The sequence below is a fragment of the Lonchura striata genome, chromosome 2 (assembly GCF_050655825.1).
Source record: "Lonchura striata isolate lonStrDom1 chromosome 2, ASM5065582v1, whole genome shotgun sequence".
In the NCBI taxonomy this organism is placed as follows: domain Eukaryota; kingdom Metazoa; phylum Chordata; class Aves; order Passeriformes; family Estrildidae; genus Lonchura; species Lonchura striata.
The window spans coordinates 125,105,104-125,166,051 of record NC_140704.1 but is presented as its reverse complement, the minus strand read 5'-3'; the positions used below and the strand labels follow the sequence as shown (position 1 = coordinate 125,166,051).

Below are 60,948 nucleotides of genomic sequence, written 5' to 3'. Positions count from 1 at the left end.
GAACCACTCTAGAATTCCTCCAAAATTCCCAGGTTAGTCCTGGAACTAACGGAGTGCCTTATTTTGCACATGCTAACAGATGATGTATTACATGAGTCATATGTTAGCTTTAAATGTCAAAATTTTTAAAGAACTGAACAAGTGATCGCTTCTGTAATTCAAAAATAAAATACAGAAGGCAATTGTTTAAATTATCTTTGTTTAGAGTCACTGCAAGCAGAGAAAAGCTGGCATTTTTTATCAGGTTGTTTGGACTGTGGATACAAGATATGAGGAAATCCACATGTCAATACTTTTGCTAGACTGTTCTAGTTTATGATGTCTCCAATGGAAGCCTTGGTCCCCCACCTGCCTCAGGCTTATTCCCCACCACAGTGAGGACTTGCTGGACAAGAAGCTGGCAACCCTCATCATTTCAAGCACTGCAGCTCACAGGCAAGCCCTGGGAAAACAGAGGTCTTGAGGAGACACTGGGCCCTTGGAGCGCTACCTGCATGAGGACTCTTACTGCTGCTACCATAGCGAATGAATAGGTAGGTGACCTGGTGGTGAGACCTCTGAAGATACTAATAAAATGAAGAGCACTGACACTAGCTAAATTTGGAGATATTTGGGAGACCTTAATTCCACTCTCTGCTCCAATCCTACTGTTGTCATGTAGCTCTTTATCTTACATGCCGAAGGTTTAACTAGGCAGAAGCTCTTTTAAAACATTGCAGAGGTCAATATTCCTGGCTCTCAGCACGACAGGATAACTTAACATACTTAATGACTGTGGGATGCTTCTGTTTGCTCATTAACTACTGATCTGTGTAGAGACCTAACTTGTATTAACATTTGTTCTAAACATGGATCCAAATGCACTTACCTGTTATGAAAATAGAACAAGTTTAAGCTAACTTTGCTTATCTGTATCTTAAGTGGTTGCATCTGAATGAAAGTTTGTAATTATCTTCTAAGGGCTTGTTTAGATGTGATGGTTGATGGAAATGGGAGTGTGACAGGCATTCCAAAGGCCCTGGCTAGTCCCAAGTCCCAGAGTGCAGAACTTCTTACTCCAGAGTATCCTTCTTGTTTAAGTTGGGCTGAAAGAGTTTATGCTTATTGCAAGATGTAAAGGTAGAAAACACACACCCACCCACACGGTGCAGCTATTTCAGAATGACCCCTGGGCAGGGCTGTGTGTAGAAGAGCCCTGGTGGATGAGTTCAGGACTGCGGCTGCCTGCAGCTGCCATGGGAAGGGAGGGCCGGATGTCAGCAGGAGCAGACACTGTGCATGCACACACCCTGCAACAGGAGCTGCTACAGCAGGTACAAAGGGGAGATCCCTAGAGCCGTCTTAGCACCCCATTCTTCCTCTCCCACTAAGAACCTGTCCCTGCATTCAGCTACTAGCTTTCCAAATGTTTCAGCATTAAATATTCCCCATATCTTACTGCCACAGCAGCTTTAATTGATAATTGGATTAAGAGAGAAAAATTCCAGTCATCCCAGTGCCATAGGCACTGGCCCAGGCACATTGTTTGCCAAAATGTTTTCAATCAGAATAGATAACATTTTAAAGGCAGTTTGGTCAGCTTCTACAGACAAGGATATGTTTAAAGTTTTGACTTTTTTCCAAATACATTGTGGCTCCTTTAACTAAGCGCTACAATTGCCCTGCTTAGGAAGAGGGAACTAAACATCCTACCAATTTAACTTAGGCACAAACACACACAAACACTTGATCCTGACTTCTGAACATTCATCATTTAGCTCAAAAGCTTTTTTTTTTTTTTAATAGTGTGGAAGAATTGAATTGTTTGTATATTATCATCACTAAGCAGATAGATAAGTATGTAAGCTGGAATGTTATTTCTAAAGTTATTTTAAATATTTGTGTTGTCTACTTAAGCTGTGTTTAAATAAATCTATAATTAATTTCTTAATTTCACTGAAGCCGTTATAAAGCCACACTTTCTGTCACTAGATACATCAGCATTTAATGGTCAGGGAAAAACCATGTCAGGCTAATTAGAATACCAGGGGGCTGAGGTTTCTGTAACTACATTTTAAACTTTGTTGGGTACTGTTCCCAGACTCTCCAGCCTTTTCTTGCAAGGTGTGTGGCTAAACACCTGGAATTTAGGCTTAGGTACCTCAGAACAAAGTAACACTTAAATAAGTGCCCTTATCAACCATTCTGCCTGATTTGCTGTTTCAGGGACTGTTAGAAGACCTCATCTTGGTAACGGTTTTATTTCCTCTTTGTGGGCTATGAACTTGGCTGCAATGGAAAACTGAGCAGAGCCTCAAAGCTTCTGTACTTGGAAGACTTGGGTTTTAATGTAATGAAACAAACTCCTGAGGTTAAATACTTACCCAATTACCATGTGCATTATGATTATCAGCTTTTGTTGAACAGAGAACTTATTACCCAGAGACACCACAAAATTAGGAATCAAATTCAGAAGTTAGGTTAATGATCTTATATGCATCAAATTCTTGAGCAGGCACACACTTTCAGAATCACAGTGGCCCATAAATTACTCCTTTATGTGCATTCATTTCACAGCCCTCTGAATTTTCCCAAGTTGCTCCTGAAGACAAGACTCAAGCATTTGTCTATACCAAAAAGTTAGGACAGATTATGATGGTGTTTGAATGTTAAGAATAATGGTTGCTGCCGAATCCTTTATTCATTATGAAGCGAAAGGGCATTGTTCCTGATTAGCTCAACTCAGGGCTTCTGCACAAGTCCTTATGTTGTAAGGTAAGTATACATTTATTGTGTTACCAACTCTACATACAAAGACAGGCCTAATGCGGGGGAAGAACAATTTGTACTACAATGGGCATCCAGCTTCGGTGCTCCAAGCTGCAACTACATAAGATGACCTACTGCACATGATACAGGAAACTCGTGACACCAAAAGTAAGGACACTTGAAGCCTAAACTTGTGTATCTCATTCCAGTGACTGAGTGGGTACACCAAGTTTAGAGATCTGGCAATCCCAGATTCTTTTTAAAGATTAGGAAATAGAGGACAAGCCCTAGAAACCTCCTACAGATGAACCAGTGATGCAAATTGTCCTGCTCACTGGGAAACAGACTGCTACAGAATGATCTCCAAACACCTTGTTTACATGGCTATAAGCTTAGCACTATTATGATAGGAGCTCTGAGAAAATTCATCAGCTGCATATCCTATCAGGTTGTTATAGCAAGACAAAAAATACCAAGAAGCATACCCAAGTAATCTGGGTTTAACAGTCAACTTTCATGGCATTGTCCTACAGAATGAAGGAAAGTGTTCCTACATTAAGCTTCTACTCTAAAGTATTAAACTAGAACTTTTAGGTGAGCTACTTACTAGGCAGGCTTTATGTGAATTAGCACAATCTACCAGTCACAGCCATAAGAGATACAATTTCCATAGTTTCTGATTGTAGCATTAAAGGAAACTCTTGCCATCACATGGTATTTGCAACAAGTAGGGCAACAGAAACAAAGGATACTCTGGTTCCTACTCCATCCCGTCACAAATCTCATCCTGCTTCATAGGAACCACCCAGGCAACTGGGAAGTCATGCAGCCAACAGAAAACCTTCATGGAGAGGTGAGATTGACTTCTTTACATGATTTTTTTTTTTTTTCAAAGTGCAACTAGAGGTGACAGGAGTTTTAGGATTGTTTCCAAAATAGCTCATATGTATCAAAAATACTAACAAGCTGAATTGTTTTGGAGGCTTGAATTGAATTTAGGCTCAGTCTCCCACTCCGTAAGACAAGCACTATACAGCCTCAAAGATCCTTCCCCCAAGCAACTCTCATTAGATCTACAAGGTATCTGGTATTCTCTTTCTCTATGTATATCAGTGACAGATTTTTTCAAAGACCTGAATGCAGCTTTATAGAACACCAAAATTATTACTCTTCATAACCTCTTTGACCACCTACTTCATCAGTGAATTTAGAAGACAAAACTGTCAGGTCCTAAAACCCAATTTCACAGTATCTACTGATATACTTCAGAGATTACACTGTAAACCATGTAGCTGACAAAGTGGACACAGGAGTGAGTCATAAATATTTGATCTGTGTTGTGGAGTTGTGGAGCAAGTAGTTTGTATTAGTTCAGTTTTTAAAGGAAACATTCCAATCACCATTTTAAGGAAAAGGTGGCTCACTTTAATAACCACAGGCATTGGTCACTATTTAACAAGACATTCTAAAAAAGTAATCACAATTTTTCTGATAGTAGTTTACAAGTGGATGGTATACATTAAGATACAGAGGTAGAATTTCACTTTTACAATGCTTCACTAATACAGGTTACCAAATTCAAGGCACAAAATTGTTTGCTTTACAAAAAATACTGTAAAAATGTCATTTGCTGTCCTACAACATGAATACAACTAAAAAAAAAATCTTTACACCCTTTCATATTCTGAATGTAGAGTTGCATCAGGTATTATTCTATTTTTCCTTTGCTAATAATTGGCATATGACCAGCAGTTACATAAACAGTTTGCATCTCAGCCGAGTTGCTTTGTCTTTTAGGCACAAATCCAGTTAGAGAATTCAACACAACAGTTTCCTTAGGGGGGTGGGAGAACTCTGTCAGAAGTAAGAATGAGGAAGAAATGAAACATGTAATCCATAACAGTAAATTGGACTCTGACATATAGAGGAAAATGGAACAGAGCATATTTCAAATCAAGTCAACTTGGAAAAAAAGTCAAATTAAATCACTGACTTCATTCCTAAAAAAAAACAGATGCCCAGTACAAGTTTGCTTTGACAGTATGTAAGACATTCATTTGCCTTTGAATTGGCAGAGATTTACAAATTTCTTTTCATCTTTGTTTAAATAGAACACACACAGTTGCAACAAAAGAGAATTACACCACAATTTGGCCATGTGTCCTTTAGAGAACTTGGGTGAACGAGTGAAGAGATGCATTCAGAAACTGTCCTTGAATTTGCTATAAGATCATGAGAAGTAGCTTGAATTGCAAGATTTCCCTCCCTTCCTAAGTAATCTAAGGAGAGTCAAATCATTTCTGAAACATTCCATCTTCTGGTTGGAGACAGCTCTCAGAAGCCTTAGCAGACTGAGGAAGAGATCACGCAGTGCATCCCTACAAGTCGCATGACTAGTTTACTGTACATACAGTGATATTCTAAAGGACAATGGTGGCAGCTACATTGTAAATTCATTTGAGTTACCTATCACATTTCCCAAGTACTCTAGTCAGTTTTATTTACAGTATATAAAAATCCGTTGATTTTTAGAGTTCAATACACAGGTTTAGGACCCAAGAGAATGCCACAGTAAAATGTTGACATTTGCATCTGTTAGATGCAAGTGCACTTTGCAATTCAGTCATGTAACATTATTGCATTCACCTATAAATGTTAGTCCATCCAAAACTGTTAAATTCCATTTTTTGCTTCATTGTTGTTTGTAGCCTGTTTCCGTTGAGCAATGAAAGGATACATACACTTGTCCGCTCCCAAAAATCGATACATGCATACCACTGCTTCAAATGGCAGAATACTGGGAAAAAGAGGTCATAGATTTGTTAGAAGACAGCATAAAACAAAAACTCTGCTTACATGCACTTTTAAGTACAAGTACTTACAAGCATGTACTTGGGTCTCCTTAAAAAACAATACAATACCTATTGAAGAATTTTCTTAAAAGACTTGAGGGATTTTTATTTCACAGGGCTACTTTCAGAGAACTGAAATTCTAGAGTCCCAGACATACAGGCAAGCAGAAAGGAAAAAATGCAGAAAGGAGAAACAAGCTGTTTATTCACATGCTTCCATCTTAGACTTTCGGTTTCTTCACAAGCAGTGTTGTAGCTTGTTTTAAAGAGGGGCAGGGGGGATTGGGGGCGGGGGTGGGCAAGAGCATCACAGAAGGCCTAGCAAAAGCAAAGCATCTGCCAAAAGCCACATCAGCAGAGGTCATCAGACATTTAAGATATTCTTTAATGTGGGATTAGTGTTAGTTAATGCCATTCTTTGATCACCAGATTTCTAACAACCTTGATTTATATTCTAAACTCAATCATCCATCCTCAAGAAGAAAGGTCCAAAGTAAAGACAGCAATTTCCTTCCCCCTCTCCAGATAAAATTCCAAGAGGTGATTACGTGATGGATACCTGGCCACAGATCCTCCTCTTGCTCTCACATGAACAAAATACTGGTTTTATTTCAAGTGTAATACTCAGGGGCTCTAGTGAAGGAATAAAATGGGATTCCTCAGCCCCTGGGAATAGCAGCAGGCACTTGCTCAGTGGCAAGCAGTACAATTCCAGCTATTAGGAGTAATGACAACTGAAGCACTGAGAAGTAGATGTCACTGGTACAGGTGTCTCCTGTGCCAGCAGTACTGCTTGTGCAGTGACTGGAGGGCCTTTGATCTAAAGACTGCTGCCTGGGGCACAGATTATGCAGAAGCTTTGATCTTCCTGTTGGAAGCTGAAGTGTTGAACCAAGAAAACCCAAAGGGCTTTTGATGTGGCTGTTGCTGCGTAAGGCACCGCTTGTGCAGGAAGCGCTGAAGCACCCTCTGAGCTTCTGGGTGAAAAAGTTAGTTCTTAAATATACTGACAGTAAGCCTTCATTTGGTGTCAGAATAGACATCTCTCTTCCAGGAAAGAGGTGAGCAGTAAATATACCTCTATTTTTTGGTGAGCCTGTCCACCAAGAGATACTTGAGCCAGAGGAGAATAACCATCTTGTGAATTAAAAAAACACCAAGGTGCTCAATTTCAACCATACCTTGCAGAAAGAAAATAATACAATGCTATATTTTATAATTTCCTCCTACACACAACAGATTTAAAACAAAACACAGGCGCCTGTGAAGCTGTTCTCCATAAACTAGAATTCAAGTGATGTTATGTCACAGGAATTAAAGCAGCTCCTGCATTATCCTGCATCACTGAGATGTCAGCTTGGTTACAGATTAAAACTGCTTTCATTCTAAAACTGCAGTATGTTAGAATGAAAGAAGTAATTCCTTTAAATAGACCTTTTGCCAATCTTAGACTGAAAATTAGTTGGGAAAGTACCAATCTTCAGTTTATTTATCACATCTGTACAAGTTCTGAAGAATCTGCAGGTAGGAAGGGCCTTCTCATACACTTGTTCTAGAAACAAGCAGCTAGAGATTCCTCTGGTGATAACTGCCTCATGCCCCATTCCTACAGAGAACTCAAATAGTGGAATTAAAAGTCTGTTAAAAAGAAAATAGGAATCCAATGAGAATGGAAGATACAAGAAGGTTAAAACAAAGATGCATAGATACACAGGACCTCAGTTAAATGAAGCTTCCCAAGCAAGCAACCTACAAGCACACAAACCCAGAGACCTATGAATTCTAGCAAAATGGCACCTATGGCCTGTGTGGGTGGGAGGGTGTTTGTATCCAGAAACTGGACATTAAACTGGACATGCTCATGTATTTTGGGGATTGCATTGCCAAATAATAGCACTTTAGTTCTTACCTTTTCATGAAGGTGACCATATACATGAGGCGAGGTGTGCAGATCATTGGCTGGTCTGTAAGGATGGCTCTCATGGCCTGTTTCACACAGTATTCAGGTTTCAAGGGTGGAAGGAAAGGCTCAATTTCTTTTCTGGAACATTTGATGAAGACAGATTAATATGATACCCAAAGGACCAGAGACCCCAGTGAACAGTTCATTAACTTAATTTCTTCTGAACTTTTCTATATTTGCTGTTAAGTTACAAAGACATAGCTCAAAACTTGCATTGCCTGTGTACAAAAGGACAGAAGACAGTGAATTCAGAAAGTGTTAGACTCAAAAAAACTAACATATAATAAAACAGATAATATTTTTATGATAACACTTGAGTACCTTTAAATACTTTTATGACACTACAATTACAGAGCAGAAGGAGAATTCTACTCACCTGATTCTGCACCCTCTAAACATTCCTGTATCTACAAGGTAAGGGCAGACTAAAGTAGTTTTGATTCCATCCTTTTCAGCAGCCTTCAATTCATGGCTCAAAGACTCATGGAAACCTACAGCTCCAAATTTGCTGGCACAATAATCCTGTGTTGGGAATGAACAAAGCAGGAAAAAAAAAAACAAAACAGACAGATATGATGCTCAAAGCCAGCATACCTGAGGTGATTCTGCACAGATTTTCAAAGCAACAACAAAAGACACCCACTGAATAGAGCATCACATCAACTCATTTATCACTTCACTTTTGAGGTAATTAGCACAGAATCATGAAAGCAGGAAAGCTGCATGTAGGAGGATATTACCTTGGATTCAAGTCTTTGAATCAGGCAGGCTCACATGACAACTTACTCCAATTACCAGTTTGCTTAATAATAAATGGTGCAACAAAGGTCTGAGATACCTAATACTGCCTTGGGTCAGATTTGAAAAACCTTCAAGAGTTGGCAGGGCATAGGTGGAAAAATCTTAAAAGTGTTATTTTTAAGGTTAGTTTCAACAGAAGACACAACCAAGATTTGAGCTCTTCTAGGAGATGCACAAATAACTCAAACACTACTGCTGTCTATGCAATTACTTTTTATTGGTGCTGAATTCAGTGTGCTTTCAGTTGGATGTGTCCATCTCTGTTGGTGGTCACACCCAGTCTAGGAAATTCCTTGTAGCTTTCTCAAGACAGTAAAAACCCTAAAAAGCCCTAAGTTACACCATCTTCATTTATATTATGAAACACTGCAGTTTAAGGTCCTGGATTGAGCCTTACCTATACACAAAGAAGCCTCTGCTTATGGGGTAATATGACCATTATTATTTTAGACACCCTAATTAATTTTCACAAATTGAATGTTTTTTGTTCACACTTACATTTGTATTAGTTACTCAAGAAATAACAAGCTCTAATCCTAACATATTTCTATGCACTAGACAAGTCTCACAAACTGGAGTTCTCAAACAGCTGCTAGTGAAGCAGGCAAGCCATATATTCTAAAAGGTTTGAAGTCAGTTCCTCATATAAACAAGAAATATTACTTATGAGAGCCCTTGCTTTGGCTTCAAGCTTAGCACTGAAGATCTTGGCAGGAATAGGCTGAATGGCACCTTTCAAGTTCCTAAATTTATCAGGCAACTCAAAAGATCACCTGGCATTCTGAAAACCCCAGCCATCCTAGGTGTTTGCTCTAAGTGCCAACCTCCAAATATCTTCGAAGATTTGACCTTATTTCCTTTAGCTGATAATATTAAAAAAAACTTATGTTTGGCAAAAAGTGCCAAATTTTTTGTTCATTATAGTCTAACAAACCTCTACTCCAGCAGTACTGAATAACCCCAGGGAACTTGCAACTGTCACAATGTGTCCATGGTTCATTTCCAGCATCTTGGGAAGGAATGCTTTAGTGGTCTACAAAGTAAAAAAAAGAAAAAAACACAAAAACAAAGTATACATCAGCAACATAAAAAACACTTCATGAACAAATTACATTAGCAATGAGCTCTCAGAACCTTTCAGTTTATCATCAAGAATATAGAAATACATTTTACAGGTTTTGAACTTGAGTTTGTCAAAAATGTTAACAGAAAATGTACAGCTTGTATGTGAATCCAGATAGCAAGGCAGCAAGGATTATATCTGCAGAAATCCTAAGGTTAAAGGATCAATTGAACTCAGACATGTTTATTTTTCCAGAAGAGACTAGTTATCAGAAGGAGATAATTTGACCTTAAAATAGAAGTCACTTTTTTTTAAAGATAGAAAACAAAATGCAAAGTATTTAATTTCACCATCCAGCACATCTCTGAGACCAGTACCAATTAAAAGTTCTAATTATTGGCAGTGTTTTTTAAGTTAGATATTACTAATTTTATCCAAGTAACTTGTTGCCTCAGGAATTTTATATTAAAATAAATACTAAAGGTGGAGTTTTTGCTGTTGTTACTTTTTACCTAGAAAGAGCCACCATCTGCTAGTTTAAATTACTTCCCATCTATCCATACCACTGCTACAGCTAAAAAGACAAGATATACATTTCTGTTACTAATTCCTTAAAAGTTTAAAAATAAAACAAAATAAACTCAAAGCAAGTCTCAAGACAAAACTTTAATTTTAACCTCCAATGTTTATGTTTTGATAGCTGAGCTAGAGTTAACACCTTCAAAAAAATTAAGCAACACATATTGAAGGTACTTTCTGTAAGATCACCCCTACCAGAATACCTATCTTTGTCATCTCTCTCCTGAAGCTGACTCAACACTTCCCCATTTTAAACAAGTATTACATATTTACAATAAAAATCAATGAAGTAGTAAAATGGTATGTGCAGTTATGATGTATTTCAGCTTTTAGGTTGTCAGTGTACTATATGAGATCACTTTTAAATTGCCCAAGAACTTCAGACACTGTTTTTTAATCACAAACATGCCTAGTTAATATGCTAATCTATTAGTGAAAGAGCTACTATTTCAAGTCACTCAGTACCATGAATGCTTTATCCTCCCCAAAAACCTACTCTTCCCATGTAATTTGTATCCAAACTCTGAGCATGCAAATGCCCTTTAAGTATTTCCTACTTGCTTAATTGTTGGTCTGAGTCTTGTCAGCTGCATTCTTAAAAAGACATGCAAACTACAGCTGAATCCATCTAATTCCATTCTTATGCTGTCTGCATTTTCCAATCACAGACGTCAGGACAGTTTTGCTCTAATGATTTTCACATGTTCTTGTACAACATTTTTGCCTGCAGGTGTTAAATGACTAATCCAGACCTCCTAACACCACACAAAAGAGTGTTTTCACTGGACAGCTGGCAGATGATAGAAGATTAACAGACCTCCTGACTCCTTGCCTTTTCTACTGTTGGTTCATACAACTCCTAGATTCTGTCATAACTACATAACAAAGCTAATTATAAAAGATAATCTGAGAGCAAACTGCCTTGGATTTGTTTCTTTCCTCATGGCAGGGATCTCTAAACCTCTTACACAGAGCCTCTGACAAGAATTCAGTTTGCTGTTAACCTAATCTGTGCCATGCACACAAAGTTTCAGCCTCTCTTCCCATGTTGCATGGCAACAAAGCTCAGTCATCATTGGGCACAGCCACCCAAAAAAGAGGCTTCACATGCACAGCACTGAAGTTTTACAGAGTGTTCTTTATTTGCAGCCTGCCTTGCACACTGCAACACCAACGGTGTGTATACTAACCCTGATCCTCAGTCCTATCCCTGTATGCCATCCTTGCTCCCGGCTCAGTCCTGCTAAACAATTTACTCCACTCCCAAATATTTGTCAGCTCCATCAGCAGTTTCCACTTATGTCTCAGCTATCTGTCCACATCACATTGGAATGACTGATTGCCACCTCACATTGCCAGAAAGCTTGATAATGCAGACCCAAGCTCTGGCTGCAAACCACAGCAACTACAGAAAAGGGGCCTTGAAGTTTGTCTTGGGGGAGAGAAAGAAGGGAAAGAAGTAGTGACACATTATTTTCCCTACTACTTTCAAGGCATGAGTCAGTATTGTCTTCCAAGAGATGAACAAGCAAACGCACCAAGCTATTATCTTTGCTATGGCACTGCTTTTTTCCTCTTTTTTTTGGTTGTTTTTAATATGTGAACTATAACTATGTGTCTATAAATGTCTATGTTTAGCTCGGCTGAGGAAGAGAATTTTCAAAGTCCTATATGTGTATATATATATAAATATGTAACATAACCAGACTAGCAAATTTCAGAAAGCCCATTCAACTATGCTATACTATTTCAAAGCATAAAGATTATAAAAACAGAGTTTTCAGAACTTGTGACTAAAGTTACCCATTTTCAACCAGATGAAATTGGCACATGACAAATACAGCTTGTTGAGGACACTTTTGGGTGACGTCTTCAGCATCTCAAGTGCAGACTTGAACAACTCCCAGCAGCAGAACTACAGTCACTTCATCTTTTAAAAGCCATTTATGGCTAAATTGGAAAAAAAACCAGCTTCTCTACTTTAAAGACAATTAGAAATTCATGGAAATCTTTGCATGAGACCTCAGTGTTCCAAGACAGCCTGTTTAGAGCAAGCCTCTATACTTTGTCATGACACATTATCCCAAAAATCCACTTAAAATCTGAAGCTGAGGCAGTCTATAAAGATAGCATAACTATCATATGTAGAAAACTTAGCAGTCAACTATCAACATGTCCACTAAATGGATGTCAGTGAAAGTCATCTCGATTGCTGCCATCCTCCAGCCATCTGCAGCAGCTGGGAGTCAGCACTTGAAAACAAGCGCTGTCAGAGGCAGCCACACCCTACCGGGGGATGCATTTCCAGGCTCAGAGTAAATGCTTGCCCACTGCTCCTCCCAGCTTCCTCTCGCTGGGAAAAACAATCCCAAAGTGAAGTTATTCTTTCGTGGTATAAGCAATCCCCAAATAAAGCAGTGTTCTTACTGAGCTTCTGGCACCGCACACATCCTTGATCAAAGCAGCTTCCTCCATACTCTGGTTCCCAGTTTTTCTACCCGTTACATAAACCAGATCAACCTAGTTTCTTGTTTCTAGTTTATTTCAGCTTCAACTACATCTGCCTACCAGACCTGAAGTCTTCTGTGTGCTTGTTGTGCTGCTGACAAACTAGTTAAGAGTTTGACTGGTTTCAGGCAAGATGCCTCCTGGGTGGCCTTCCCATCTGGAGTTTGTCTGAACAGGTACACAGACCACATTTGTCTTCTGAGGTGATGCATGGACATGCTAATCCTCCATAAAAAAAAAACGAAATTAGAAGACACCAAGCAAAAGATGGGTTTTGTCCATGGCATTAGAGGTCATGAACCAGGTCCCCAAATAATTCAAATCAAGTCAAGTGGTTTAATCGAACTATCTGCCTTCTGGTTTGATCCTTGAAGCTTCAGTTTTATCTCTCACAGCTGCACAGGAAGACATTCAACCAAAACATAGAAGTATTTAAAGTCAGAGCTGGGTCATTTATTCATGACAAACACATCACAGTTTTCCACACTGAGGAAAAACCAGTACGTAGAATACAGAGGATGAAAGAAATTGTGATGGGTCAGGGAAAACAGGGAAGTTACACACTGTTCAACATTGAGAAATGCAAGTTAAGCATCTTCTTCACCCAAAATTAGCTCTTTTTCTTTTTTAAGGGGAAAACTCCAACAAAAACCAAAATCAAAAAGCAAACCCCCAAAGCATAGTAAGAACATGAACTTTCTAACCTGCAGTATACTTTAGATAGAAACTAGGTAGGAGAGACAGAACATATAAAGTTCTTGTGAACAGATTAGAACTAGCTTTTCAAACTAGTTCATCCTTTAAGTGTTTTGGAACTTACAAATACATTTTTAATCTTCTGAGCATTTCCCTCTATCCTTTTGAATATACCAATACGACCAAACTATTCCCAGTAGCTGTAACCAAACTTCTATTTCATGTGCACACAGCTTAAATGACTTATTTCTCACAAGTGTGAAACTGAACAAGCATTTACATGTCACTTCATAGCTTTCGTAATCTGTTCTCAACATTTTGGTTTACGGCAAATTAACTTCTAACAGTCTAGCACTTCTTCCCTCCCCTTCCCCAAATTCTTTAGTTCCATTCTTAATGAAACAAAACTCCAAAGATTGTGCAACACAAAGAGCAGCACAGCTGCAATGTCAAGACAAATTAGTTTAAATACAGCAAATGAGAATATGAAGAAATACTGTGTTTGGGAAAGTGATTTTTTTAATTAAATTTTGGATTAATTATTTTTAAAGAAGAAAGCAAACATCCACAGAAAACAATGTTAGCTGTATGCAGCTCAAAACAATGGATACTGAATACGGAAAGCACACCAAAGTAGAAAAGTATGTGCTACCTCATATTTACTTTATAGCAAAGAAATAAATAAACAGGTACCAACACATAAGGTCCTTTAAGTTTCTATTTTTCAATACAATAAATTTCTTCATACTTTTTGCCTTCTGTCAACAGCCTTTTTAAACTATTTTAATGGCTTAAATAAGCTGTATTACTGTAAGGCTGAAGTACCTTTATGCCAAAGTATATACCAACGCTCATTTTCCATACAACTCCTTCAGGTAAGGAGCATGGTTATTTTTTTGATGCTTATCAAAAGAGATGAATTATTACATCACTAGTTATACACAACAGTGGTGCACTGGTATAACACTACACAATTTCTCCCAAGCAACAGCTCTTCCTGACAGCCAGAGCAACTGCCTAACAGCACAAAGAAGTGCACTTTTGGATAAATGTATTGTTTTATCTTCATGTTAAAAACTATTCAGGCAAATCCAAGAAACAAAACTAGTGTGGTTAGGCAAGGACTCGCATCCAGACATCTCTGGGAGCTAAGGTACCAGAGACCATAGCAGCCTGCTGCCACACATTTGCTAATTTGTTAGTTTAATAGTGACAAGAAAAGTTTTGAATCCAAAATAGATGTTATATCCTCCTTCTCCTTTAGCATGGACATACACTCTTTTCTTCCCATTCTTCTTCACAGCCTACAGCACAGCACACTGCAAGTTCTCTTAGTCCTGTGCAGAACAGCATGTGGCCACTCTACCACAGAACTGAACAGAGGTCCATGTACCCCAGTTTCTTGCTCCATTCCAGTAATTGAGAAGAAATGCACCAAGATCTGACAAAAGAGCACCTCTAATTTTTCTGCAGTCGTACCTGTAGTAGGTTTGTCCAAACTATGTGGTATTGCACTAATGCACCACTATAAATGTTGAAAGGGAATGTGCCTGAAAGACAGAAAACCCCTATGGCAAGCTTATCAGTAAACACACAAGTTATTTTTAGCTACAGTCATATATCCCAACTTATTTCAAAAGACAGCCACTTTACATACAGTTTATAAACACAGGTTAATACCTCACTTACAGGATTACAGGGGAAGTCATCACCAAATTATTTAAGAAAAGACCTTGAAAATACACCCTAGAACTCTTTCACAGGAGAATTTATCCAAGTTAGGCAATGTAATATCCAAAATGCCTTCTCACACACCAAAGTATGAAGCTGCAAGCCTGCATTTAACCATTTACTTTCCTTCTAGCTTTTTTGTTTCCAAAGAGAACCAAGAATAATTACTTGTCACTTGAACAATAATTTCAATTACTTTTCCCATATAGCCTCCACATCCTTCCTGAACTCCCCTATACAAGCATCTCTGAAATGTTAGCTTAAGGTGGGAATATTAACTGCACTATGACTATGTGAAAATATCAGGTACTGAGTTGAAGACTAGAGAGACTACATAATACAAAGGATGTGGCTCTGACAATAACAGGCTGAATACAGCAGGCAGACAGAGGTCTACAACTACTGTTGACCTTGCTAACACAAGGGACCAAAGCTGTACTTTAAAGGACATCAGATGTCTCTACTGACTGTTTTCAAGAACTGCTGGGCCCCTTCTGGATAATTAGCCACTGTCTAAGTAAATATTTGAATAGCTGTGGAAATTAGAACTATTTTTGATCTTTGGGTTCTATTCTCAAGAAATTATAATGAACTATAACTCAGAATTACACAGTCTTTCTAGAGTAATGAATTAAAAAATAAAGTCATATTTCTGAGATTTTTTAATAGGACTACCCAGATCCTTTTGAAGCAAAAAGGATTAAAAGTTTAGTGTTAAAAGCAATATAGGAAACCATTCACAGATCGTCCTCAAGTGTGCCTTGCACAGGCCCTACATTCAGAACAAAAAAGCCAAACCTACCAATATTTCATCTCAAAATAAGTCCCTTTTTTATTTATCTCGCGGCAGGCAACACAACCTTTAAGTTCTCACTGAAGGTTTATTTGTCCTCCACATAAAAACCCACTGTTTTGAGTCCACAAGGATTCCTTTAATATTGACCTGCACCAGCAGTTAATGCTTAACATACAAGCACAGTAATAATGCTATAATTGCCATGCAACCAGGAGCCCATGAAAGACCATAACAGACTTAAAAGTCTACAACAATGATGAGTAACACAGAAGCAAAGCCACACATACACTCCCCAATACCTTGGATAGCCCACATTAGCAGACAGAGATAAATCTACTCAGTTTTAAGAAGTGAAGGTAATAAAATAAATACCCTCAAGATGTTAAGTCACAAATGAAAAGAAACATAAATTTTAAACTGTATTTAATTTACTGAGAAATAGGCATACTTTTTTTTCTCTCCCAGCTCTGCATGAAATACTGCATTGAATGTACATGAAGCCTTAGATTAATAAAAACATAAGCTATTAAATGATTCACTTGATTTATAATTTATTATTAATTTATGGAAGTAATTTTCTCTACCCTCATGACCAAGGTGCATACATAACATCCCCTGCTTCTCAACAGACATATTAAATCAGCTGAGAAGTATCAAAGTTATACAAAACAAGCTTAAATCCTATTTATGGAAGTTTGTAAGTGTGTTTGCTAGTAGCAATAAGCATCTGTCATACCATTTGCTGAAGAACATGTATGCTACAGCCCACATTTACATTACTACATTGTTTGGTATTTGTATTGTTTAGGGTTCAGTTCCAGAATTTCTCCAGTTTTCAAAGCCAATAGTCACCACTTCTCCTATGAAGAGCTTAGTTATCATAGTGGTTCCTCTTTTACATGGAGTTTACTCATGTTGAGTTTATCAGACAAAAGCTGAAACTGAATTAAATAGTTTCTTTAATCAGAACTTAGCGCCACAAAGCTGTTTACAATGGGTAGACAGTAAAGATAAGATAAGTAATGCTATTAAACAAAAAAAAAAAAAAAGCACACAGGAAACTAATACCACTAGCTATCTCTCAAACATTAATCATTGATTTCCACTCTTTACTACTAGAACTAATGCTATGCCTAGGGCAACTGAACATTGCCTGACTAAATTGCCTTTTGTATAGTTTGTTAACAAGTCTTAGTTGAAAAAGGCTGTGTCTACAGAGAGAGGGATGTGAAAAATGCTTAGGGAAGGACATTGCAACAGAATTTATAATTACTGCTGCCTTATCACATCACTACATTGTCTCCCCCTCCTTCCTTATAAAGACTTAATTTCCTGTGATCTTACTCTACACTGGGGCAGAAAACAGCTTTATTCTCCCTCTCATCTAAAGTGTAGGCTAAGTAGTCAAGAACACTACCTAAGTAATACAATTCTGACTTCAGAAACTTGCCTCCTGAGCATCAAGGTGGAAAAGTAGCGCTCTGCGGCTTATCAGACTTCAACGTCTCTTCAGTAAAGCTTTTCTCCATCCCCCATCACTGCATCAAACTAGATTTTGGGAGCACCATAACCTAGAGCGGGGGTTTAGGTACACAGAACACAGGCAAAGGCAGCCCTGATTTCTCCTAAAGAACACTTTTCACTTGTGTTTAGGAGTCACTACTATATATAGTTTCTATATAGTTTCTGGGCATGAAGAAATTCAGGTATTCAAGCTGAACTACCCTTGTTATCACTATACCAGCAAATGGAGGTGGACCTGATGACCTTCAGAGGCCACTTCCCACCTCAGCCATTCTGTGATTCTCCACTTAAGTACACCAATTCCCTGCTCAACAGCCCATTCCCTCTTCCTCTCACAGGAAGAAGAGGAAGAAGTTCATAAGCCAGCTGAGACCTTGCACTCTTCATCACTATGTAAACTGCAAGTTTATCAACACAGAATCTTAACTAACTGGAAGGGATGCCAACTCCTCTGCTGTATCTCTGACAGGAACTCTTGCCTGCAATAAATTATCCTGCTCTGAAACAGTGTCTGTTCTACTTCCATTTCTCCTTCTCCTTTGGCTTCAAGCCCCTTCTGCTGGAGGGAGGGCCAAATGAAGCAGTGCAGAGCAGGCAGATGAATTTCTTGTGGAATTAACATATTTTCAGCCAAGTTCAGCACATACATGTACCATACTGTTTTCAAAAACTATGTCCCTGTGGCTATCAGAAGACTTCCAGTAACTACAGTACTCTGCCAGCTTCTTTAGGACATTCCAAGTCCTCACAAACAATTTTTCACACTTTGAATTTTAATGAATTTAAAGCTTGGTCAGAGCAATCCAAACATACTGGATTCTTGACAGCTAGCAATGAACAGGGAAAAAGAGTATCTCTGCTTAAGTCATGTAAAAGTGCAAAACAGATTGCCAATGATGTTTGTTGTAAATGCCAAAGTAATCTAAAAGATGAGACTGAATAATAGAGGTATGTCTATTACATATCTCTATAATAGAGGTAAGGCCTAGTAAGAGGGCTGTTGGAGGCCCAGCTGTGTGTTTAATCCACCTTACACATAAAACAAGCAAGTCTAGACCAAAGTGAAACAAAGGTATACTTGCAGACTTCTCCAGACAGCACAAATTTAGTGCATATCTAAGCAAGAGAACTGAAGGTTTCAAAGTACTCACTTGCAAAAAGCTGACCTCTTCCCTCCTGGTCAAAGGCATTTTATTAGACAAGCTAATATTTATTCTCCATAAATATTAATCTCCTTCTACTCTCAGACTATCATAGCTATCCAAACACAATTACTATTCATTTAAAATAAGTATTACACAGTTGGCAGCCACTGAAAAGTAAGATGCATCTTAGAAAGTGAATCCTTCCACTGAAATCTACAAGATCAGTATTTGAGCTTTCTATAGAGCCATGACTAACCAAGAGCTCCAATGTGGATGTGACAGCACAGATACACTCCTGCAAATTCAGGAGTTTAAATGACAGTCTAAGTAGGTAGCAGCACCAACCTTGGATTTTTCAACAGGCAGATCTATCAGTAAAGATGACCTAAAAATAGGTTTATTCAAATGTCAAATTTGAAATTACTTTAGAGTTTTCTACTTAAGTAAAACAGGAAGTTAACACTTGCCTACTCCATTCCACAAAAGGTGGTTTAAGCCCTGCTGAAGTCAAGGGACTAGAAATTCTTCTTTGTTTATATACTGACAAATGGCTGTGTCAAAGGATTTGTAGCATTTCAGAGCTATGTTGACATTACTGTAACTAACACATTAGTCCCTCACCTTCATTAGCACAAGTTTGCAGCAAATGTCCAACCATTTGGAGAGCAGTTATTTATTGCCAGCTATTTGATAATCTTGAAAAAATGAAAACATGTCCCTATGAGTCTACAAAAAAACCCACATAAATTCATTTTAGAAAAAACTATTAGATAAGAGCTCTGAATATTTTTTTTCAGTGAACAAGAACAGAATCCAACTTTTAAATACACATTTTTCTCCAGCTTGCCATAAGCTTAGTCATCTTCTGGACTATTTAGTAAAACTTGGTATTTTAGTCTACAGATTTCCAAAACATTACTAGAGAACAGTACTGTCAGAACCACTTACGGAAAATATGAAGTCATTATTCAAGTTTTATGATTTATGTAGCAGGCTTTTTAAGAAGTGGCTAAGCATAAAGGAACTGCCATATTTTATAGATACCTTAAGGCCAGCTCCTCTGAACAATGCAATTCCTAGAGTACTTGCAGGCAGATGAAAGCTGAGTCACTTTACTCATCCTGCCCAGCTCAATCCCCAAGCCATTGTTTGGAATCATTTCCTTCATAATGAGGAAAGTGATTATGCTACAACCTAGTAGTATCTCACAAGAGGAACAAGACTAGAAGGGAAGTTTCCCTTTCCACATAGCAGTCTAGAAGAGATAAAATTAGCAGCTTTCCTCCCTGCCCTGCAGACAAGTTAGCAAGCTGAACCAGCTCACCCTAACATCAGTTGAATATAAAAACTAGTGCAGGGTAAGAAACAAATTCAAGGGATGGTCCCACAGGACAGAGTACCACAATTAAGCTTCCTTGTAGTTTCATCCTAGATCAACAGGAATTTTGACAAGTTACTTCTAAACACAGACACATAAGCTTTTTCGAAACACCACTGGGGAGTACTCAAGAAGCTGTCACACAAGTTCAAACAGATGGCAGAAGCAACCAGTACCAGGGCACATTTAGGTGCAGAATTCAACAGCCAAACAAACTTGAATTTCAAAAGGCTCACACTAAGTCAGCCACCTCAGCACTGCAGCTGTTCCAGCATTTCTTGGCCTACCATGCCCTCCCATCTCAGCTGTGATAACTCACTCATGTCAAGTGCTAATTTGACTGACATATAAATCATTTTACTAATATAATTATTTACAAGAACAGAGTGTTCATTCAAAAGTGTAAGCACAGATGTAAATCTCCCCCCCATTTGTGACATATCTGCTTTCAAACTAAACCCTCAAACCCCCAAGATTCTATGAATCTCAAAGTCTATGCCTACACACCTATATTGTAACTAAATTTTGAAAGACTCTAATTTTTAGCAGATAAAGAAGTCTAAGACCACACGTAAAAGCACACAGCATCACATGCAAATCAGCTTCAGTTTGCCTTTGCAGAAAGACATCTCCCATTTTTCACAAAAGACAGAGAGGTATCAGTAACTCAGTTTTACCATCAGTGTCAATAGCCAGAAACCTCAAAGGTCACACGGAGCAAGGCTTATCAAGTGAGTGATGCACTAACTTTTACATACAGAGAATTGTAGAAAGATTTAGAACTAGAGTATATAAAATCCTTTCATCCCCACAGGAAAACCCCGGAAGCGAAATCAAAGCATGAGAAACATTGGGAGAGAATAATAGTTCACAGCTGATAAGGATAAAAGTAGAAAAGATTTAAGAAGTGCAGTGCTAAAATGACAGAGATGGTGCTAGAAAACATAACATTCATCTTTCCTCAGCCTGTCTAGTCAGAGTAATTGATGACACTGAGAGCTATGAAAAAGGATTTCATACCCACACAGATCAGTTAAGAAAGGTCTTAGGCAGTGTTGCAAACACTGGGTTAGCAGGACACTTGGCTGCATCATAATTAAGATTGCTTTTCTCCACCATTGAGCATACAAACACAGCTGTCTTCTCCAATACTGCTACAGTCACTTGGTTATTACAGGAAGTTAATAACAATGACATAACATTAATTTAGCCAGTATTCATAAGACAAAGGTGGATGTTACCTGTAGAGGGAAGAATCTGGAACTTTAAAATCCATTGCCCTTCTAACCTCTACAGCACAAGAAAGGCATAAACATGGTCTTTTAGATGAGTATTTCACTGAAACATTGAAGAGTTGCTCTCTCCACTTGTAGCATGGTTAGGCACCACACTGGCAAAGACCATCATCACATTCAAGGTTTTCCTGTCTCCCCACATCCTTCACAAGTAACTGCATAATTGCAGACCAAAGCCAGGTCAGAGGTTTTTGGTTATTCAGCTGCTACTGTGTTCCATAAGGAGGAGGAATATAACCATCACACTGATCACTCATCCAGGACCATGCCTTCAGATAAGATTAGCAATCCTGAAAACATTCACACAGTTTGCTGACAAGTCTCCAAACCTCAGAAAAAGTCACAGGAGACTAAAGAGCAAGATTATCCCAAGTTCCTTACATCTGTAAGTTATACTGCAACTCCAACTTCATTTTTGATAGATGTAGAATTGCAAGCTACTTAATAATTAATAATTCAGATATGTTTCAAGTAGTCTTGGCATGGTCTCTTAAGGACAACTATCCCTTAAGTGAATTTTCACAATGCTTTTCTGTGAAACATTATGGTTTTCACCTAAATTCTTCAAGCTTAATACAGTTTAGTGAATGGGAGTAAACAGCTGATCACACCTTGTGCTACCACCTTGGACAACAAACAATCCATGGGTCACAATCTGCGAATCTCTATTTTCTGTTCCTTGAGACTCTAAGATCCATGCACTTTTCAAATGGCACAGCAAATTTTAAGTTGCAAAGTATGACTGAGAGAAGCTGTCACAAAGACTTAGGTGTAACTGAAGCAGTTCAAGGAAAACATTATGGAAGGTCATTTTAGAGCTGTTAACTGACTGGAATGAAAATCAAATACTTTTCATCATCAGTGAGAGGGAAGGGAAATGCACAAATTCAGCTGTCATTTGAACAAAAGTCAGCATTCTCCACCACGCAAGGAAGATGCTCTGGAAGAGAAAGTATATATAGGAAGGCTGGTGTTGTAACACATTCAAAGAATCTTCAATATGATTTTCCCACAGCCTTAAACATTGCTAACTAGTCAAGAGTGCTGTAATTTATTCTGCTCACACTCTTTGATATGTAACTACTTATTTATCATCAAGATACAGTAGACAACGAAGAACCAGGACAGAACAGACTCAAAAGCCCTTAGGGACTAGAGCTGAGAAACATGTGGAACAACTACAGTTTGGTGGGCGGCACTGTGGAATCCCAATTATAGATGCTCAAACTCATGATTCCCACACAAGGCAAATGAAGAGGCGTTTTGCATAAGACTAAGACCTACCTAGCACCCCATCCCTACATGCTCAGTTATGCATGTCAACACAATGAGTACATTGCCAAAAGATTCATTTTTGTCAACTTCCATTACTATTCTGAAACTGGTGTAAGATTGGTGCTATGGTCAAAGCTCAGACATTACAGGCACCTAATTAAAGGGTCTGGGCTGGTGTCTGCATCAAAAAACAAAGGAAAAAAACATGAATGCTTAAGTGATCACTATGGCTAAAACATGATTACAAAGCTAAGATACAGATATACACAAATTGTAAGATACAAGCTATAAAATGAAAGACTGCATGATGGTAACTGACAACTGAGCATGACACAATGCTAGTCCTCATAGACATAAAGTAAACCCACAAGGAAAGCTCTGAACCAGTAGCATTGTGCCCATTTTAATTCCAGAAATATATATCCACCCCTTTATTTTCCAAAACTTGTGCTAAGTACACTGCTTTATAAAATGGGAAAGGGAGGAGGATAGTATTTTCTCATTTGATAGATTCGCTCTATTTTTTTGAGAAATGAACCCAGAAACATATGAACAGCAGAACCATACCAAAGCACTTAAGTTTTAAGTATGACTAAGTTTTAAGTATGTTTCCATAGCTAAGAGTACAATTGCTTTTTCCTTCATACTCACTACCCAGCATGCTACCACGGTATATGAAACACATGTGCTGTCCAGGGTAATTTACTGGTGGCATGGAGTTGGAATAATTGAGGAAGGGAAGAGATAGTTTTGACAATACATTTTGGATCACATACAAATGTTTAGCTTGAACTTGATCTGGCTCATTTTTCAAAGAAACAAGTCAAGAACACTTAGATTAAACTTCGTAAGTGAACTTGTGCATCTTGAGGTACAAAATCATGAAATTAAAAAGAAAAAAAGGAAAAAACAGTTAAAGCTAACTTCACTCATCTGAAATACTAATATAGTTGGGTAGCCTGTTAGTGGAATATTGTGTCTATATTTGATCGTCGATGCTAGAATCCTAAATTTGACAGAAAAATTAAAAATTATGCCAACAGGCCAAAGATTTAGCAGGGTATAGTTTCAAATCTCATAAGCTACATTTTCTTCCACAGAAGATTCCATGTGCACACTATGAGTAATTCTTCTGTTTTTGAACTAAACAAGCTATAGGCATAAGTGAGCATTATTTAACACCAGGGAGCTTAAAGACAATACATAAATACTGATACGTTATAGGTAACTATAGCCCCTCCAAGGCTTTAGCAATCCCGTCAGTCTAATGAGACTGATAAGTACAGCAGCTGCATGAATGGGTATTTAATTTATTAACTGTGTATTAACCATCTTCACAAGGTATATTTAAACTTTAGAGTTTTTCATGAATGCCCTAAGTACCTGAATCTCTCTCTAATCAGTATTTATCTCCCCCTACCAATGTCAGGCCATCTAAAAATTACTTCAATTCCTACAGAGATGTCAGCATATCTTCAAAAAATCAAGCAGCTGTAAAAAAAAGTAAGAAAAACCTACCCAGGCTAAGAAAGCAGTACACAAGTTTTTAAACTCTGGGTCCTAGTCTGTCTCTATGTGGGTTTCTTTTTAATATGACAGAGCTGGAGCAGAATGCTTTTGCTTCCCCCTTATGGTAAGTTGAAGAGAACTTTAGGAGGAAAGCTTTAAGCCAAAATATTTGGAGTATCCACATGAGAGGGAAACACAGATCACTGATCTCTCAGAGCTGAGTACTGAAGACCTGTGGTACAGAAGGATCTTCATGCCACAGAATTTCAAAACCTGCTCATCACCCTGCCCTCTTCCCCAGCAACCAAAACTAGAAGGATTGCCCAGGTATTATAGCAATGTCCAATATTAATATCTACTTATCCAGCAATAGACTATTCTTCAAGAAAGTGCTAGAGTAGGTACAAGACTCTGAAATTGTCCCAAAATTAAGAGTTTGTAGTTTTATTCAATATGGTGCCATTTTCTAAACCACAGTATTTTGATACTTAAGCTTTATTGTAAAACTACCAGAAAAAAAAATCCTCCAATTCCTGTATTTACTAAAATCTGATTTATCAACAGCTTTAAGTTATATTGTGACAACATTTTTGAAATTTGAATCCTGACACATGATAGAAAATTTCCTAGTCTGTATAAATTCAGTTCTAATAATTGACAAGTGTATCCAAGTAAGTCATTATTGTTGTAACAGGCTGGCAGGAAAGGTAGTGTTACACCCCTGCTACAACTTTATGTATCTGCAAATTATAGTAAACCAGAGCTGGCTTATTTCAAACCAGGAATGGATTTTGTCCCTATGTTTTCAATATCAGAAGCATTCAAGTTATCACAGCATGAAATAACAGGTTTTTAATACTGCAGTGGATTTTATGCTGTGGAAATTGCTACATGATGCAGTGGTGACATTTTTATATAGAACACTCACAGGAAGGATTACACAAATCATGCATGTCAGCACAATGGAAAGCATCTGTTTAGGCTGTTGCATGCTGCTAAGGCTCTCTTGACTGCCAGTTTGTGATATGGTACACAGCCCAGTTGGAGTCACAACAGCAAAACGGTGACAGATTTTCATGTCACTGCCTACTGCAAAAGTTGGGCAGCCTTCTGATGGTAGCTGCTAACATAAAAGCAAGATCAGATCACCTGCATTCTGCATGGGGAACAGGCAATTAATCTGATGTCAAATGTTCCAAAGGACAGTACTGGGGCCTTATTTTTAGTTTTTATATAGAAACACATTAATGTTTGATTAACGATTAAGGGATAAAAAAGAATTTCCCCCAAACCACATTAAAAAAACTCCACACAACACACCAAAACCTCAGAAAGTACAGACACTTAACTACCGAAAGAGTATTACATGCAAGATCCATGTCTTTACAAAATCCACTTACAGTTTTTTGGACTAAACGCCCTCCAAGAATACTTAAAAGCCTACATAATGCTCCAGAGTATTAGCTTCACTTTTGGACCACCAGTTTAGCTGACACGGAAAAGATCAGCTGTATAAGACTTCACACATCTAGACACATTGTTCTATTTAAGTCAGCATTGACTTGCATCAAAAAAGTTGGCTTCAAATCAGCTGATTCAGATGATATCTTATGAATTAAGTAGTATTACTTTCAACAGAAGTCCACCCACTATTGGTCAAGCCAATCTTTTCTGGGACCATGAAGGGGAACACAAGGAAGAGCTGTGCCAACAGCAAAAAAATAAAAGGAAAAGCAAAGCAGGACACAGAATCTACAGGAAGTTTACATATGAACAGATCCTCAGTTAAATCTAAAGGGCGTTGACTACTCCTTTAAAACTTAAGCCAAAATCTCAAGTTCCACAGTCCAGACATAGCTATACCTTCTTGAAGTAATTTTTTTTTTTTTTAAAGCTACTTCACACTAATGTTTAGAGATAGATGAATGGAACTATTATGGAAACCCAATCATAGCAATACAAGACTCTAAGTTTAGTTTCCTATTACTGTAAGAGACTCAGAACACACAGAGTGCTTTAAAAAGGTCTCTGAAACTGTTATAAATAAGTGTATGACTTAGGCCTGAAGGAAGAACAGCTGGAGAATTTAGGATCCTCCCATATTTTAATCATGGTGATGTCATAATTTAGAGTTCTTGGAAACTGTCAATTCAACATTTAAGCCACATCAATAACAGTCATTAAATCTACTACACATCTCTATGGGCTTAAGCACCAATTTAACTTTTATTAAGGGGAACACACAACTCCTAATTATAAGAAGTCATATAAGCATTCTCAGAACCTCTCGGATTATTTAAAAATATATACTTTGAGACTTTAAAAGAACTCCTAAACACACTATCTCCTGTGCACTCTCTGCAAGCTTTACAATACACTGGAAAGAGACTGCTCTGCCATTAACTGTGTCACAGTGCAGATTTAAAGTGGGTCCTTCAGGGTTATGAAACAGCATTTCATTTCCATGTTAAAAAGTTGGCTTGGGAGGGCCTTCTAAGTTTTGAAGATGAGGCACTTTATAAAATTGTGTTATGAAAAGGTAAGATCAGTCAAAGGAGGTTTAAGTTGAAGTATATTTCAGATTGCTTAATCTTCTCATTGTTATGCAAGTGTATTTCATAACCTTATTTGAGGACTCAAAGAACAGTTTTAATACTAACAATGGTCTCAGTCTGTCAGCTAATGCTAACCCAAGTGTGCATCATGCCCTCCTTCAACACTCCAATTTATGTAACTCCACACCACTATGGGTCTAAAAATAAATCACAAGGGAAAACAAGGTTTAGATGGACAAAAAGAGTAAGACCACAAACTTGTTCTCCTTAATTAGCACCTGCTACTTGTGGAGACAATAGCATCCCAGAAACCATCATTAAGATTTTCTTACTTCTACAGTGAGCCTCCAGAGAAAGCCATGAGGATAAATACACAGGGTTCCTGAAAAAGTGTTCCTGGCTCGGTTTCTTGAGAAATCTTTTTTGCCTTTCCTCCCAGCCTTCAAAAGGAACAATTTGCCTCCAAGGCAATTTAAACAACATTTTCAGCAGGGGTTTTAAAGATTTCTTTTCCAGAAATGTGCAAGTTTGCTATTATAATCATCATTAAAACAGTATATTAAAGCTGCTAATATGCTGGCAGAAGAGTATGTGAGAAAAGAAGCCATTCATTAACAGTAACAACCTTTAAGCAGATTCAGAGATTATTGCTTGTAAAGGATTTAATACCCAAAGCTACAGAAATGGCCAGAAGACTTAGAACTCTGGATTCTAGGAGGATACAGCTGATTAAAAACTATTTGTTAACAATCTTAATACCAGCATTCCTGTTAAACAGAACAGTGAATTCAAAACAAGAAACACCCAAAGCAGTAATCCTACAAGTAAAAAAGAACAAGTACAAACCTCAAGGAGACAGGAGTTCTGCAACAGCAGTTCATTTCCCAAAATTAATTACCAACAAGGGCAGCAGAAAGGAGTTTATAGTTACCCAGAAGTGTGCGTGACAGTTAACCATCATGGTCCTCTCAATAAGCTCATCAGGACACTCCAGAAGATGGTGCCCGGAGACCACACCAGCATTGTTAACCAGGACAGACACCTCGCCAACCTCCTTACGGACCCTCTCAGCTGTCAAGTAGACATTCTCTCTTTTGCCCACATCACAGGTGTACGTGTAAACCTGCAAGTTGCAATGGGGCAGCACATCTTTCTCTCCATCTCCAGCCACTAAAGAATACAGATAAAAGAACAGAAGGGGTGGGGGGCAATAAGGTTCTTGCTCATATATTGACATTCAAACAAGTAGTTCAAGCAGAAATAGCAAATACAATTTCAAACCGCCAAAACTTTTATTTACTTTGGTGTCATTGCAGTACACCAGGAGTCAGCTATTTACTAACGCCGCTACGTGTTTTAGGAAGAGCTGCAGGTTTTAAAGCCGCTGCTGGGGTCCGAGGCTCCGCGAAGCAGGTCTGCGCTCATCGCTGCCGGCACAGGGCCGGCTCTGGCTCGCAGGAGCACCGTCGGAGCGTCTGACACTCTGCGCCCGGCGGTCTCCAGCCCGGAGCCGCTCTCAGGGCCCGCCGCAGGTGAGCGCTGCTCCGGGCTGGACCCGCCGGGCGCAGCCCCGGCTCCCCCTGCCCCGGGCCGGGCAGGTGAGCGGCGGGGACAGCGCGGGGAGCCCCGCCGCTTACCTCCGGGGGCGGCGGCCGCCGCCTCCTCGGCCATCTCCCGGTAGATGTGCCGCACCATGCCCGCCGTCTCCTCGTTGCTCTGCGTGTTGATGTCCCACAGCACCAAAAGCGCCCGGCGCCGGGCGAACTCCAGGGCGAAGAGGCGGCCCAGGCCGCTGCCCGCCCCGGTGATCAGGCACACCTGCCCCGCCACACTTTTCTCTTTGGGCCGCACCAGCCACTTGGCCGCGGCCAGCACGAACGCCCACAGCACTCGGAAAGTCACCACGAAGAACTCCAGTAGGATGTTCATGCTGCCGGACCGCGGGGCCGGCGGCACGGAGCCTCCTGGCCGCCCGGCTCCCGGAGCTGGAGCCGCCGCTGCCCGGACCGCCCGCCGCGGGCACCGCGGGAGGCTCCGCTCACGGGGGTCCCGCCGCCGAGCTGCCCCGCCCCGCGCCGCTCGCAGCCCGCGCCCGCCTCAGTCACACACGCCGAGGACGGAGCCCGGACACGGCGCTGCCTGCCTGCCCACCGCCTGCCCGCCCTGCCCCGTCCCGCCCGCGGCCCCGCTACTGGCAGTGAACATCTTGCTCGCTCGGCCCCTCTATATAGGGCGGACCGGGAGGCCGAGCCCCTCCCCCGGGCCGGCCCATCCCGCCCCGCATTCCCGGGACCCCCCGCCCCTGTCCCGCTCCGCCCCGCCGCCGGGGGAGGTCCCCGACGGGAACGGGGACGGGACAGCCGGTGCTTTGCGCTGCTGGGGGCGGGCGTCCCGGCGGCTCCCGGCGGCTCCAGCCCGCCCCAGGACTACAAGTCCCGGGGTGCGCCGCGCCCCGCCGGAGCGCCATCTCGGGCGCGATGCCGCGGCGCGGGTTGGAGGGACGCGGACGGGCGCTGGAGGTTCGTGCTCGGGGCTAGAGACGCAGGGAAGCTGGGAGCCCACAGGAACCACTGGGTTACCGCAGGATGCACGATGCCCGTGTGCCTGGGGATTCTCTGCTGAGCTGTGAGAAACCGCTGAGGGAAACGCCCATGACTTCTTGGTCTGTCAGCCAAGTACAGAGGTCACTGATATCTCACCCGCCACGGACTGAAATAGGAGCTCACAGGTGCCAGCACACGGAAAGTATTTTCTTCTGTGCGATAACAGCGGCCGCTCCCTGTATCTGGGCTCCCTGCGGCCACCCGGCGCCGGAGCATCCCGCTCCTCCATTTGCCAGTTCCAGAGGATGAGGACGAGAGCGTGCCCTTGGGTGTGCAGGACTCATCCCACTGCCTCTGCACGCCTGCATCCCTGTGCCTTAAGTGCACGACGCTGCGCTGTCTTCCCTGTGTAGCTGCCAGTTGTCAGAAAAGTTGGAACTTTGTGAACGCTGCCTCTCGGATTGAGCAGAAATTCAAGTTCAAAAGTTTCAGAAGAAAGTGCAGACTTCTTTCTTCAGTAGATATTTGCGGGTGGTTTTGCGTGCTGATTTTAATCCCCCCTCCCCCCCCCCCTTATAATATTGCTAATAAGATCAAGTGATACAAATGTCTGTATTAGCACAAAATAACATTATAGTAAAAAAAATGAACATTGATACAAAACACTCTCAATAACGTTCTCAGGCGTTAGTGCTGTGCGACACCTCTGCGTGCTGTTATTTGGCAACAAATAAGGTCAGTAAATGCAGAGCTCGGCATTCCTTATGCCCCGCCCTGCTGTCTACACGTTTATTTATACCGGATAGTGCTTTGCTGCTAAGAGTTCCACTAATTTCTCTTCTCCCCGTGTGAAAATCACCTCTCAGGGTGATTTTCGGCGCACAGGTAGGCGCGCACAGGATGAGACTTAGGAGCCACAGCCTTAAGCAGCCTTCCAAGCTGCTGTGCTGGGCAGCGCTGCTTCCTGAGCCACCCTCCCTTCTCTACACTGCAGTTACTGATTCTGTATGGCGAACCGAAAAGATGTCCAGCCTGATGAAAACCCATCCCGGCAGAAACGGATCCCGTGGTTGCCATTTGCCTGTGCGTGCCGGTGAACCATCCTGCGGGCAGGGCAGCATTCCCATCCAGCCTCCATTCCCGCCGCGGTGCTGAGCGCGGGCGGGAGGTGGCGTCCCGCGGGCGCGAAGGACGGGGTTTAAGGCTGAAACGGGAAATCCTGCCTCAGACAAGACGGCTGGCAGCACCCACCCGGGGCTCCTGCTCAGCCTACTGCAGGGAAGGCGGGTCTGGTGGCGGAGCGGTTCCCGCCCGGCCCGCGATACAGCCCGTGCTGGGGACACAGCCCGTGCTGGGGACACAGCCCGTGCCCGGGACACAGCCCGTGCTGGGGACACAGCCGAGCCCGGGACACAGACCGTGCCCGGGACACAGACCGTGCCCGGGACACAGCCCGAGCCCGGGACACAGCCAATCCCGGGACACAGCCCGATCCCGGGACACAGCCCGATCACCGGACACAGTCCGATCCCGGCTCACAGCCCGATCACCAGACACAGCCCGATCCCGGCTCACAGCCCGATCACCGGACACAGTCCGATCCCGGCTCACAGCCCGATCACCAGACACAGCCCGATCCCGGCTCACAGCCCGATCACCGGACACAGTCCGATCCCGGCTCACAGCCCGATCACCAGACACAGTCGATCCCGGCACACAGCCCGATCCCGGGACACAACCGATCCCCGGACACAACCGATCCCGGGACACAGCCAATCCCGGGACAGAACCGATCCCCGGACACAGTCGATCCCGGGAGAGAGCCGATCCCGGGACACAGCCCGATCCCGGGACAGAGCCGGTTCTGGGACACAGCCGATCCCGGGACACAGCCGTCTCCAGCCCTGCTGGGCGGAAGCAGTTCCCGGACACTTTTACCTCAGGCACTCGCCTGACACCCCGGCGCTCGCACGGCGGTCGGGCACAACGGAGGATGTCCAAACGCGGGGTCCTGCCGGAGGGGAGGGCCTCGGCTGCGCGGGCCAATGAGCTAAGAGCGCGCCGCGCAGGCGCAGGCCCCTCTCTTCCGGCGCTGACCATGGCGGACAAGGAGTGAGTCCCGTCCCGCCCGCTGCCATCCGCCGCCATCCGCGGCCATCCGCGCCGCCCGAGCCCTGCCCTTGCCGCCCCCGGGGCCGCCGCGCCTCCGCAGGGGCTGGGAGTGGTGGGAGGGGAGGGAGCGGCGCGGCGGAGATGGAGCCACCACCGGCCCGGCCCTCCCGCAGGCGGCGGCTGCGGCCGCCGGCCCTCGGCGGGGTGGAGAGGGAGAGCGGGCCCCGAGCGCAGCCGTGGCCGGGAATGTGGGGCCGGGGCGGCGAGTTCCTCCCGACTGGGCGAGCGGGCAGGGCTGTGTTGGGGTTGGAGCTGGGAGCAACTGTCCGTCGGCCTGGTGTAGGCGCTCGTTAGGGTGACTGTGGCTCTATAAACGCTGTGTTGACAAGTTTTGTCGTGTCTAAGAGTTTAAAGTCTCCGTGACGAGAGGGAACGGGGTACAAAGTGATGTTTAGGAAGCTCTGCCTGAAGTTGAGGAGGAATTTCTTTTCCGTACGGGTGACCACGCACTGGAACAGGTTGTCCAGGGAGGTTGTGGAGTCTCCCTCTTTAGGGGTGTTCAGAACCATGCAGCCTGTGCCGTGTGCTCTGGGACGGTCCTGCTTGAGCAGGGAGGTGGGACCGGATGACCCGCTGTGGTTCCTTCCGACATCACCCACCTGTGATAGTCTGAGCAAGCTGAGAGTCCTGTCTAATAAATGCCACGGTACTTCCAAATAAGCTTTTCCTGTTCAAGCACCTGTTGAAGTGTATATTGATCAGAGAGAAGTTATCATGAAAACAACTTTGTTTTCTTAGCAAGGGAGGACAGTCTTTGTAGTTACAGTTGTGTCTGTCAGGGTTTTTTGTCCGGTACAAAATGTGAATGGTGCATGTTCTGAAGCAGAAAATCACCCAGTTCAGTCCCAGGGAGCTGTCCCGGGATGCTCTTCCAGGCCTGGGAGCAGTGAGGATGAGGAAGATGCAGTGAAGTGGCTCAAGGTAGCAAGGCCTGCACACATGTTATGCTTGAGGATTTTGATATTTGCACTGCCACTGAGTTTCTTTCTACCAGCTAAAAGCTTTTATTTCTGTTTCCGTTTAGAGTAAAGAAGGTGCCCTCTGTGCCTGAGAGCCTGCTGAAGAAGCGGCAGGCCTACGCGGTCATGAAAGCCAAACGTCAGAAGAAGATCTTGGCTATAAAAAAGGTATATCCTCTGATCCCTTGACTCAAATTGCTTATCTGCTGCAGTAGCAGCTGCTGCTGCTCTGATGCAGTACAGAAATTCACAGTATGTCAGTATTTCTTTAAGTTTTAGACTAAAATTGGGTTTTAGTGGCTGATAACGAAGTTTTGGGCAGAGTTAAGAGTAAAGTGTCTGTAATGTTGTACAGGGCAAGAGGTTATAGCCTTTGTAGGGGGAGCTTGATGTGTGATTAGAGAATCCTAGAACTGTCAGAGGTTGAAAGGGGTCTTAAAGATCACCTGGCTCCAACCCCTGTGCCAAAGATCCAGTCACACCTGGCTTTGAACACGGTTAGGGTTGGCCCATCCACAGCTGCCCCAGGCAACCCATTCCAGTGTCTCACCATCTTAATACAGCATTTCTTCCTTAATGTCTAAGCTAAATTTTTCGTCTTTCAATTTGTACCCATTATTCTTCATCGCCACAGTGCTGATGAGGAGTCAGGAATGGTAACATTGGTTGCTGTGTAATAGCCTGCCAGGTTCTCTGGAGCATCACTGAGGGTTGTTCTGAGCTGTGTGATACTGATCTGTGTTACTTGGGGGAAGTTCTAGAACATGGCATGTTACTCAAAGGTGATTTTCATGTGTTAAAAGGCATTTTGTAACTTTAAGTAATTTCCAATTTATTGCAGTACCGCAAGGCACAAAGGAAGCTCATCTATGCAAGAGCCCAGGCTTACCACAAGGAGTACAGGCATATGTACAGGCAGGAGATCCGTATGGCCAGGATGGCCCGGAAAGCTGGCAATTACTACGTCCCAGCTGAGCCAAAACTGGCATTTGTGATCAGGATAAGAGGGTAAGGTTGTGTACAGATACAGGCAATTTTATGTTCAAAATTACTGACTTTGGCTTTCCTGTTATCTCTCTGTTTTGAGGGCTTAAATATATCAACAAGATAAGCTTTCTACCAGTGGCTTGAGAAGTTGTTGGTAGATACTGTACATGCTCTCGAGGGGTGTTGAAGGGCTAAATAATTTTGCTGCCTGCTTTAGGAATACCTGATTTTTAAGAAGACAAAGCTGAAAATACATGCAGGCAATTATTCTTTCTCACCTTTAACTTCATAAAACTACATGCTCTATTCCCAAACATTCTGCTGAACTTTCTTCAAGTGTTTTGTTGTACTCTGGTAAAGTGTTCAGAAAACTAAAAAATAGGTGTGATTGGAAGAATTATGTTCAGGACAGTGCAAGGCTGGTTCTAAATTGTTTCAGTATAATACTTACCGTTATTTTCATGGAAATGGATGTTTTAACTTTATACTGGAATGTATAGCAATAGTCAGTTAATTTACTAAGCTTGCTTTTTGTAATTCATGAAATATGTTTTCATATGGGAACAGTGCTGTTGTGTTTAGGGGTTGTTTTTTAGCCTGATGCCTAGCTGCCTGGGATGTTGATAATTCAGACTGTTTCACTTTCTTCTCCAGTACCAACGGTGTCAGCCCTAAGGTTCGCAAGGTTCTGCAGCTTCTTCGCCTGCGTCAGATTTTTAATGGCACCTTTGTAAAACTCAACAAAGCCTCCATCAACATGTTGCGGATTGTTGAACCCTACATTGCCTGGGGGTGAGTGAAAGGCCCAAGGCCCAGTTGTACCTTATTAGGGTGCAAGTGTTGAGCAGGTTTTGCATTTTGCTATGCTGGACTTGCGGGGTTTATCTTTTGTGTGCGTTCCTGTCTTTGAATTGAAAACTTGGTTAAGGCAGTGCTTTAAAGGTAATGGCTGCTAGGTATGGCACTCTCATACTGGTGTTCTTGGGAAGTTGGTGTGGGATTTGCTTCTCTCTTGCTTTTGTGTTTACATGTGGGACATTGTCAAATGATCTTTATTTGTTTGGTGTGGAAGTCCAAATCAGGGATGTTAACATTGTCCTGAAATGTTGCTGGCAAATACTTAAAATCCTCTTTTTGAACGTGACTGTTTTGTTTCAGTTACCCCAACCTGAAGTCCGTGCATGAGCTGATCTACAAGCGAGGTTACGGCAAGATCAACAAGCAGCGCATTGCTCTGACTGACAACCGCCTGATCCAGAAGCGCCTTGGTAAATTCTGCTGGGCAAAATGGGAAGCCAGCTGCTCGCCTTGGGGTGATCAGTGCTGAGCTGGGCAACTGTCCTTAGGTGTCACTGGAGTACACTGGTGTTTAGTTAGGATCTCTACTTCTGTCCTAGTTGTTTAATACAAAGTGAACTGGAAGCAACTTCAATCATAAAGTATTGAAAGCAGTTGTAGAAAATCAAATTTTAGCCTTTTAAATTTGTAATGTTAAATGTAAACTCTTGACCTTTATGGGGTCAGCAGGTCTTTGAGTAAAGAAAAAGTGCTGTAGCATGAAAGAGTCATCACAATTTTGAACTTTCAGACTTTAATATTAGATACTTTGTTTTTTACTTTTGTGATCTGGTAAACAGACTTTTAAAACTTTTTGAAAAAACTAGGTAGTGATCAGTGTATTCAATAAAAGCAAAGCTTGATGAACATTTGGGATACAGGCTGCTCTGAGAAACTCCCTTCTCTTGCAGTCAAGCCAGAATGAGTGAAAGTGACCACTCAAGTCTCTCCCTTTTTTTTGGCACTTGATTTGCATTTTCCTTCAGATTAGCTAGCCTGTGTTGTGTGTATTTCTTTTCCTGTGCTGTGGATAAATATCTTAAAGATACACGTATTCTGTTATTCTGTTGTAATCTCTTTTAAGCACTGTGTTTTACAAGAGTTAACTTGTAACATATTGCTGAAGATTCTGGAAAAGCATTAAGGAAACATGGTGTAGCATTTATTCAGTGGCCTAATTTAATAGCTAGTGAGTTTCCCTCAGTTACACATTGCAGTGGTTTAGGTGTATTTAATCTAGTTTTTCTCCAAAGAACAGTGTTTTCTTAAGATTCAGTAAGTGTTGGTTGTTTTTTATTGTTCCTCACTGTTGGCAGCAAATATTTAACAGTTGAAACTGATGCCTCTTGCCAAGTGTGCCATCTAAATGTTGACTTGGCTGCAGCTAATCCATTTTAATTGGAAAAGTCAGTCATTCAGTTTCACAACAAAGTGAGTGGTTTCTGACTTCTGAAGTTTATCAAAATAAGTAGGAATGACAGTAACAATGTGATAATTTTTAGTTTGTTATTGACCAGTGCCTCTGAAGTCTTTCTGAAAACTGTGTCTGAATTTTAGGAAAGCTTGGCATCATCTGCATGGAAGATGTGATCCATGAAATTTACACTGTTGGCAAGAACTTCAAAGTTGTGAACAACTTCCTTTGGCCCTTCAAGTTATCCTCTCCTCGGGGTGGAATGAAGAAGAAAACAATCCACTTTGTGGAAGGTGGGGATGCTGGTAACAGAGAAGACCAGATCAACAGACTCATAAGGAGAATGAACTAATGGTGAGATACTGCCCAAGGCAATCAACTGTTCAGCTCTGCAGGCTGCTGTCATTATTTGTCAGATATTCACATTTAATAGATGCTCACTCATTCTTGGGTGGTACCTACAGTATAAAGCTACTTGAACAGTATATTGTTCTGGTTTTATTTTGGAAGTCCTACTAAAGCTTAACCGTTTGGAAAATTAAATTGTCAGTGCCACTGATATGTTTAGGAAATACAGACATTACCAATGACTTGTTTTAAAGCCTTGTTTGGTTTTGTGTTGGGAAGCCTTGAGATCTTGGCTAAAACTTTCAAGCCTCATTAATAATCTCTTATTATGATTGAAATCTTGTGATTGCAAGTACTGTGTTTTTTTCAGGTTTTCTAGAAATGCCTGATAAGCACTGGTCTAAAATGTCATCTTTTTAGAGCTTCAGAATTATTCATTTAAGGCTTTCCTGTATAGTGACCAAGTTAGTAATTTTGAAAGACTGATTTGCCCATTTGAGTAGTCTGTCTTTATAAATGAGAAAGTTTACTAACACTTAAAGTGATTTAACAGTGACAGTTCAGTCCTGAAGGTAGGACCTACTCCAAACAATGTCTTACATGTTGTCACTCTGCTGTTCCTGCTTTGGTGAAGCCAATATGTTTTTCAGAGTTCTTGTATTTCACTTTGCTTTTTAGACACTAAACTATTAATGCTAAGTGTTGCCCATATCTTAGTTTCAGTCAAATATCTTTTTGGTTTGATGGGTATGCTAGAATTTAAGAAAACTGCATTGTCTTAGGATATTTGGAAGGGATATCAAACAAAAACCTAATTTTCCCCAAACTTATTCCTCCAAAGTCAAAATGGTTATTTCAGTTGGTTTGTTGGGATTTGTTTGGCTTAGGGTTTTTGTTCCGTTGTTTTTTGTGGGGTTTTGTTTTTTCTTTTAGATCAGATATGCAGTTTACTTAAGAATTTCTAGCTTCAGAGGATTGGTTCATAGAAATGGGTAGTGTTGTTAACTTTACAGTTTAAAACGGGTGCAGTTGCATTTGGATGATTCAGAAATTTTCTAAAATTCGGAAATTAAAGTTTATGAAGGAAAGGCAGTTTTATGTTGTTTTGTTTTGCTGTTTTGGTTTTTTTTTCCCCTCAAGTCTTTTAAAACTACTTTTACAGCCAAGGCACAGCAAATAGAGCTCATTGGAGTCTGCTTTCTGCCCAAGGAGCTAAAGGAGATCTAGGAGATATTTTCCATTAGATTGACAGCATTAATTCTTGAAGCTTTTTTTGTAGGCTGCCGATTTCCTCAGTTCAAGCTTCTTCCATGTTGTGCTGTTATCTTCCATGTGTGAAGCAGAGTTTTAAAGCACCACTGATGTGACCTGTGGAAATTGCAACTTCAGGAAAATAGTTCCTTACAGGGGGCAGTGTTCTTGAAAAGCCTTTTAGCTCAGCTATGGAAAGATGTTGGTAACTGAGGAGCAGAATTGCTGTAATGTTGGTGCTTGAGGTGATGCTAAGTTACTCCCACTACTATTCTTGTAGAAATTTTGCTGCTGGTGGCAGAAACTTGGAAGTTCAGTACTGGCAAATGTGTCCTTGAAGTTTGGTGCATAGCCAAGGCTGAGGAGGGCTGTATGCTCCTGTCTAATTTCTGAGCATGATGTTGTTTTTAGTGGAAACACTGCAGCTTTTCTGTCAGTACAGGTCCTTTTTCCTCTATCTCCCCAGGTAAAGGAAAGACAGATATGTACTGGTAGTGTTGTTTACAGGAGCCTTCCTGGAGAGGGAAGCTTCTAGTTCACTATTGCAGTTGCTGTAAATGCCTGGGAGGGTTGGTGTATTGGCAGAGAATCAAGGGATATTCATTCATCTAATTGCTCATGTGTTTCACTGGACTTGTAGCTCAGCATCCCATATAAGTGGCATACATTAGAGCTTTACTTCATCTTTTAATTTAGAAAATGACCTTGCAGTTTCTTATTTTATGCTTGTAAGCAATTGTTATGCTTTTCCTGCAAACTAAGTCTAAGATAACTGATTGTTCTTGTCTCTTCAACTTTCTGCTGTTGTGAATAGAGAACATGTTTATAGAAGAATGTTGTAGTTTCTACTGAGGTTGTAGATTTTTCTGAGGGCAGACTAGAGTGGTAGGTTCAGGTGACATACTGGCAGTACTTTCTGGGTAATGTCATTATGAAGGGCTGTTTGTCTTTTTTTCTTATTCTATTTGTCACTTATTTCTTAAGTGATAGTCTTAAGTGAGTGAAAAAATAGACTTCCAGTACTGATTCCTTCATATAGACTGTGAGGAAAGAGCATAGTACTTGAAAGCAAATGCTGACAATCAGTATTGGCAACATACTGAATTTCATCAGTTTTTCAAGCAAACTTTACTGAAACTGGACCCAAGTCAGCTTTTTTGCTTTCTTTTTTTGTATGTGAACAGTCTCTGAAATTTGCCAAAAATGAGAGTGCAGCAGAAGTTAGAATATGCACAATGTCTTGGCATGTCTTTAAATATTAAGTATATGTATCAGTGGTTCAAAACAGAAATTCTTGTGCTGTTAGATCTGGTACTCAAAATCTGTTTTCAGTGAAGAGATGTTAATGTAGAAATTAGTTACTGTGTGTGAGACTACTGCAGTCTTAAATAATGTATTACTTTTTTCATGTGGCTAGAGTTGTTTCAGATCTACATGTGCCTAATGATACCTTTTTCTTCTTTGCCCTGCAGGTAAAGGTGTCCAGCTGCAATATTTCAAAGTCTGGTCTGTTAATAAAACAATCTTGCACAAAACAGTCTGTTGTCTCAATTGGTCTCTTTCTGTGTTCCTCCTCTGAAGTGGCAGATTCAGTTTGAAGTCATGTGTTTCAGAGCCATAGTTTGAATTAGCAGTAGATGTATGTATGTAGATACTGCTTAACCCTCATTTGGAGGAAGAAAAATGGAAGGATTTGTGCAGGTAACAGGTGAAGTTTTGAGTTGTAACAATAGGTGACAAACTGAGCTGTGCGCTGTTGTTGAGCGGACAGGGTTCCTGCTTAGTTGTAGTGCACCAGAAAGCTGTGTGAAAATCTTTATGTAAAGAAGCAGCAAATGTAAATCTGTTGTTAACATCTTAAGATCAGAGAATCATGCAGTGGCCTATGTTGGAAGGGATCTTGAAGAAAAAAAAAAAATTTCAATGCCCCTACCATGAACACCTTTCACTAAACCAGGTTGTTTAGAGCTCCATCCAACCTGGTCTTGAGCACTTCCAGGAATGGGGCATCCACAGCTTCTCTGGGCAGCCTGTTCCAGTGCCTCATCATCCTCACAGTAAAGAATTTCTTTCTAAAATCTACTCTCAATTTGAAGCCATTGCTCCTTGTCCTGTCCCTACATACCCTGGTTAAAACATCCCTCGCTGTCGGCTCCCTTCAGGTGCTGAAAGGCCACAATTAGGTCCCCCTAAAGTCTTCTCTTGTCCAGGCTGAATAACTGATTATTTTAGACTTTCCTCATGGGAGGGGTGCTCCATCCCCCTAATCTTCCTAATGGCCCTCCTCTGGACTTTCTTCAATCGGTTGATGTCCTTGCGGTGCTGGAGAGCTCTGAGCTGGATAATTCCAGCTTTGAGCATCTTCAGGTATTTTTTACCAAAAGGAAGCATAAAATACTTACTAAAATATTTTTTTTTTCACATTCAACATAATCACTCATTTTAATGACATAATGTGTTTACAGTGTTAGACTGCAGATACTATAAAGTGGAAGAGCACAGTATTCATGAGGATATGAACAGTTGCTGATAAATGTGTAGGTGTAGCAGAAAACAGATTAGAAATTCAGGGACTGGTAAAACAACTGCATTCAGACCGATTTCTCATCTTGCAAGCACTTCATTGGAGGAGTCTTAGCTTGCTGAGGCATTTGGTGCAACAGATCAACAAATTGTGTCTGCTCTGACTGAAACAGGCAAGCTATATTAAAACTGCCAGTAAAGGAACTCTATATGAAATTCGCTGTCATTGATTTTTGTGACAATTTCTGCATGAGCTTATTTCTGCACTTCAGTTTAAAGTAAACTTAACAACAATGGTAGTTTATTAAAAATTCTCAGAAGCTAGTTTTTAAATAGCATGGAAATTTATGATGGCAGCTTAACTAAAAATAGTTCAGTGCTTTTGTTTGTGAATGCATTTGGACATTGGCAAATGAGCTGAGCATCGGTCACTGGGTCAGTGTTTCCAGCTACTTGAACAACAGTTCTAAAACCAGAACTAATAATTTCCCTATTGTGAGCCAAGCTCCAAAATGTAGTAACACAGCTGCTTGTGCCTAAATACAAAAGTACCAACACCTTAATCCATTTAAGATAAATGCACTAAATCAGAAAAATTTAGCATTTCCTTAACAGCTATTCACTGCCAGTAATGGGACTACATGCTTGAAGAGGTTTAATGAGTCAATGAGTTGGAAACCATAAATGTATTTCATTAGGCATTTTCATAAAGTGCATGATAAGCTGCTTTACAAGGAAGAAAAACATTTTTGTAAAGTTGCTGGATGAAGGGAAAAAAAACTGGTGAAAATTACAATAATCACTTTGCATAATTAATGGAATTGATTTTGTAAGAGTACAGTCTTACTTCAGTTTAGAATTGCACCAACAAGCAATGAATTTTGCATGTTGGGGGAGGATGTACCCAGCAAAAGTCAGTTGACCTTGGTATCCCTGTTCATTTGTTTCAGTTGGTAGTGTGTTCACTACTTCCCTACAGCGTTTTCACTTATTTTCCTCTGACTCACACACATGTTCTAGTATCTTAACTCATTTTGCACATTTTGCAAACATAATAAAGGCATACAAATGGATCACAGATATTGTGTGATAGGTATAGAACATAAAATATTAGCTCATTAAATTAATCAGTTCCGTAGGACCTTGCTTGTCTGACAAGAGTGCCCTATAGGTCCCAGATTTTGTTTAAAGGAGTACATTGTAAAGCATTAGTGAGGAGAAAGTTAATTTGGTTTTCATGGTACTTAAGCAACTCATTTTTCTTGCCTGCCTCTGAAATCCTCTTTCAGGTAACAGCTGCAAAACATTAGTACATAGTGTGGAAATTAATACTACAGTGTAGCTGTGTTTGAGGCAGTAATTTGGTGTAATTGGTCACCTTTTATGGGGTAGCTTTCAGGATTTTTGGTGTTGCTTTTCAGGCATGTTCCATAGTAGGTGTTTACAGAAACAGCTCACAATCTGATAGCTAAGGTCAGAATTTGCTCTAGAAATGTGGCACAGTCTACTTAATGCATGCATTTTGGAGCATTTATGCAGCAATTTAAGTTTTAAATGTAGCAGACAAACATAATCCCTAAACAAAAAATAATTAAGATTCTTTGTCAACATTCTATGATAAAGTTCAGGTTCTTGGAAACATGTTGCTACTCGTTCACTGTCCATGGCTGCCAGCTGCTGACACGTTCTGAAATAAAATTTCTGTGGACTCCTCTCCCCTTTCAGAATGACCAACGTCTTCCTGTTAGTTCCTCAGAACTGAAGCCAGAAGCTTTACCTAATAGCTATTGGAGAAGCAACAGGAGACTGAAATGCTAACAACTCACAAATTTTTCAGGCATGCTAAGGTTTATACGCTTTACAGTTAATTGATAGGCCTTTCTTTGCTGGTGTCCAGCTCATACGGCCTGTTTCACTATCACCAAGTGTAAAGTCATACATCTGGAAACGGAATGGGAGCCCATCCCAAGGATCAGTATTTTGAGAGAAAGTTTAGAGACATGATGGATAGTCAACTGAATGTAAGCCCCCACTTGGCCAAATGCAATTCTTGGATGCATTAAAAAGAGAATATCAAATGGTATGGGGGAGGCAATACTACTTTTGTTCCAGTAGTGCTTACACTAGTGCCAAATGCAGTCTCCAGTTCTTTTGCCAAAAATCAAGCACATGCCGTGTAATACTTGCAGCCCTTACTTTAAAGGCAGACATGGTTACAAAATGAGTATCTACCTATAATTGCCTCCATGAAGAAAAGTAGTTTGATAATAGAAAATTCTTTGATCTAACAAAGCTATAATAGGACGAAATGTCTTGAAATTGAATCCAGATAAATGTTGGGCTTTAAGCAAACAATTTTAATGGAATATAATTAGACACTGGAACACTTAACCAATGGTGTGCCAGATTCTTTGTAAGTGGTCATTTCTAAATAGAATCTTTGGGGTTTTCTTTCTTTAAAGCATATACTATATTTCTGAGAGGTTTGTTGAGGGCAGTCCAGGTGCCTCTTGCTCAGCAGAAGTTACTAAATGCAGGCCCTTCAGGTACTTTAGAGATATGAGTTAGAGCCTTGTTTTAAGGTGTCTGGCCACCCAGAGTGACATTCAGAATGTGATGGTGAGTGTTACATGCTTCATAAAAGTCCAAGTGTAGTGCACAAAGGGGTGAATCATCTAAACCTCAGTATAAGCAGGGCTCAGGAGAGTGATGGTAGGACTTCATATACCTCTATGGGCTTTGCTGCTTCTGTCTGTTTGGAATCCAGATATGGCAGCTCCCTCCGAAGAACTGGAACCCATGTTCTGTTTTGAGAATTGAGTAGTGCTTACTGTCCATGTTGAGCAAGCAGAATGGTGCTCCTGCTTCATCCAACAGGTTTGCTTATACTTAGGCAATGGATTTGTTCAAACCATTCCTCCCATGTCCCATTTTCCCAAAGATTGTCCTTTCCACAGAACTGTAGGTGAGAAAATTTCAGCATGTTGCACCTTAGTGAAGCTGCACCAAAAGTCTAAGGCAGGCAGAAGATCAACATTTTAGTTTAGATTAGGAAACTGCAGAGCAGACAGTTCTGAAAACAGCCAAATTCAGAATGGAACAAAATCTTAATCTCCCAAATCCCAGGCAAAATGTTCTGCTTAACTAGTTTTGTCGGGTCTAAATTGTAGTGAGAATTTGTCTTCCTGGATCTTTTGCATGATTATGTCCAGGTCTCTTCTATAATGTTCCCATTCTTGGCATGCTTGATTCTTTCTAAAAGCATTTGTACTACACCAGATTATTCCAGGCATTTTAGATCCCTAAAACATGCAGGTTTAGATGTAAGTAAGCTTTTACATGTTGCAGTTTTTCATGAGTGAAAAGCCTGAGAAAGTACTGAGCTCATGAAGTGCAAGTGCTAAGAACTAGGATGTTTAGAAACAATTTTCTACATGTAGTTTTTTAGATGTAGATGACCACACCAGCCATCTCTAGCCTAACTGATGAATACTAAGTACTTGTGATCTTGGCCATTTTGCAAATAAGAGCAGATTTTTGAAGTCCCGAGCTGTAAACAATATTCCTTGATTTATTTTTCTAAAGATAAAAAAATCTGCTTTTGCATGTTTTTGCAGTCTGAATCCTGCTAAGTATTTCTTCATATAAAATATTAATTGCAGAAAATCTTTCACAATGAAATAAGTAGATACTTGGAGGAAAACAATGAAAAATAAGGGCATGTGCAATCATAGGGTCATGGGTGTATATGGGTTGGAAGTCACATGCAAAGTTAAGTCTATGGTAGAGGAGGAAAAGGGAGCAGAGGTAGGTGTAAGCAGCAGTGTAATTCTTCACTTGCTTAGCACTGTTTTGGCAGTCCAGACAGGCTGTAAATCCAGTTTAACTAGCCAACATGCCACATGCTTTACATGCTTCCTATCCTGAGTTGCTTTGGCAGTCAGAGGCGTGTTGTACAACTTAACCACTCCTTGGAGTCTGCCTGGGGTGTTGGATGTCTCCTGGTGAGTGTGTGCTGCCCAGGCCCTGCAGCATTGCCATGGAGCTCTACCCATGGCACATTTCCACTCTTGCTGCACTTTGTCAGGAGCTGTTCAAGGATTACCTCACTGATATATCTGATGGCAGCTGTTATCCACAATATTATGATCTTTATTGCACTATAAAGAGCAATAATCTTCCAACTGAAGATTTCAAGTCCTGATCATTCCAAATATCCCATGAATAGAATAACACAGTAGAACCTCATCATTTCAGCACAATGCATGTTTAATTTTTTGATACTAATACTGTATTTCATGTCATTATAACAAGGCCTCCAAGATAAAAAGAAACAAGATACAATGAGCCAAGACAAGTAGTAAAATGGGATTCAAGGAAGGCTCCAGGCATGCTTGGTTTAAGTTTGAAAAACATATAGGCTTCATCTTCTTTTGCTAGGTATTATTTAGCAACTGAACTGTAAGAGAACATGTTTAAGTAGTAATATTGACATTTTTTGTGTCAATCCTGATTTTCTAATTTTAAGTACTCTTTTTTAATCTGAACTTCTTTTTTAACCTTAACTCTTTTTTCCCTCCTAGTTCTGAAATACAGTAGGTGAGGCTTTTCTTTATGCCAATGGTCTCCTAATATACACTTACACACATGCTTTGTCAGAGAAGCTATCAGAATTGAAAGTACATAATCACAAAATCATAGAACAGTATCCTGAGCTGGAAGGGAACAGCAAGGATCACTAAGTCTGACTCCTGACCCTGCACAGCATCATCCCCCAGAATCACCATGTGCCTGAGAGCACTGCCCAAACACTTCCTGAACTCTGCCAGGCTGGCACTGTGACCACTTCCCTGGGGAGCCTCTTCCTGTGGCCAACCATCTTCTGGGTGAAGAACCTTTTGTAATATCCAACCTAAACCTCCCCTGACACAGCTTCAGGCCATTCCCTCCAGTCCTGTCACTGTCACCACAGAGGAAAGATCAGTGCCTGCCCTCCTCTTCCCCTCGTGTGGGAGTTGTAACTGCAGTGAGGTTGTCTGTGTATATTCAATTATTTTCTGTGACTGAGATGGGTTCAAATTCACGTGTATAATTCTTCAGCAAAAATTACCCACACTTCTGACAAATTGAGTTTTTCTGAGTAATGGCTATGCTTTCTTTTGAAGTCAGCATTCCATATGGTTTGAATTATCCTACTGGCTTGAGTATCTTTTGGTCTATAGACATCTATCATGAATGTTAAATAAATTTAGACTTGATCTAAATACAGAGATGCCTTGCCCTGCCAAAATGTGCTTTACTCTGGACAGGCACAGTAAGAGAATTGTAGGAGACAATTTTGGCTTCTGTAGTCCTGCAGGACTGAGCTTGTAGTAATACTTTAAGTACGAGTTTGGGTACCTATCTGCAAAGGGAGCTGTGTCCAGGTGTGAGCCAGGGGTTTTCAGCTGGAGTGAGAGTTAGTCTGGACCAGCAGAGGGGAAATATTCCTGGACTACTTCCTCTTAGCTCTGCTCTTTTTCACTTGTTCAAATGAACAAGACCCTCTTTTCATCATCACTCACTACCTGATTTTTTTAAACTTAATTTGGCTTAATTCCCTACAGGTTCTATCCTTGTGTTTTGTGAAAAGGTATGAAAAAACAGGGTATGAAGATGAAATAACACTTTAATTTCTATCTCTTCCCTTGACATATTGTTTTGAACCAAGCCCATTGGTTCTTCACTATGCAAGTAATACAGATTAACAATTTGTTTAGTCAGAGTAACAAGCAAAGACCTGAGATAAATTTGCAGAGCTTTTGTTCAGGATGTTGTACTAGCACTTTCTGGAAGACTTGTTGTACTGAAGAATCTATAAACTAAAATAAGCAGAACTTATAAACCAAGTGATAGCACATACATGTGATCTTTAAAATACAATCCTAGTGAATCATGTTACATTAAAAACATTGTTATGCAGTTAGATTTAAATCCCTTTTTGCTAAATGCCTTGATTACTACTGTTTTTTTTCACTCCCTTGTCACTTTCTTTTTTGCTTTCACAAGGCATGCATGATTGAGCAAAATAGGCTATTTCTGCCTCAGTTATACTTTTTTCAGAATGCAAATTTTGATTCTTGTGTTCAGTTTCTTTTAATGTTTTCAATCTGTGTCTTCCTGAACCAAAATTTTACAATGGGAATGAACTTCTCCTAACTTTTGCTCAGAAGCTGAACTTTTGAAGTGAATATAAATATTTTTTTCAATGGTAAGCTGTTACTTTTGAAATAAACAAAATAAATATATTCAGTTTTTCTTCCTTTTTTTAATGTAATTTTAAAAAATAGTATAGATAAAGGTGAGTGGATAATAGTTGTCCTACATGAGAAATGGACAGAAATTTGTAGGCAAAGTCCTTGTATCCCTGAAGAAAAGTAGGTAATTTCTCTGTCTGGGAGTCAGGATGGTTAAATTCTCCCTCTAAGAATTATTTTTCCCAAGGACTCCTGTTACTTAGCCATCTGCAATGTCTGCTCTTGAAGTGCTGAACTTAAACCTGTGTCTTTGTCATACAGAAGTGCTATGAGTTGCTTCTGGGTCTTTAAGACCTTCAGGACCCTATCGAGATGCAAAAGCTGGTGGTGGTGACAGCTCTATCAGACAGAAAGGCTCCTGCAGCAACACGCTGTGGTAACACCCTTGTACAAAGTTACACATAGCTGAGGGCTATTGCTCTAGTGTGTTGAAACCATTTTGTTTTAAGCAATTGTGCTTAAACTGGAGTCCAACAATACTACTATTTGTTACATGAAATTTCATTAGAATTGCATCCAGAGCAGGCCTCAGTTGGGAAGAGAAAATAGCCCCCAGTCCAAAAGCTGCCCATTTTCCATCTGGAGGCTTCACAAGTGAAGTACAGATCCTGTAATCAATTTATGTTTTGGGTGCTGATGAATATGAAGTATCAGAGCACATGTCAAGCTATAACCTCTGACAAAGGTTTGGTCACTTTCTAAAAGCTCACTTAGGAAAAACAAGGCTCTTTTGTGGGGTCTGCATTCTAGGAAATGGGAAAGGACTGGGAAAGGCAGGGCACATGGTTTAGAAGAAAGTAATAACCTAAGCTTTAAAAATAGTTGTAGGTACTCGACACCACGTACCTTTTGGTCGCCTACACAAGGCCTGTAGGGACATGGCAGGTGACTGTGCCACAGTCAGTTTGTACATGAATCTCTAGATGGAGCCAAAACAGATCTCATGCCTGAGTGTTGCAGACAGAGGAATGATTTTTTTCTACTGAAGGCTTGCAGCTATGAGAAAGCATTCAATTCCATACCAAATCTTTGTATCTACCTGTAAATTACTGAAGTTTCTTCCTGATATCTTCTTTCAGGGCTTAAAGCCTAAAAAATTGCAGTGCTAGTAGTCTAAAAAAAATTGTATATCAGTACATTTTACTACATATTAATGGCTAATGTAATGCCAGAATCTCTTATCTCACAGTCAATCTTCACCTGTGCATCCATTATATACATAAAATCAGTAGGAAAATCTTATGATGCATCCTGTAATATTTGCCTGCCCATTAATGATTTTCTGAATTGTCAGCTTTGATAAGCACTAAGTCACACATATTTCCTTTTGCTGCTGTGTTTATAGTGTGACATCTGTTTTGCCTGTCATTTACTAGCCCACTTTTTTAGAAAATAATTTACCAGCTTTGTTATATGTGCAGGCTGAAGAATCTCAACACTGTTCTTGTCTGTGGTATCTATTGATGGGTCAGGATGGAACAATGCTTAATACCCTCCTTTCCTTGAGAAAAGAAATTGAAGACTGTAAATATAACATTGAGAGAAAATAACTCCTGACTGGTTTTGTATGTTATTCTTGACTATTTTCATAATGTAGACCATATAATAGTGAAGAAACTCTACAGTTGTCTTTCCTTTCATGTTTCCCTCATACAACTTCATAAAAGTGTGTGATTTCATGGGCTCACAGTGGTAATTGATGTATGTGGAAGGGTAGGAAAGCAATTCTGTTAAAACTGACAAAATTAAAACCAATTTGGTAGGTCCTTTTTGGCACAGAGTCTTTTCTATTCTTCTGTCTCACTGGAACTAAAGGTACCTGAGCTATGTGACACTGTAGTTTGGTCCACATTGGATTAAATTAAGAGATAACTACAGCTCTCAAATATATAGCTTTTTGCAGTGTCTGTGAAAAACTGCTTAGGCTGCATGATCTCAGGTGCATGAGAAAATTGCAGCCTCACAGTTGCTTTCTTCCTTGGCAAAGAGACAAGATTCCAGCAGTTACTGTGCTCACAGGTGCTCCAGAATATCCAGAGAAGCAAATTGAGAACCATGAGCTTTGCTTTGCATGGAATCCATCTCACACTAATCCTTGGAAGATTCAAGTACCTAACACTTAGTTGCAGTCAGAAGTCCTGTACACATAATTTTATTTCTGATTTCACTGCATAAGTCCTCTATTCAGAGAGTATTATATGCTGTGTGACCCAGAAACTTTTTGCCCCTCATATCATGGGACTGACTGTTAGAAGAACTGCAAGCAGGTCCATCTCTTTGCAGACTCAGTTTCAGGGCAGTAACTGCCTTTACTCAATGTGTTGCTGATGAAAGGTATCCATTAGACACAAAATTATGGGAACTTTGTCAAGGTAATAAACCCACAGTCTATTACAGTGATTTATTCATATCATAGTGACAGGCAAAGTGAGAACGAGGTAGATCTGGTTAATGTATGCAGAGAGTGGCTTTGCCATTATCTGCTGTTGAATATGGATAACTAAACTAGGTGATATGGGAACTCTATTTCTACCATGGCATTCCTTTATGATCCCTGAGAAAGCACTAAGAGCCAGATAAACATTCACAGTGAAACGTCAAAGAGTAGAACTTTCATCTCAGAGCAACAATGAAATGTAATTTATGTGAACAGAAGAGTGTGCTCTGTAGTGACAAGGAGCTAACTTTAAAGAAAATGAGAACTTGGATAACTAATAGAGATGAATAATGAAAAAAAATGTAGTTTGGAAGGAGGCTCTTGAAGTCAATCATCTGCTTAAAGTACAGTAACTTTGAAGTTACATCAAGCTGTTCAGAGCACTAACTTTTGAAATTCTCCTGGGATGAAAATGATACAACCCTTCTACATGATACCAAATTATTCTGGCATAACTAATTTTCCCTCTTGCAATATGGCAGTTACCTCTTCTTTCTTTGCTGTGCTGTGATGATGGAGTCTGCGTCCATTCTCTAAGCTCTTTTTAAGTACCTTGAGTGTGCAATTCTCTTTCTTTTCCTTTACTGTTTTCCATGAGCTAAACAGACCTGGTTCCTTCAGTCTCTGGTAATATATGCCCATGGCATGTGGGTTGGAGCTAGATGATCTTTAAGGTTTTTTTGAGTCCAAACCATTCTGTGATTCTAGGATTCTATGATAGTATGTTCCAGCTTCCTGAATTACCTTAGTAGTCCTCTAGATTTCCTTTTGTATTGGCATATCTACTGAAAGGTCCAAAACTGGGCACAGTACTCCTGATGTAGCTTCATCAGCGCTAGGTAAAGATAAATAATCTTTTTCTTCAGCCTACTTGCCATGCTCTGGCTAATGCTGGTCAGTGTGCAGTCAGCCTTCACTGTTGCAGGGGCTCAGGTCCGCCAGGAATCAAATCTTCTTACTAGACACACAACATTCATCCTTTTCCTTGCCCACTAAGTGGGTCACCTGGTCACAGCAGGAGGTCAAGCAGGACCTGCCTTTCATACACTGATCCCATTCAGCCCCATAGACCTTTGTGTGTGATACAGCAGGTTGCTGACCATTTTCCCTTGGATTATGGAGGCATCTTTCTGCTCCCCATTCCTGTCTTCCAGCTCAGAGGGCTGAGTACCCTGAGGACAACTGGTCTTATTATTCCTCCATCCACAGTGTGGGGCTTAGGATCTTTTCTCTCTTTGCAAAGCTCCTCTCTTTTGTTCATCCTCTATGATGCTACTGTATGCTCAGCTCCTCCGTTGTTCCTTCAACTTCTTGCTCACCTCGTGACTTCCAGCCGCTGACAGTGCTGGAACGTGTGAAGCACACAACTGCAGACAGTCACCTCACACCCAGACCTCCGTTGCCTCCTGTTTTGAATTGTGTTGGTCCTTATAACACAACTGCATGCACTGGTTTGCCATTGTGTGTCAAAGGGACCTCAGAATTCTGCGCTGTGACATTCCCGCTCCTTTTCCACATATCTTTCCAGCCCTCTAATCATTTGTAGTTCTTGTCTCTAGGCACAGAGTTTGTGGAGGCAAGGCCACTGCTTTCAGAATTCTTGTGTTTTACCACTGATATCTAAAGATGGTGTGTAACAGAGAGATTCTGGGAGAAAAAAATGCCTCAGTTCATACTACCATGAATAATTGAATTCCATTGCATTTAGTGATTGCAACTGTGTGTTTTCTAATTTGCTATGTACCTGCCCGGACATCTCAGGCTGTTACTTACAAAAACCTTGAGAACTCGCAGCAAGAGTAATGGAATTTACATTTTTGCATATTAAGAGCTACTCATTGCAAGTGCCTTGAACAAACCAGATTCAGCATGTCTCAGATTAGGCAACCAAAATCAACAGGTATTTTGAAATGTGCCCTTTGTGTGGAACAGCCCCCTTTTACAACAACGGTGAAATAATTCACTTTGTGGAACACATGCATGCACTGTAGTGAGAAAAAATCCTAAGAGAATTCATAGCTCTGTCTTCAAAACAATATGTATTAAATCATTTGGAGGGCCACACACTGAGTATCAAAGGGAAACCAGTACTGGATTATTGTTCATTAAGTGAGCATCGTTCATCTGATGCACCAAAGGAACCAGGAGTGCTGCCGAATAAAAAGCCTGTGGCTACATAATGACACTACTGCTTAGTCTAAGGGTCAATGAAGGAAGAACATGACTTCCATGATGTAAATTCTAGTATTAGTACACCATGGAGAGTTTATGCTAGATGTAGGCTTCCCACCACAGTTAATCATAGGAAAAAGTTTGCCTTTTTTGCTGAGTGCAAACCAACCTCAGGATGTTTTATACCACTTCCTCAATATACAGCAGAACAGCACTCTGCACTGTTGCTTTTTTAGAGTTACACCACTAATTGTTTAACAGCCTTCCCTCTCCACCACCATTTATCCACTCATTTTTTTCATCCTTCATGCATTAATTGATCTCATACCTTAATTGATCTCAGGAAGATCATGACAGTGACAAGAGCGTAACTATTGAGAAGAAGCCGGTAAGATCGGTAAGATCATCAGCTAGAGGAGATCCTGGCTTTATGGGGGCTGGAATTTGTGATTTTGTGTCTGTGGAACTCGGTTACTTTTGTGAGGCTGAAAGCCTAAACTAGTATTTTCTGCCTTGCTGCCTATTTCTGAATGGTTACATTTTCGTCATAGTCATCACCTTTTTCTAACTTGAGTGAATTTGAGCTATCTATCCAGGATGAAAGATGGAAAAAGGAGGGAATGATGACAGTTAACAAGCTATGACATATTCACTGAAACATCTTGACTACTAAAAGGCCAGCATCTCCTTCAGCAGATGATCCTGCTTCTGAGCCTTCAAATTCCACACTATATACACTGTTCTTGTGTATTTGAATTGCACTTAAGTCACTGTATGCATTTTCATTATATTACCTTCATTCTTATGGTGAAACCTGCTTTGCTCTCTGTTGACTTACTGAGCAATGATCAATTGAAGTCAACCTTTTCTACTAGGAGGAAGCAGAATAAAATGTATCTGGAACAGGACCCCAGTTTAGATTGTATGTTTTTATTTAATGGATTCATAACAGGCTCAAAACAGGAACTGAGTGAATTTACGTGCTCATATCAGGTATCCAGCTATTATAAGGAGTGCTCCAAAGACTCATGAATCCAGGTTTCCTTTAGCAGTCAAAATCAGGGTGTCAGCTCCCTGTCATATGGGATAAAATATTAATATAAATTTGCATATCTCTTTTTGAACTAGAAAAATTCTTTATTTCAGGACACACATGTACAAGTAGTAGAAATCACTTCCCATCATCTTCATACCACATGTTCCTGGATAACTCAATATTTGTAATAATTTTTTTTTTCTCCTATCCATGTTTACACAGGGGAAACATAATTAGAGGTTAGGATTAAAAAGGCTGTAAGAAAGCAAAACAATCCAGCAAAGAATTAGTAATTCTGCTGTATTTCTTGCTCAAAAAAACAAATAACTATTCTTTACTGATGTTGCACCACAGGAAGGGTGCAAGAGCAACAACACAGATCTTGGTCTGATGTAATTGTTTTCCATGACAATAGCTTCTTGAGGTAGCAGTCAGGTCTTATTGCAAGATCTCATCTATTACTGGTGAGGAAGAAAAGAGAACACCCACAGACACTCTCTTCTGGGAAGTGGGCAAAATGATGGTCTGGTTTTCTTCCAACAAATAAACTAACAGCAGCTAGATTTCAGTCTGCTGTAGAGATTTCTCACAGGCAGATTCTCCCTCAGTGGAATCAGGTTAACTCTTTTTGCTTGTTCAGTGTTTTCTTTTAAAAACTGCATCACTTTACACAGGAAATGTTTGGTATTTATAAAATCGTTGCTAAAAATGAATGTTTTAAGGCTTTTTACCTATAGGATTAAAAAATATTTCAAGTAGTGTTTGATTCAAATGGAAGGTGAACAGTTCTTTAAAAAAAGGGTTACAATTAAAACCTTTTTCTAATTAAATTATTTGAATTTAAAGTAAACCTGGACTAACCTTTGACATAACACCCCCTCAGGAATGCAAAAGCCGATGTCCTTCCCCACTGTCAAAAAGACCAAACCAAAGCAGTTCAGGATGGTTTGCCATGAGATCGTCATTGAAATACAACTTTCACTACAATTCCTCCATCTTGGGTATCCCCTCCCTCCTAAACTTGGGACTGAAAATTTTGAAGTTTCTTTTCTTTCTACCTTTTCTCCTTTCACACATGCTTCTCTCGCTTTAGTGATATAATTCACAAGCCTTAAACAGAGCTTTGAAGAACAATGTATTAGTGTCTTTCTAATGCACTTTCACTGTTTCAGTCATCCAACTAAATCTAAATGCTGTTGCCAGTTATTTATTTGTGAATAACTCAAACCAGAATGATTCAGCTCTGTGCAGCTGGCACAGATTCAGGAAAACCAATAGGCTGAACTTGATCCGATTTTTATCAGTTAAAATGTATTGAGCTTTTTAAACATAAAAAAAAAAATATTGCCTAATAAAGGTCAATGCAAAAGCCCATGTAATGACAAGAAAAAGTTATTTTTGGATACTAATGTATTGTCTATCAATTTTTTATTTTCCTTGTTTAGCAAAAACCAGAAGAGGCATGCCACAGCACTTATGCACAAAACTAGAGCTAGTGCTCTTTAAACAAAAGAATCAGCATGAGAGCTTGAGCATGTTCTAAAACTAAAATCCTTAAAATGCTGTTGGTATCTTAAATATTTATTTTAAGGCTGAATCTAATTCTAGCCTTCAGAGACACGAGACTGTTTACCAAATAAGGCATCAGATTGCTTAGTTTCATTGAGATAAGCCATTTATTTCAATATTATTTAATGGTAATGCAATCAACCAAAACCTGACATATTTGGAACCAGCTGTTCTGAATTAGAGTCTGCAATCTTCCAGATTCCAGCAAGAAAACTAGGAACAAAATTATGTTGTTTTGTTTCTTTTTTTTTTCCCCTGCATTGTCTATTATGATTACAGACTAGCAACTATGTAAATTAAAAAGCCACCAGATTTTAATAATGCCAAACCACTCAATCAGCAGCATTAAAAAGACCATTTTATGAATCAAATTTGATCTACCAGTTGAAACCAAACTCTACAAAGATTCATCCAAATAATTATGGAATAGGCCTTTACAAGAATGAAATAAATTTGTTCTGCTGAAATGACCAAAAAAAGATCTAGGTGTTCAGGCCTTGGTAAAGGCTTTGGATATTTTAGCTATGGGACCAAGGAAAAGCTTTCCACCTTATCTCAGCTAACATGCTAAAGAAATAAGTCTTTTCCTGGGTAGTTAGGATTTTAAAAATCGTTTAGGGATGATTTTGCAATAGTGCTCAGATATTTGTATCCTAGAAATTCTAGGAAGGATTCCTAGAAAAAAGTTCTTTGTCCTAGGGAACAGCAGAAGAGTCCAGTGCAGGGCAGAGTGTTAAGTGCAACCAGCTGCAATCCCTGGTTCAGAGAGCTCTGCCACAGGCATCAGACCTGCTGGACTGATATTTCAAACAAAGTGAAGACATGGAGTAGAGAAAACAGTCTAAGGGGCTGAAGGGAGTGCAGGAGAGGGGCAGCACTGACATCCTGGCTGATTGCTTCCATTCAGATTAAACCTTAGGCACATAGAATCAGAAGCAGCCTTAAGAATAAATGATTTCTGCTCTCTGTTTGATAAAGATGGTCATGTCAAATGGCAAGAAAGTTTCTTGGGAAGGAGAATGTCCCCAGGATCCATAAGATGACCTGATCATGGTTCAGATTTCTTAGGAGACTTAGGATGAGGGGGAGTATGACTAGATAAATACCTGAAATTTGGAAAACCAGAGAAAAATTATAAATAATTCAGCTACAGGAAACAACAGTTCTACCTCTCTGAATAAAATACATGAGAAGGAACATACTTTTATTGCAGCAACAGAATGATGCCATGGGCCATACATTAAAATATTTGTTACATGTTCAAGAGTTTTCTGAACTTGTGAAGGTTCACTCTGAGAAATTGTACATCCAAATCCCCCCCAAAAAATATTAGTGGAAAACATTAAACAAAATATATTTGACTAGGACTGGAACATAGACTAATGCAACTGTCTACATTTCAGTTGGTGATTTGGATTTTAGCTATCAGAGAGAATTAGTTAAATTCATTTAAATGCAAGAAAGAGTGAAGAATATGTCTTTCAGTTTAAATCATCAGTTTTGAGCCCTGGTTCAGCAACCCTATCCAAGTACTTGGATCCAGACAGACACCTTCTTCAACTAAAATTGTACAAATTAACAAAAGTTTTGGTTAGGCCTCTGAAAACAGAGTCCTGACCAAATAAAGTGATGATGAACTGTCTCAAAACTAGTGGTTTTCTCATTTTATGTTAGCCAAACATAAAAATTAATTTTTGAGGAAATACTCTAGGAAAACGTAATAGAGTTCATTAAGCATACAAAATATTTGCAGGATATCAAAACTGAAACATCATGAAAACTTGTAGCAATCTAGTCAAGTGGAAAAAAAATCTTGTCAAGGACTTATATGAGTAACCTTCAGCATGTTAGAGAATGACCATATCCACCTGGAAGATTCACCCTCTTTGAAACAGACCCAGATGAAAGTACATGAAAACCTTGAGATACATGAGGCAGTTGACAAAATATTAAAACAATACAATACAGGTTTTTCAAATTATAAAATCCAGGCCTGGTTAGCCAGTCAATTCCCTTTATTGGCAAAATGTCCTAAAGGTAGCTTTGAAAATCATCCATAAGTATTCCATTTAGCTACGCTGCAAGAGGAAAGAAAAATACATGAAAAGAAAAAGAAAAAAAAAAAATATCCCACCAAAACCCCGCAGCTTTAACAGCTTAGTCATGAGGATACTCTCTCAGTGAAAGACAGAAGGTTTATAGCCTGGTTCCTGAACACATTTCTTTTCAATAATGAGATACAAAGAACAGATTGTATGGATATTTATATAGCAGTTGGCAAGGTATTACAGTATAATTTATGTATGATCAGCTCAATTCACATGGATTTACCCATTTCATTCACTTCCATGACCCACAGATGCTGACCTGAAGTGGAATAAATGTACTTTCTGACCTAGAACAACTATTCAAGAAGCAAAATGTAACTTCTGTGCTGGACAAAACCTAATGATTTAGTCATCACTATTTCCTCTTTTGATAGATGTTGACATCTAGTATTTCGGGGACAAGCAAAAGTTTATCTCCTCAACAATAAATTACCTAATTATAGGCCTTTTTAGTCTGCACATTATCTAGTAATTTTAAAAATTCAGCCTGTGTCTAAATTTGGGCTGTCCTTCAGATCTCCATTTCACAATTTGGCATTTGATTTTGTACTACTGTGTTAAAAAAATTCTAGGTATTTTGTGGTCTCATCCCTTCTTCTAACTTTCACTGTGGTAATATTTCCATGTATGAAGATTGGACTAATTTACTATTTTTTTCATATTCTTTATGTATTGCATCTATGCTTCTTCCTGGGTTCTTTAATATACTAATTGTTTTATTTCTTCAGAAGTCCGACCACATTTCTAATTAATTCAGTAAAAGTGCTTAGCAGGTTTAATGTCCCCTGACTCTTACGTAAACTTGTCTAAATTTTAAAAATGTAGAGCATCTGCAGCTCCTATAGACTTCTTCAGAAATCAGAAGAAATCTTCATTTTTTCCTCCAAAGACTGATATCCATGCAGTGAAACTTGGCATATTTGTTTCCCCACAACATGGCACTACATGTTAAAGGAGATACTACCATTATCTTCCTATATCTAAATTTAACGTGAAAACTTTGACAGTTCTTAAAAGGTCTGAATGGATTTCAAGACTACTATCACATTTTGTCAATTTTCAGAGTTGGTTTGCATATTGTGACATTTTTCTGCAAATGCTTCAGGGTCTTATATGAATTGAAAGAGACGAAGAAGTAAGTCACTAAAGAGAATATTTCTTACAAAGTTTTCAGATTAAGGATGCCAATTTCTTGGCAATAAAATAGTTAGATGGCATTAATGTGCTTTACTTAAGGACTAGTTTAGTTTCTGAGCAGCTGTTCACAGATAGGGAACATTAGGGTATTCTCTCATTGCTTTTCTACCCATGTCATCTGAAATACTGCCATGAACCACAAGCAGCTACAATCCAATGGGTGTATCAATGGCAAAGGATATATCAAATCTGAACTCAGTTTCTCCAGATTTTCAGACCGATTGGTGCTACACATGATTAACAAAATTCACAAGAGGCTTTGTCTGCTTGCTTTGTTTTAAATGGTCTGAACATTTGCATCTCTTTCTTTGGAGATCTGCACTGTTGCCCTCACAATAGATTTGGATAAAACACTGGGAATAGGGGGAAGAGGGGAAGCAGGGACAGAGCATGCCACCAGTAATCGGAAAGTATGGAGAAAGAAATTATCATCAATAATAAGAAATGAGATGCCACACGAAAACTACACACCAGGAATTGTCTTTTCATGGGTTCAAAAAGGCTGGAAAGCCATCCAAAGGCCTGGAAGAAAACCAGGAAATAACATATTTCTGGCTGTGCACAATGCCAAGGATCACTTCACCAGGTTTCAGTGAAGAATTTAGAGGAAGGTTTGACAACCAACTTTTAAGCAATTGGTGACTTTTAATGTTTCATGCCAGGATGTCCTGGCACATGCCAACGGGTCTTAAATATTTTGATTGCCTCTCATCAAGTAGGACCTTCATGTCAAAAATATTGTATAGTTACTTTATAGAAAAGTAGGCATCTACCTAGGATCAATTCTTAATATTCAGGTTAAGAATATTCACAAAAACTAGATTTAAGCACAGAATGTTGCTTACTCTGATGAAATGACAGACACATTTTCACAGTTTGGTTTTAAGTTCTACAGGCAACTCAAGCAAGAAGATCCTTGTTACCCCTTAATTCAAATTTTTTTTTGTGAATATTCTTTTTATTTGTGATGATTAAAGTTTTTACTTTTCATTTGAGATTCTAAAAATTATTCCAGCATGGCTGCAAGTATTTTATTGCATTTTGCAACCAGCTGTGGTCTGTAAATCTATTAGAAAGAGTGTCAAATGCCTATTGTTCAGTCCTTGAACAGCACAATTCTTACATTTTTTCTTTGTTTCCATTTTCAGTAATACTGTCATCTCCAGAGAAAACTTCATAAATACAATCTGTCCTATACAAATAAATTATGTTGAGTTGTGCTGGTTTCTCCAGATATCTTGGGTGTAAAAGGAGAAAATGATATAAACCTACCTAGCAATTCTTCGCAGCAGAGTCTTAAAATACTCAAGGCAGAGACCATCTGCACACAGCCATAAATAGATGGAAGGAACATACTTCACTGGGAGCATTCTCTTACCATCTATGCCTTCAGTGTGTTAGCCATAGTTGTGGTAGAGACGCTCAAAGCTCCAAGTTTGCTGCAGAATCACAAGTACTGGACTTTTTTTATGGGAGAAACGATGCCACCCAGTGGAAGTTTAAAATTATAGAACAAAAAAGTGCTGAGGGGGTAAAAGATTTATTTGGTATTTCAAATGAATAAATGAAATCAATAAATTTATTTAGCTAAACAATTTACCATCAAAAGATAGCAACATTATATGAGGAAACTACTATGATATTCACAGCTGTTTTAATTGACACCAGACAAAAAACCCCAACAAAAACAAACAAACAAACAAACCCAAAAAACCAAACCAAACCAAACAAAACCCAAACAAAGAAACCCCAACAAAACAAAAGAAAAAAACCATCCAGCCAAACTCATGTTAATTGGGACTCCCTAAAGATATTTGACCTGACCTTTGATTGCAGCTCTGTCTGCTACGAGCAGACCTGTTGGAATATTGGAATATGGTGCAGCATCTCCATTACCCTGGAGTTTCTCTTCCAAGGAAAGTAAAGCTGTGTGTGTGTGTGTGTGTGTGTGTGTGAGCAGGGAGGGGGGGAGAGAGAGAGGACTGAGTAAGCCTGTTCATTGCACAACACAGAATGAACATGTTTAGGGCAAGTCTAGACCCAGAGAGACACAGGCACTTTGAGGGCCACAAGAAATACCCAATATTTGTTAACATATTGATATAAATAGTGTTATAAAATATATTTTATGTAACTATAATTATTGATTTAAATCCACACAATATACATAAATAAAAAATTCCATAATATCAAATGATGGTATTTAAGAATTACTTACATTGGAAGTGTTTTAAGGAAAAGTTTTTAAGTACCATACAGCATACAGCACAGGAAGGTAATTTTTGGATTTCAGTGGTCAGAAACTCTTAGTTCCTGAAATAATATTCTGAACAATGAATTATTGTTTATGTATTATTCAATGTATTATTCAATTATTCTTTCCTGCTACTTCGCCTACAAATCTCTCTTCTTTTTTTTTTTTTAATGTAATTGTTTTGTTTCTTTCCTCATGCACATTTCTACTTCCTAATAAAGCTGTTTCAGAAAGTCTTCAAAGATACTCAGGTGAAGTTTCATTTAAAGGATCTGTAATGGTAGTTAAGGGAAAGCCCCAAACCAGGAACTATTTATTGCATCATACATAATTGAGTACTTTGCAAAATAGTTACTTCTCATTAGTATGATCTGGGATTTACTTTTGTTCCTTTAGAGGATGATTAATCTAATACTGAAGTTTGGTATTATGGTTTCAAATTAAACCTTAATATTGGAAAATGAAGTTACAGCAAAGCTCAGATTGAAAGAGCCTACCTAACATGATGTTAAATGAGTAACGACCTAGAACCTTGAAGTAAAGACAGAGGACAAGCAAATGCTTTGAAGAAGCATGAAAATGTAACGAAAATATTTTCTACAGACAAAATAAAGGGAGTTAAGTTTGAAGCTTCTGTATTTTATTTTTCCCTGACTCTATTGCTTTGTAGGCACTTATGATCACTTTGAGAAAGTCTACTTTGCCAAAGCACTTAAAAAACCCACCAACAGTTTCCATTTTATTTGGAGATTTTCTTTCATTCATGAGTCACTGTATTTGGTCTGGCTGAGATGTTAATTTGCTCCATAGAAGCTCTCATAATGCTGTGCTAGTATTGGTAGCTGGAAGAATGTTCATAACAAATTTGTATTTATACATTTGAATCTTCTCCATAATAAATTGCATTCAAAGTAAATTTCACAGTATCAACTCTAATATATTTAAAGTTGCATAAAAATATGTATATTCATAGTACAGTAAAAATATCCATTAAATGAATACACTCATTATTATAACCAGGGAAACTATTAGAAAAAAAGGATGAAATTGTGTAAGAGATTGTACAAATCTTTTTGACAAATGATGGTCATTGCAATTTTTACAGAATTCTCTTTTTAACAGAATTAAAGTAAGAAAGATTATTGAAAACATAAGTATTATATGTACCTTTCTTATCAAGTTTGTGGCAGGATTCTTCTGCAAGTAGGTACAATCTAGAAATTTTGTGGATTTATTTTTCTTGCACTAATAGCTGCATTAAAACAAAAAGTCCTGAAATGAATGTACTGTGTAATAGCATCACACTTAAACAAGAAATACAAAGTTGTCTGCCTCTTTGGGTGTAGAGCTATGCTGTCTCCTCCAGTGCCCATGGTTCTTGTTTTCATTCCTGGCTAGTGAAGGGATTTCACTCCTGTACTCCTGTGTCTCCCAGGTATGTGCTGAATCTATAAACTAATCTTAAGTATGGTGCTAAATAAATTATCGTTGTTTAAGAAACTTGCCCAAAATTTTTGGAGATTCTATAAACGTATATCCATGCCATAAGGGAGAAATAGTTGCTTCAAATGTCTCAGTTGCAATAAACTAAACTTTATTTTTCTGGTGGAATATGTAGGGGATGAAGGATTTTGCATGGTGGTCAGTATGTCTCCTTGCCTATATAAAGTTACAACCAATTTCCTAGTCAAATTCCAGGGTGGAAAATTACAGTACAGTAAACTGCAGTGATTTCTGTACTGCTAAAGAGCATGTTAAAGCCAAGCCAAAGATGACAGGATTTTCTACAGTATGTTTTGTATTATCAAAGAATGCACTGCCATGGCAATAACAAAATCTATTTTTGTTAGGAACTCATCTTTACACAGCCATCCTATTGTGTTTTATACAAATTCTTTTCTCACCTTACCCTTTCCAAATTTTTTTCCAATCCTTAGGATGTAAATATGTAGTACAGCAAAAAGAGATGGACTGGCATTCCTCTGACCTCAGTGAACCTCTCTAGAGAAATAAACACAAGCTATTTTTTACTTCTCTCTGGAAGTCCTTACTTTCTTGAAGTAGCCTAATAACTAATATTCCCTTCCTATATAATAAAAGTTTATTTCCCTATATATACTGCAAATTAGACACCTTTGGTTTTCCATCTTGCCTTCCACCATGCATGCCTTCAGCCCTCCTAAGGCCCAGCTTCAAGAGTTCTTTCACTCCCACCTGCAGATCTATCACAGACACAGCTCCCCCACAGAGAAAAGTCTCTGAAAAACTGATATGAGAAGACTAGGTTTTTAGTTTGATTGTTATTATGAAGAAAACGTGGGCATTCTCTTCTTCACCATTATTCCCTTTCTACTAAACCAGAATGGATGACTTGCATGGGCACACACTTGTCAGTTATTACAAAGAACAGCTTTGAAGTGTAAACTG

At 39.8% G+C, this 60,948-nt stretch overlaps 2 protein-coding genes across 2 annotated transcripts; one reads left to right on the top strand and one right to left on the bottom strand.

Annotated features, from left to right (window-relative positions):
• Positions 1–4,150: 4,150 nt before the first annotated feature.
• On the bottom strand, positions 4,151–28,493 carry RDH10 (retinol dehydrogenase 10). The gene is made up of 6 exons (XM_021530602.3): positions 28,056–28,493; positions 27,350–27,588; positions 9,299–9,397; positions 7,940–8,085; positions 7,510–7,641; positions 4,151–5,545 (listed from the first exon to the last, which is right to left on the bottom strand). Exons 1-6 carry the CDS (start codon positions 28,345–28,347, stop codon positions 5,422–5,424), a joined length of 1,032 nt encoding a protein of 343 aa, XP_021386277.1. The 5' UTR covers positions 28,348–28,493; the 3' UTR covers positions 4,151–5,421.
• Positions 28,494–31,040: 2,547 nt separating this feature from the next.
• On the top strand, positions 31,041–38,464 carry RPL7 (ribosomal protein L7). The gene is made up of 7 exons (XM_021530603.3): positions 31,041–31,073; positions 32,158–32,260; positions 32,934–33,100; positions 33,734–33,871; positions 34,238–34,347; positions 35,474–35,684; positions 38,402–38,464. The coding sequence occupies exons 1-6, from the start codon at positions 31,060–31,062 to the stop codon at positions 35,680–35,682; spliced, it is 741 nt and encodes a 246-aa protein (XP_021386278.1). The 5' UTR covers positions 31,041–31,059; the 3' UTR covers positions 35,683–35,684; positions 38,402–38,464.
• The last annotated feature ends 22,484 nt before the right edge of the window (positions 38,465–60,948 follow it).

Coding starts and splice junctions, on each gene's coding strand:
- RDH10 (XM_021530602.3), bottom strand. CDS start 28,347: ATGAACATCCTACTGGAGTTCTTCGTGGTGACTTTCCGAGTGCTGTGG. Junction 27,589..28,055: donor GGCGGCCGCCGCCCCCGGAG/GTAAGCGGCGGG, acceptor TGTATTCTTTAG/TGGCTGGAGATGGAGAGAAA. Junction 9,398..27,349: donor ACTGTCACGCACACTTCTGG/GTAACTATAAAC, acceptor TTTACTTTGTAG/ACCACTAAAGCATTCCTTCC.
- RPL7 (XM_021530603.3), top strand. Junction 32,261..32,933: donor AGATCTTGGCTATAAAAAAG/GTATATCCTCTG, acceptor AATTTATTGCAG/TACCGCAAGGCACAAAGGAA. Junction 33,101..33,733: donor TTTGTGATCAGGATAAGAGG/GTAAGGTTGTGT, acceptor TTTCTTCTCCAG/TACCAACGGTGTCAGCCCTA.